Here is a 72,089-nt window from a genome sequence, read left to right on the forward strand (position 1 = left end):
ATCAGAAGGATGTGAAGGCTTTGGGGATGATGCAGAAGACCTTCACCAGCATGGTGCCTAGACTGGAGTACATTAAATACAAGGAGAGGTTGGGCAAACTTGGATTATTTTCTCTGGCATGCTGAAGGTGGAGGTTGATAGGTTCTTGATTAGTCAGGGCATGAAAGGTTATGGGAAGGAGGCAGGAGATTGGGGTTGAGAGGGAACTGGATCAGCCATGATGAAATGGTGGAGCAGACTCGATGTCCGAATTCTACCTCTATGCCTTATGGTCTTTTTTTTTACTGTAATAAAGCATTTATCTGACCAAAATATCTCATGTATCTAAGGCTTGCAGGATTAACAAAATCAAAGCTGTCTGTGGAAACATTTATCAATATAGCCTATCACAATCTGTGTCTAGTCTCTTACAATTACCAGTAATTCACTACTTTAGAGTTACCTCCTAGGGTCACTCTGATTAGGTTAGAGATCTACTGTATTTGAAGTGTGCTGAAGGGGAAGACTTGATCTTGTTGTAAAATGCATATAATAAGCCATATGATATCCCTGAATAGTTAATTATGCTGTTGGCTGGATTAATATTAAAGTCAAAAATGTACTTTTCAAAATAATGAGAAAAAGATGAAAATGCAAAATTTGTCTTCATAATTATAAGTCAATCCTAGATGCTATTTTTAAAATCTGTTGAGTTTTCTATTTAACTTGTGTGATTTATGTGCCTCTTCCCTTAAATACTTCTAAAAATAAGACTGAGTCATGTTTTAAGATTAAAATTCTTTAAAGAGAGAGCTATGTGCTTACATTTGTGATCCAAATGCTCCAACAACATTTTAAAAATTACATTTTTTGTTGGGATGTGTTGGGAAGACAGCGGCTATACTTTATTAGGAGTTTGAAGAGATTTGGCATGTCAACAAATACACTCATAAACTTCTATAGTTGTACCGTGGAGAGCATTCTGACAGGCTGCATCACTGTCTGGTATGGAGGGGCTACTGCACAGACCGAAAGAAGCTGCAGAACGTTGTAAATCTAGTCAGCTGCATCTTGTGTACTAGTCTACAAAGTACCCAGGACATCTTTTGGGAGTGGTGTCTCAGAAAGGCAGCGTCCATTATTAAGGACCTCCAGCACCCAGGACATGCCCTTTTCTCACTGTTACCATCAAGTAGGAGGTGCAGAAGCCTGAAGGCACACACTCAGCGATTCAGGAGCAACTTCTTCCCCTCTGCCATCCGGTTCCTAAATGGACATTGAATCTTTGGACACTACATCACTTTTTTTTTAATATGCAGTATTTCTGTTTTTGCACTTAAAAAAAATCTATGCAATATACGTATTTGACTTACTTGTTTATTTATTGTTCTTAGTTTTTTTTTCTGCTAGATTATGTATTGCATTGAACTGCTGCTACTAAGTTAACAATTTTTGCGACACATGCCGATGATAATAAACCTGATTCTGAATGCTTTCTTACTTGACAGAACTTCAGAAATTCTTCATTGCATGTAAAATGCTTTGGAATGCTCTGAGTTTCTGAAGAAGACTTTGCAAAAATGAAAGAATCCTTGATTCTTCCTTGGATGGTAAAATCCACCCGCCTGAGTATAATTCAATAAAGCCTTTTATAGTCCTGCTTGTTTCATTCCCTAATCTTATGTTACCAGCATTGAAAACATGTCCCTCTCTGTCTACACCCAAATTTAAATCATCAAAAACAAATGCTGAAACTACTTCAGATTCTGAAATGCCTTTCTCTTATGTGAGTATTACATATTTACTCTACATATTGGCAGTCTAGCCATGAAGTAATTCATTTAAAATTACCATTTTTAAACCTGAGGCAAGGGAACATCGGGGTTAATTTTGTTCAGATGGATGGAATGAGAAACGTGAGTATTTCAAGTGAAAACCTGTGTATCTATAGCCTGACAAGATTAGTAAGTGAACATGGCATGGACAAACAGAATGATATCTACCAGTATAACATAACATTGTGAGCCAAAAGAAACCCAAAATAAGATTCCGATGTTAGTCTCTTTAAGAGTTCCCTTTAAACTAAATAAACTGCAATTGCAATTCTACTTAAAAAGTGCACAGACCTGTTTTAAAATTGTTATGATTTGAACAACTTTCAAAGTACTGTATTTGTCAATGTGGAGTGGAGAGCGAGTTTGTAAATTTGGCGGGAGTAAAGAATGTTGAAAATGGCAAGGGTGGACCACCGTGAGAGGGGTGTGGGACAAGTGGCAGAGAAGGAGTGCCAGGAGCGCAGGTGGGGGGGGGTGGGGTGGGGTGGTGCGGATGCAGACACACCCAGACCTGAGTCACCAGGCAAGCTCATTTGATTCCAAATAATTGGTTTATTGATCAGTACAGACTGTCTCTCTGATGCTTCCTGCTCTCTCCTATCTCCCTTCCCCATGAATTCTCTCTTAATGCCCCTTTCCTACTCTCAATCCACAATCGAGATGCATATCAGAATCAGATTTATCATTGTTCACTTACGTCATGAAATGTGTTTTATTTTGTGCCAGCAGTACATTGCAATACATAAAATTGCTACAGTATTGTGCAAAAGTCTTCGGCACCCCACCTATATATACGTGCCTTAAACTTTTGCATAGTGCTGTATGTTTCGCTTAGAATTAGAGCACAGAATAAATTAGTCAGTGCAGCTGCTCCACACCAGCCTCCTCCCACCTTACTTCATCTTCTTTGATGCACTTTTTCCATTCTTTTCTACATTTCCTCTATCCCTTCAGCAGTAGATCTGTAATTTAATTAAACGGGTTTAAGTGACATCTGAAACCACATAAACAAAATTTCAAAAAGGATTTTTGTATATTATGTAAACTCCAAAATCAAATTATTTTCTCTTCCTCACTCTCTAATGTAAGTAGAATTTTATTATATGCTAAAATACTCAATAAAACAAAATTACTACTGAATAACAGTAAAAGGTTGAGCAGCAGCCTCATCCAATGAATAGTGTAGAAGAACAGTTCAGTTCACAGTGCAATATTATGGGATGAACATATTGATGAACAAAATACTGGTCCAATATAATGATATTGTTAGTACATTCAAAGAGATACTGCTAAAGGAAATTCTCCATCACTTTGCAGAGTGATCAGAGTAAATCTTCAATTGCCTTGACAGGATGAACTTAGAATAACAGTCATACGTAATTGATTCTAGAAAAGAATTTATGGAAAGAAAGCCCAATCAGTCTTTTATAAATAATATTATAATTGTTGTTTTTTTCAGAATATCAATTGATATAGACCTAGTACACACTTAGAACATGGCATCACATACTACTTCAATTTAATTAATTAGTTAACTAATTTATTTATTTATTGACAAACAGCGTGGAATAGGCCCTCCAGCCCTTCGAGCTGCGCTGTCCACCAATCCCCCAATTTAATCCTAGCCTAATCATGGGACAACTTATGATGATCAATTAACCTACCAACCGGTACGTCTTTGGACTGTGGGAGGAAACTGGGGCATCCAGAGGAAAACCCATGCGGCCATGAGGAGAACGTACAACTTAGAGGCAGAGGTGGAATTGAACCATGGTCGCCTGCACTATAAAGCGTTGTGCTAACCACTATGCTACCATGCTGCCCTAGTTTTCTTTGACAACCAAATAATTAGCTAAGAGTTGTATTTTAGATGTTCTTTTAATATGTAGCTTTTACTGCACTTATAGTGGTGTGACCTATTACCGATGTTTTCAATAATATTAGGACTTATTCTATACTAATTTTATTTGAACTAATAATTTACTCATTTACCAATCCAAACCTGAGAAAAACACACAGTTACATGATTACTATGTATGCATTGTATGACATAAAAAACAAATTTCACAACATATGCTGGTAACATTAAACCTGATTCTGATTACAATGTGTGTATGAGTAAGTCATGGAAACCATTTACCAAATTAATTATTTGCCGCAAGCACTTTGTTTGGTGACATGAAATAAGCATGGAATCATTGAATTGGTTGATTTTCAAATACTTTTCATCATAGATCAGTCAACAAAGCAGCAATCATCTTACATTGTGAAAAGCATTTTCACATCAAGAGTTAATCTTTTTGAGATAAGAATCTGGCACATTCAATTTCATGGGAAGGAAAGAAATCAAGGAAATACACATTCAAAATATAAAATAAAAAGGGTTCAGTACTGAAAATTATATGAGCTTCTCCTGATAGCTATACTGAAGTTAAATTGAAAGTGGTTTTAAATCTGCCAAAGCAATAGTGATTTAATTGTTGCCTGCTTAAAATTATTTAGGATGAAAATCTGATTTAAAATCATTAGAACTAATGTAGAATTGGATACTTTAAATTTAATTATTTGTCACATCAGCAACAATGCAAAGTAGGAATGAAATAAGAGTTGATTTAGTTACTTAGTAAAACTGGGGAAAAAAGGTTAATAACTACAAATAACTTCAATTTTGCTGACTTCTTGTGTAAGATGATTGATAATTATATTGCAAACAAACAGAAAATTATTCATTATGCAATTCGTTGGGTAATATATGATCATTTTTGATTTTTATCATTAATGAAACCACATGTCATACAGATACTACATCACAAAATAATAAAAAAACTATATGTCATGACCTATGGATTTAAATTGCTCCTATTTATTACTGGTAGCTTCTGTGTACACAACACATCCTTGTTTTACCACTTCTTGACACAGTAATTTGCATAATCAATGAACTTAAGGTAAATATAATTTTACCTAGAGCTATTTAACTGCAATGTGCCTGGGATTGGAAACAATTGCCCTCTCCATGATTACAACCCTCTCAAATTTTGTCATTTAGGAGTCCCCAACCCATGTAATCTGACATCCTCCATTCTCAATCAAACTGTGAGATAAAACACTCTCTTACAGGGATCCATTGTTAACTACTGTGTTATTAAGACAATGTGTGTTAAATAAATTTAACAACCACTTACAAAACTGACCTAGACCTTTAAAAAATTACTTTATTAAAAATATTGCATGAACAAGGGATATAAATCTGTTACTTTTTCCAGGTCAGCAAATGGAGTATTTACCAGACTTTTTTTTAATGTAAAAGTCTGCTATTTTTCCCATTATCTTTAAATGTTTTATGTGAAAACTAAAAAAAAAATTCTGTCATACAATTGAGTGCTATAGATTAGTTTATATAGTGGAGTTAGTATATATTTGTTGTCAGTATCTGTCAGCTTGTGAATTTCAACATAAAGTAAGAAAGGGAAGATGTCACAAAATACAAGATATAGACTCATTTAAGATGTAAATTTTACTCATGCTTTTCAAGATGTAAGTGATTCTTACAGAAAATAAATTTTAAAAATACATTGTCATTGTGGTGAAGAAAACACTGGCCTTAGCTCAGAAGAATCTAAACACTTTCCAATTGCCACATTACCAATGACACAATTTCAAATGTTTTGTGAAAGATAAATATTGCTTTTTTTCCCCCTCGATTTAAATAATGTTAACAAACACGATTACAGCAAATGTCTATTAAAAATGTGTTAGTCTTAGTTCCTTATATGCTCCCCTCTAGTTCCTCCAGATTCAGAACCCATGCTAGATAACTATGCTCCTCCAGTTCTGCAATTAGTAGATTTCTAATTTTAACCTCTGATGGCCAGGTCATCAGCTGCTCAAGGTTTGAAGTCATGATATTCCTCTCTAAATTTTTCCGCATTATAAATTACCTTCTGCATGTCTTCCATAAATCTCCTGCTGTTGCTTAGTAGCAGAAGTATGCACATTATTTTTTTTGCAGGTAGATCATTTGCAATTCAGCCAGACTGCAATGCTTACTTTCAGTCAGGTGGGCCAGACACCAAGCCAGACAACAAAAATGTGTAGGCCCAATTTCCAACACTTGGAAAAGAATCGGACTGCTGGAAGAGAGTGCTTTATCTCACAATTTGATTGAGAGTGGAGGATGTCAGATTACATGGGGTGGAGACTTCTGAATGGCAAAACTTGAGACGATTGTAATCCTGGGTTGAGTAGGAGCTCTAGGAAATCTGAGGACAGTTTTCCTTGCTTTTCCAAGTTGTTAGTAGCACCATAAAGTTTTCGTCCATTTTGAGAAAGCTGGCATTACAGGCCTTTGAGCTTCCTTATTTCTTAAGGTTTGGGAATCCTAGCAGACCGGATCAGAATTTGTAGGCTGGGTTAAATCAGAGGTCTCAAGTTGATAATACTGCAGTATTTGATTAAGTTATTTGCCTTTGGGACCAGGTTGACTTTTTACCCTTTTCTCAGCTCTTTTAAAGCTGCAGGTGGGAGTTTTGGAATTGATTTGAGGTTTTTAAATTTTCACATGTAATTTGGCCTTAGCCCACCATTTCTGGGTGATTCAGCCCCGTTTTTTTTTACAATAACATGGTTATTTTGGGCAATTAGTGTAATTTGGCCTTTTGAAAAACATTACAAGGCACAAATCAGCTTTATTCAGAGATACTGAGGGAAAGTAATAATCTGAATCAAGAAAAATGAACGAAGTGTGTGTGAATGGATACCATACTGTGCAGTCTTATGATTCAACTAGAAAAGTGCAATGCCAGAAAAATCCATGACAGATCTTGGCCCAGTGTTCTAGTCGCTCTGTCATTTGTAAACCTCAGAAGGTTAAAAAAGATCAACAACGCTCTTGGCTGGACGATAGAGGAGAATAACTTCATGTCAGATCTCTCTCACCAGCCAACACTGCCTAATTTACTCCTAATTTAACTTCGTCAGATTGAAAGAAGAGGGAATAATCTAGGCTTTTAACTTGGTAGTTACCTTAAGCATGGTATTGATCATCAAGATATGAAGCCCCATCAAACCGTGGATGGTATTTCAGGCCAATTTGCTCAACGCTACTGACTGAATGGATTAATATCTAATAGGTGTATTGGCTTACAAGGTAGCCCACTGTAACTTCTGGCAGTGTTTTCCATTGGTCACATATTGGAAATTCTGCCTTTACCTCTGATTCACTGGAGGAGCCATTTTTGCTTCTCATAAACTCGGGCCGTGTCCTGAAAATGGATGGAACAAACCTTTCATGTCAATTTGGAATGGAAAACCAAGGAATTAGTCCAAATCAAACAAGCCTGAGGCAAGAGAAAATGGTTAAGTCAAGGACAAGCTGGAAAGAATAGGAACAAGATCAGAGAAGTGGTCAATAGACTGGTCACAGAGCTGTGCACATATATTTGTAGGATCTTGAAAGTCTGATGCACAATATTAGCCAAAGGGCAAGCAGTACATTTATATACTGTATATCTCTCTATGCAATTTATCAGTGAAATTAACTATTCATAATAAACAAGATAAGGCCTAAATTAAAGTATTTGTATGACCATTGATTATTTCTAAATGCATTTCCATTGCTATCTTGTTTTAGTTATCATATTCCTAATTTTGCACATTATATTGTGTAGAAAAAAATAGTAACAAATCAATTACAAAAACTGCATCAGAAATGAACACTCCCTGGATAAACTATTTGTTAAAGTCCAATTGGAAAAAATCCCTCTTAACAAAAAAACTTACCTTAAGTTAATTGAGAAACTATTTAGGTACATTTTCAAAGCTAATTAGTGATACATATGATACTAAACCCCCAGCTCCTAGAATCTCCTGCTGCTTTACTAGAGGCAGTGATCCAGCAATGAGATTAGTGCCCAGTGTATGACTAAGCTATAGACAACTAGAATGTGAAATGAAATGCCTATCAAGCCCAACCGGAAACACGTGGCTAACATGCTGCATTTGGCAAATTAAAAATGATTGCATGTTCATAATCTGATATTATGTGGAGTTTTAGAGTTAGTTTGAGTATATATGCAAACATATGGAGCTGTTTTATAACATGTTTGCAACAGTGGATCCAGAGCAAGCATACTTTAAACCGTGGCCCTTGATAAAAGTTAGTGCCTTCAGCTGGTTTATGACTTTTGAAAGGGCTCGCCATTAATTCTCAACTCAATATTACTTATTTATTTCAAAGCAGCTTTGAAAATTCTAAATAAATACTTTTGGCTTGGTTCAAGAAAAAAAAAACAAAGTGTATTAATCCCATATTATTTTGCTTTAATGCTAAAAAAACTTTCATCACCACAGCCAAGTTATTTTTAAACTGAACTGGAATTACTCCAGCACTCCCCTTACATTCACACTGGATTAATTATGTAAAGAATACTTGAATGTACATCATTTGGGTTATAACCTTTAAAAACAACATGCTGTTGAAATTCACATTTGGCAGCCATTGCTCCATTTCTCTTGGATTTATGACACCACACCCAAAGTGCAATAAATCCTCTAATAGCCCCTTGGTTTGCAGTTCTACTTTTCAACATTGTGTCTATTTTGTTCTCAGGGGTATATTGTACTGAAGCTCTGTACAAAAGGAGACCAGATGTTATTTGTATCTGGATGGGGCTTAGAGTACAGCATCTGGTGGTTATAAATGTTTATACTGATCGGATATTGTGCAATATTGAGGAGGATTGAGACATCGAGGTGAATGCTGAAGGCGAGTGAGAGTTCAGCGCCGATTGCCTTCCTTTTGATCGCTGCCGGAGAAGGAACCTGTGAGCGGCCTATCGCTGTGTGGCTCGCTGGGTCAGGTGGGTAGGCCTCTCTCCTGCTCTTTTGATGAATATCAGTGATATCGTAGGATGGTGTCGTGAATCTGCATTTACGGATTGGACTAAGGACCATGGATTTTTTCTGACATGGTTTTTATATTCTGTTTTTTTTAATCACCTGTTGCTTTTCTGTTTTGTTGTACAAGGGGAGGGTGTTTGGGGGTTGATGTTCTGTTGTAATCTCTTAGTTTTTTGTGCAGGGGATGAGCTGTTTTTTTGGGGGGTCGATGTTACTATTGTGTTTTGAGCGGGGGAGGGATGCTGTTCTTTTTGTGAGGGCGAGGGGGTGGGTTTGGTGTTTCTCTCTGAATGACTTTCGTGTTCTTTCCTTGTTTCATGGCTATCTGGAGAAGATAAATTTCAGAGTTGTATATGGATTCATGCTTTGATAATAAATGAACCTTTGAACCTTTTAATACCTGCAGCTCAGACATCATCAGTTCTGAACAATGTTAGTGCATCGTCTTGATATTTACTGGTATTTACCTGTGCACACTGGTTTCACTTCATGCCAATAAAAAAAATGATATGAACGCCACATTTAGAGGCTGATCTGACACCTGAAGTCTGATGCAGTAATTGTGCAGTTGCACAGTCTGTCTCCAAATGAACTATTTTCCATCAGATGCTCTGGCGTTTTTTCTCACATCTCAAAGATATACAGTTTAATAGGTTAAGTGGCCACTGGAAATTGTAATAGGATTATTTATTTATTGAGGATTAGATGGGAATTGGATTACAATTAGTTAGTTACTGTCTGTTATGGTGCTGGTGTTTAGGGCAGCAATGAAGGTCCTCCATCTCTGTCTGTCCTTGGCCATCTTCTCTGTTGTGCCCCAAGTGTGCCTCAAGGTCCTCATTTCTGCCTCTATGGTATGGTGCCAAGTTGTCTTTGGTCTCCTATGTTTCCTCCACCCTTTGGAGGTCCAATAAAGTGCTGGCCTGATGTTGGAGTTGGCCCCTCTTCTCATATGTGCCCAATCCATCTCCAACATTTCCTTATGATGATTGTGGCCATGTCCTCACGTTGACACTGAAGGAGTAGGGTGTGGTTGGAGATCTTTATGGGTTAGAAAATATGCAGGATCTTCTGGAGGCTCGTGATGTGGGTTGATAGCAGCTTGGCAGGCCTGTTCTCTGACATGTGCCAGCATTCTGACCTGTACAAGAGTGTGGACAGAACACAGTTTATTGCAGATTTAATGGGCCATATTCCATGCTGTATAATTCTTGACTCTATAAATATGGATGGATTCTGACTGGAAGCCAATGTTCTCACTCTATGTGAATGCAGCCTGAAATAGGAAGCCATTATAGATTTGAAAGGGGTATGGTTTCAAGCCAATACTTGCTGTGGAGTCACTTACATGTCTATATGTACACATGAAAGAGCTATAAAATTCCCCATACTATCAGGTTATCCACGCATTCAGTCTTGCTTAGTCAACATGTGCATACTGATCACTTGAATCCAGACTAGTTTGTCAGCATTTCCCTCCTCATTCTTGTTGTTTATCACTTAGCCATTAAACTGGACACCAATCAGATGGGTTGAATGTGACCTCATGTGCAGCAGCAGGAGAAATGATGATATGAAACTTAGAAACTCAAATATTACAAATGAATTGATTCAAATTCAAGTAACCCATGTGCAATTTGATTTTCAAGTTCATTATATACCATACATTAAGCAGCTACCATCAGGACTTCTGGACAAACTTTAATAAGATAATTTGAACTGGCTTTTTATGGTTGTAATTCTGTGAGGGGTTATTCAAAATCAGAGTCTTATAAAGATCAATTTTAGAATTGCTGATCTTCACAAATTTTATAACTTTAATAATTTTAAACAATGTACATATTCCCTTGTAATGATGATTTCCAGTGGCATTAGTGATAAACTCATCTGTACACACAAGGTAAGTGGACTATATTGTAAACAAAAAGATGTTCAATATTGGCAGGTATGCAGTACCAATATTTTCTTGGGGATGCAGGCTCTATGTAGAAAGTGTTCAGGCTTCTAAATAAGAAAGTGATTCTTGCCTGGAATTCACAAAATATGACCACTCAAAGAACTGTTGCAAGGGTTGAGAAGGTATTAAGTGTGTTGTTAGAATACTGAGACAAATTGCAGTCTATCACATACATGTTGTAAAAAATGTGCTAATATCAATTTAAAACGTTTAAAAAAGTATGCCAGCTTAACTAACACACACAGATGTTGTGGGACTCAGCAGGCCAGGCAGCATCTATGGAAAAAGGTAATCTTTCAATGTTTCGGGGAGGGGAGGAAAAAGTACAAGGCTGTAGGTGATAGGTGAAACCGGGAAGGTGGAGGAGTGAAGTAAAGAGCTGAGAAGTTGATTGCTGAAGCAAATAAAGAGCTAAAGGAGAGGGAATCTGATAGGAGAAGATAGAAGACCATGGAAGAAAGGGAAAGGGGAGGAGAACCAGAGGGAAGTGATGGGCAGGTAAGGAGAATAAGGTGAGAGAAGGAAACAGGAATAGGGAATAGTAAAGTTAAAGTTAAAGTCTGTCCTGAGTCTTATAGGCTCATCAGGCTGGTGCTTACTCTGGTTTCCGTGGCGTGAAGCAACTGTGACTCCATCCCCCCCCCCCCCCCGATAGGATGCTAGTCTATCGCGAGGTTAACCCCCAGCATTTTGCCGGTACCCATTTTCAGCTGGGTGGACTGGAGCAGTGTGTGATTAAGTGCCTTGCTCAAGGACACAACATTCCACCTCGGCTGGGGCTCCAACTCACAACCTTCAGATCTCTTGTCCAACGCCTTAACCACTTGGCCACGCATCACAAAATGGTAAAAGGGAGGGGTCAATTACAGGAAGTTTGAGAAATCAATGTTCATGACATCAGGTTGGAGGCTACCCAGACAGAATATAAGGTGTTGCTCCTTCAACCTGAGCGTGGCCTCATTTATCTAAGTACTCTAAATTGGGAACAAGAGAGTAATTGACCAAGATGAACAGCATTCCTTGTGAAAACAGACTTGTAGGCACTATAGGATACTAAGCTTATATAAAAGGTTTCTGAAGTGAATATGATACATTTTCCAGTTTGTATCTCTGGAGTCAACTGGTACTTTAATTCTTGTACAACATGTCAGAAATCACAATGTAATGTCATACACTAGTTTGTTAGTAAACAGCAACTCAAGATCTCTTGTAAAGTTAATGTTTTGACAAGTAAAATGCAAGACTAAGATTATAAATTCACCTCTTTGAAGCTCTCTTGGCCCAAGTTCAATACCCCGGTGGGTTGGCTGCCTGGAAGCTCACCACTGCTTGTCACTCAGGATGCTGAGTTAGAAATGAAGTCACTCTCCAAATACTTCCTCAGGATGTGATGTGCATATGTTAAAAAGCAACCTGCTGACTTCTTGTAGGTGGCCTTGCCAGCTGCTAAGTAGACCAGATTAAATGCTCTTTCCCAAGCAAGTAAATGACCAAAAGATTGCTAATTACCAGATATTTCTGTACAGGGTATCTGAGAATACTTGATATTGATTGATCATCTTCTGTGTACAGTTAGGTGTTGTCATTTAATGAAACACAAACATGTTTGTACATATGCCTCAGTTCTTCATTGAGTTATGGAGTTACTCAGCACTGAAGTTGACCCTTCGGCCCAACTCATCTATGCCAGCCAAAGTGACTATCTGAACTGGTCCCAATTGCCTGTGTTTGGCCAATATCCCTTTAAAACCTTTCCTATGTGTGCATCAATCTAAATGTTTTTTAAACTCTATAATTGTACCTGCCCATACCACTTCCTTTGCACTTTGTTCCATGTATCCATCATCCTCTGTGTGAAAAACTTGCTTCTTGAGTCCACTTTAGGTTTTAGACGTCCTACTCTGGGAAAAGACTGTGACCTCTTACCTTATCTATACCTCTCATGATTTTGTATATCTTTACAGAGTCATCCCTCAACCTTCTTTTTTCCAGGGAAAACAGCCTCTGCTTTTCTGGTGATTCCTTACAGCCCAAGTCTTCCCATCCCAGCAACATCCTTGTGAACCAGTTCAGTACCATCTCTAACTTAATGACATCCTACCCATGGTAAGGTGATCAGAACTGCATACAATACTCCAGGTATAGTCTCATTAGCATCTTTTTCAACTGTAATGTGGTATCGCAACTCTTGTACTCATTGCTCGACTATGAAGCATGCTATATGCCTTCCACATAACCCTGTATAACTGTGTCACCATTTTCAGGAAACAAGCTACTTGTACTCCTAGGTTTGTGTGTTCAACAGGCCCAGAATGCTGAATGTTCATTTTTCTCCTGAGATGGCGCCTGACCTTCTGAGTTTCTCCAGCATTGTGTGTTGCTCAAAATTTCCAGCATCTGCAGAATACCTTATGACTCCCAGGGCCCTACCACTCTCTGTGTACGTCCTTCCCTGGTTAAACTTCCAAAAAAGCATCACTTCACAGTTAAATTTCTACTTGCCATTTCTTTGCGTACTTTTGCAGTTAATATAGATCTTGTCATAAGTTTAGGTAAATTCCCAAACTGTCCTGTTCACTTTGCTACCAACATTAGTGTCACCTGCAGATTTACTAATCTTGCCAACGACATTCTCATATAAATTGATAATCTATATAATATATTTTGGAAGAGGCTTGAAAAAGCAATGAGTAGTAGATCCAATTCATTTCTAAAATTCCAAAGAGTAAGCACAGTGAAAGAAACAAAGTCAATAATTCAGGTCAAAGAGTTTCTATCAAACTGAGGAAAGGTCATTAACGGAAACATTCCCGCTGTTTGATTCTTTCCATGGTAGCTGCCTGATGTATTGAGTATTCATAGCGTTTGATGCTTTTTATTCAGCTTTCAAGCATTTGCAGGAATTTTGCTTCAGCATTTCTAGAAGAGTACATCTTCACCACAATAATGCTTTGCCACAAAGGAAAGCAATCAGAGACAAAGCTTCTGGACAGTTACCAAAAACCTATCACTTGCAATTCCAGCTGCAGTTTAATTGTTACCCACCACCTGCATAAGAATCCGTGCGAATAAGTTCTTAAATTAATGGAACATTTTCAATGTCACTTAAATTCTAGCATTGATTATGGAGTGCAGATTTTTTTTTCCTGGTGATTAGCAGATTAAAATTCAGCAAATGAAAAGCTCTGGGAAATTGAACTTGTGCCCATCTGTTTCTTCCATGTAAAATGAGTAAAATATTTCTGAACGTTATTTTTGTATCTGCCATGCCTGATCTGGACTGCAAGCGTGTTATTTTCCATGTTGAGTCCTGGTCCTCCAGGGAACCCAATTAAAGCAGGGGAGACTAATATACAGAAGAGCTGTACTGCACCTGGCAAAAGATATTTCCACGAAACGATCTTCAGGGGTACTGAAACCATTTCTAGAATAACACTGATGTATCTAACAGAAAATATGCATCATTGCATAAAATGACTGAACAGAAGGTATTGTTGATAAGGTTAGATGAATTGAGAGAGATAAAGGCTCACATGAAATATAAGCACTCAGAAGTTGGGATAAAATGACCTGTTTTTTTTTCTATAATCTATAGAGTCATAGAATAGGCCCCCTGACTTATCCAGTCTGTGCTGAACTATTATTCTGCCAAGTCCCATCGACCTGCTCCTGGATCAAAGCCTTCCATATACTTCCCATCCATGTACCTACCCAAATTTCTCATAATAGTTGATTTAAGAGAAATTCTATAATTCCATGACATTCAAAGTTCAAGGTAAAAGTTATTATCAAAGTATATATATATCACCATACACAACCCTGAGATTCATTTTCTTCCAAAAGTTATCCACAAATCCTTGACCTCATATACTATTAGAAAAAACATCAGTAGATAATATAACATTTCTATGTGACACTTTTATACCTGGTCTGGAACTTAAGCCTGCTACTAGGATTTTCAGGCAACTCCTTAGCTGCCCCTAATCAACATTATGACTGGAGAATGAGTAAGAAGCAGAGAAGTAGAAGCAGGATTTGGCCATCCATTCCTCCAGACAGCTTCATAGTTGACCTGGCCTAATTCATTTTCCTGTTCAATGCAAATCGACTGGAAAGCTAGGATACAACCATCTGCTGACCCCAGCTTAAGGGCAATTAACTTGAACTTGAGCACAAAAAACGTCCTGTGATGAATGAAAGTCTTCAGCAGACTGTCAGATCACACCAGTAGATCCCAACAGGGTCACTACTGGAGAGGTTAGTTTTACACTTTCTGACCTAGATTTTATCCATTTTGTAATTGGGACTTAAAAGATCAGGGATTTTTTTGTTGTAGGCGTCAATGAGTCCTGAGATCTCTTTACTGTTCATCCATCAAAAATTGGCTTATGTTTAAATTGGATCCACAGTATCAGTGCAAATCATTAGACAACATTTGTTATGTTATAATGCTGGATTCTATTTTAGAAGTGAATAGAAATGGCAGGAAGCTAAAAAGTTGCAGAGAGTACTGGACTCAGCCCAACACACCCTTCCTATCTTTAAAGGTTACTACCCCTCAACCATCAGGCTCTTGAGTAAAAGGGGAGAACTACACTCACCTGCTCTATCATTGAAGTTTTCCTACAACCAATGATCTCACTTTAAGGACTCTATATCTCATTATCTCATGTTATTTATTGCTATTTATTTATATTTGCATTTGCACAGTGTCTTGCCTTCTGCACTCTGGCTGATCTTTCATTGATCCTGTTATAGTCACTATTCTATAGATTTGCTGAGTATGCTCACAAGAAAATGAATTTCAGGGTTGTAGATGGTGATATATATACACACTTTGATAATAAAATTTACTTTGAATTTTGAAAGAATCTGCATGAGGCACTGCCTCAAAATGGCAACATTTATCATCGAAGATCCCCATCATCCAGACCATACCATCTTCTTACAACTACCATCAGGCAGTAAGTATAGAAGCCTGAATTCTCACATCACCAGATTCAAGAAAAACTTCCTTCAGCCATCTGATTCCTAAACCAACCTGCTCAATCCTAATCATGGCCTCATTATGATCATACTGCACTACAATAGAGAGAGTGCCAACTACAATAGTGTTGGCATGTGGCCAAGCGGTTAAGGTGTCAGTCTAGTGATCTGAAGATCGCTAGTTCGAGCCTCAGCTGAGGTAGCATGTTGTGTCCTTGAGCAAGGCACTTAACCACACATTGCTCTGCGATGGCACTGGTGCCAAGCTGTATTGTCCCTAGTGCCCTTCCCTTGGACAACATTGGTGGCGTGGAGAGGGGAGACTTGCAGCATGGGCAACTGCCAGTCTTCCATACAACCTTGCCTGGGCCTGTGCCCTGGAAACCTTCCAAGGGGCATGTCCATGGTCTCACAAGACTAACGGATGCCTATACAATAGAGAGAAAGTCTTCAGATGCTGGAAATCAAAGTAATACACACAAAATGACCCTTCATCAGGACTGCGAAAAAGAGGTGAGAAATCAGAGTAAGTATGTGGAGGGAGGGAGGGGAGGAAAAGTAAAAGGTAGTAGGTGATAGGTGCAATTGGGAGAGTGGGAGGAGTGAAGTAAAGAGTTTTGGAAGTCAATTGGTGAAAGAGATTAAGGGCTGGGAAGGGGGAATCTGATAGGAAAGGACAGAAGGCCATGAATGAAAGGGTAGGGGGAGTTTTGTGCCTGTGATTCTACTGCAAGTTTTTTATCACACCTGTGCTTACTTATACCTATTACCATAAATTCAACTTTGACTATGTTAGTAAGAATTGGCAGAGTCAACTTCTAATTCACAGTAAGCATTAAGCATTGAGTTTATTGTTAAATGAGAAGATCTGATTTCAGAATGATGCAAAAGAGTTTACCCCATTTGAGGCAGTGATGAGCTTAATTACATTCAGGACTCCAGATATCTCAGTAAATGGAGGAATCGTTTATCTATCACTTTTTTTGATCATCTCCTAAAAATATTTTCTTTGAAGGTCTCTTTGTTAGTATCGTGCAGCAGGAAAACTTTGGAGAGAAGTCTTCTCATTCCCTGATACTTTTGAGAAATAATTTTAAGGAACATATTGGATCACAGTGAACCAAAACCGTGAACTTTACTGTTGTTCTATAAAAATGATAGTCCAAACAGGAAGTTGAAAAGTCCAGCAGAACTCACATGTTTAAGGAGATGGAACAGATCCAGACTTTGTAGGAAATTAAACTTCACTAGCTGTGTGGTAATCGCAGAAAAAATAGCGAAGGCATTAATAGAGTAAATAAAATAATACAATATCAAATTTATTAGTAATGTTAATGAAATTGTAATTCTGGCCTGGATTTGGATATCTTGCCTGAAGTCAAGGAACCAGCTGGCACAGTTTCTCAGTTGCCTGAGAGAAGTTGAATCTTCCTGGACATTAGAAATTATTTGTTTTTTTTTAGGATTGATCTTGCATGGAGCTTCACTAAAATTTCAAGTTAATTTTCATATCTAATAACTGTGGAGATAAAATCATTGCCAATGTTGAAACACCCAGCTCAAATATCAGTTGGGACTCTTGTGCCTGTGATTGAATTGAAGTCTCTCTCATCAACAGAACATTAGTGAAGGCAAGTTTCCTCACTCTCCTTCAGCAATATGATTTTAAAGATAAATGCAAGATGTAGTTTAAGACTTGTTCAGAGCTATCATACAAAGGAAGCCTAATCTTTAAGATTCTAACACATAAAAATAATCCAAGTCCATAGACTTCTCACGAGTTTCCATGCAACTTGATATGTTGGTTAAGAAGGCATATGATGTGCTGGCTTTCATTAATCAGGGTATTCAGATCAAGAGGTAATGTTGCAGCTCTGTAAATTCTAGTTAAACCAAACTTAGGGTATTGTGTTCAGTTCTGGCCACTTCACTATAGGAAGGGTATGGAAGCTTTAGAGACAGTACGGAGGAGATTTACCAGAATGCTGTGTGGATTAGTGAACATGTTTTGTGAGGAATGGTTAAGAGAATTAAGGCTTTTCTCTTTGGAGCAACGGAAGATGAGAGGTGACTTAATAGAGATGTGTAAGATTATGAGAGGTGTAGATAAAATGAACACCCAGCACCTTTTTTTCCAGGATATTACTGGTCAATACCAAAGGACATACATCTATGCTGACTGGAGGAAAGTTTAGGGAGATGACAGAGGTAGTATTTTTTTACGCAAAGAGTGGTAGGTGCTTGGAATGTTCTGCCTGGTGTAGTAGGAGAGGTTGTTACAATATGGACTTTAAGATGCTCTTGGGCACATGATTATAAGAAAAATGGAAGGCTTTAGACTGTGTAGGAGGGCAGGGTTAGATTGGTCATAGAGGAGGTTTAGAAAGGTCAGCATAACAACATGTGGTGAAGAGGACTATTCTATACTGTTCTATTTCAGTATGAAGATGTTTAAATCAATATTGTGCTCATTTGCTAAAATGTAAGAGAATATGAATTAGTAGCTCTGAAGATGGGTCTCAGCCTGAAATATCAACTATTTATTCACTTCCATAGGTGCTGCCTGACCTGCTGAGTTCCTTCCGCATGTTGAGTGTGTTGCTTTGAACAAGTAGTAGTAGTAGTCCAGCTAGCCCTTCAAGCCTGCTCCACTGTTCATCAAGGTCGTGGCCATCTTCGACCTCAGCTCTGTTTTCCTTTGTTATCCCTCTATCTTTTTATTTCCTTAATATCCAGATATCTATTGAAATTTGGATTACTTCAAAGCTGAGCCTTCTGCAGTCGACTGGTATTGAAAGTATCAAACATTCACTACATCTCAGTTGTAAAATTTCTTCTCATTATTTTCCTAAATGTTCCACCCTATATTCTAAGAAATTATCCTTTGGTTTTAGACCCTTTGCCAGGTGAACCATTTTCTAGCCTCCTAACCCTGTAAGGAATGTGTAAGTCTCAATGAGATTGTCTTGTATTCATCTAGATTGGAGGGAATACAGACTCCCCAGGAGCACAAGAGAAGTTCACTAGAACTGCCAGTTCCGGTGAACCTTTCTTGCACTCCCACTATGACATGTAAATCCTGTGTGAGGTAATGAGAATAAAATTGTATGCTGTACAGTACTGTGTAAAAGTCTTAAGTATATATATACTGTATGTAGCTAAGGTGCCTAAGACTTTTACACAGTACGTTATTTTACGGTATTTATCAATGTAAAGTGGGGAGCATGTTTTTAAATCTTGCAAAAAATGTTGGAAGTGGTGGAGCACTGCAGAAAGGTTTTTTGTGGCATCAGTACAGTACAATACATAAAATTACTGTAGTACTGTGCAAAAGTCGTAGGCACACTATATATTATATATATGAGTAGAGAGCTGTACTGTATTTATCAACGTAGAGAAGGTAGTGTATTAGTAAATCTTGTGAAAGCAAAGAATATTGGGAATGGTGAGGATGGAGCACTGCAGGAGGGGTGTGAGACAGGTGGCAGAGCAAGAGTGCCGGGGCGGAAGGTGACGCAGGCACACCCAGCCCTGAGACACCAGGCAAGGTAACTTTATTCCAAACAATTGGTTTATTGATCAGTACAGAACGTCTCTCTTGTCCTTCTCTTCTCCCTTCCCCTTTTCCCAACCATGATTCCCCTCTCCCTGCCCCCTTCCCACTCTCTGTGCACAATAGAGACCCATATCAGAATCAGGTACTATTACTCATATATGTCATGAAATTTGTTTTTTTGTGTGCAGCAGCAATACAGTGCAATACATAAAATTAATACAGTACTGTGCAAAGGTCTGTCTCCTCACTTGTGTCTCATTTTGTATCCTCAGTACACACAGAAAAACAAAATTTAATCCCTTTCATCAAATTGTTTAGATGGGTTGTGAATAGCTGGAGGCCAAGCATTAATCCCCGCAGTACCATACTAATAATACTATGCCAACCCAAGAAAAATACATTTATCCCATTTTGCTTTTTGTCTATTACCTAGATCTCAACCCATGTCTAAACATTACTCCCTATTCCATATGTTCTAAATTCATTGGCCATTTTCCTTTGAGGAGACAGGGTCCTACCTTGTGACTGCCTGCTTCTTGATATCGAGTGCCAGCCTTTCCCGCAAAGAAGAAGGGACTGTACTCATTAGTGCTAACCTGATGAGGTATTTTCAGGGAGTGCTTGTTGTGGTGGCAAAGTGTTGCTGGTGTGTGAGAGATGACACATGTGTGAAAGGTAAGGGAAGTGATAATGAGGATAGAACAGGTGTCACAGATAATGCATAGCTTGGCAGAGAATAATGAGATTTATGAGTCAGGTGTCTTGCTTTAATAGTCATTAAGAGGTCATTGAATCAACCACATTGCATCCAGGTTCTTGGAATGATGCCGTTGGCTCTCACTATTCTGCCACTGTTGCTATAAAGCTGAGCAGAGGAGTGCTTTCTAAAGGGTAGAGAAATGAAGTTCTGCCTGTTGACCCCTTTCTTCAGTCCCTTCAGAGGAGCAATCAAGTATGAGTATTCCCCTTGCTGCCATTTCAAGCTTATCTCTTGGATCTTTTGATTGTCTTTAATTAATGCTAGCAATCTTTTCCTAACCACTGCCCGTCATCATTTATGGTAACATATTTCATCGTGAAAAATATGTTACCTTAAATGAAAATGGGAAGTGAAGAAATATGTTCTTCCTATAACATGAGAAAGTCTGTAGATGCTGGAAATCCAAAACAACTCATAAAAAATGCTGGTGGAAGAGAACAAACAGTTGATGTTTTGGACTGAGATGTTTCTTCAGGACCGGAAAGGAAGGGGGAAGATGCCAGAAAGTAAAGGGTTGGGGAGGGGAAGGAGGCTCACTAGAAGATGATAGGTGAAGCCAGGTTGGTGGGAAAGGTAAAGGGTTGGAGAGGAAGGAATCTGCTAGGAGAGGAGAGTGGACCATAGGAGAAAGGGAAGGAGGAGGGAGCCCAGGGAGAAGTGATAGGCAGCAGAGAAGAGGTAAGTAGCCAGAATGGGAAATAGAGGAAGAGGGAGAGGAAGGGATTTTTTTTACCAGGAGGATGAAAAGACATATTGTGTCTGCATTGTCCCCAAGCCAAAATTAATAGATCCAACAAAATTATTCTGTCTGTTATTTTAAATATAAATAAATTCAGACCCCATAAAAAACCTGAACATGAAAATCCAAGGTCTCAACAGTAACTCGCATTAATATGCTACCATAAAGCAATAAAATGCTCCAGAATGCTTAATTGATACACATTCAAACAAAAAAAAATGAAATGTAGGTCAAACAGGGAGACATAAGGACATATAGTGTGACCAAATGGCAAAGAGAGGATCTTATAAGTGGAGAGCAAAAACAGAGGAGAAGGGCTTCAGGAAAGAGCTCGGAACTGTAAGCAGCTTCATCATTGAGTTCCGCACTGGTGGACCAGTTACAAACTGGAACAAATACTGGAACTATCGCTTCTCAGCCTTTTGGCTAAGATCAACTGGGTAAATACTGGAACAGATAGTTGCAGAATCACAAAGGCTGCAAAGGAAGGGTAGGCCAAAGTAAGATTTGAAAAAACTCACTGCTCTGGAAGCACTGATGAGGTCAGTGAGCAAGAGTGGAAGGAAGGGTGAATGGAATGTGAGATTTATTGGAATAAATGCTGCAGAAATTTGGAAAACCTTAGGTTTTTAGAAGATCATTGGACAACCAGGAGAGGGTGAGATAGTCAAATCTAAGGCTGTTGAAGCATAAATTAGAAACTTATGCATTCAAGGTCTGGAAGAATTGAAAGTGAACAACATTTTAGAGTCAGAGGTAGGTGCTCTTATTAATGAGGAGACACAAGAGACTGTAGATACTGGAACCACAAACAATGTGCAGGAGGGTGGGTCCAGCAGCATCCCATGGAGTGGGGGGGGGGGGGAGGAGTTGCTGGCGTTTCAGGTTGAAGTCCTGCTTCTTACTAGTGAATTAGTCTGAAGCTCATTCTGGGATTAAACTCAACACCAAGACTGCAAGCAATCATACTCAAATTCAGATATAAGAGACCATAAGGGCATAAAACGTTGGAGGAGAATTAGGCCATCAAGAAAAGATAAAGGGGCCCATGAAGACCCCATTTTAAGAGAGAGAGAGGGAGAGCCATGTCAACTAAATTTGTCTTGAACTTAATTTGCAAAGAAATGTGAAAAATTGCTTGTCTCTGAAGTGAGTGAGGAGTTCTGCATTACTTTGGACATCACTGTTGTGTTTTATTCCCCAGATAACTCCCCCACCCCCAGCTGTAGCTGACTAGCTCCAGCCCAGCAGCGTAAGTGGTGGCTTAGACACTGCACAGGCCTGCAAATCTTCTCTTGGCACCGAGTCATGAATTATAACCAGCATCCAACCAACCAACAGTAGTTTGCAGAGCCCGGAAGAGCTATAGGATCCTGAACTGCAGAAAACAGCTGCCATGGGGTTTAAGCAGCTAAAGAATGCAGCATTAATTGGTGTTAATGGGACTCTAAAGTCTAGGAACCATCAGCAGCCCATAAACACTGATTTGACCAGGTGAAAATCAGTCCCACAGCCTGTGATACTGAGTCAACCAGCAATATCATAAAAATTTAACCAAATGCTTAAACATAAAATTTAGCTTCATTTTTGTTACTTTAAATTTAATTTTAATCTTAAAATGACTATATATAGATGTAAAATAAAACAGTTCACCTCTGTCCATTGTGATGGCTGATTCTCTTCTTTCTGTTTTCCTTCTGTTTTCCCAGACGCATTATGGGGGTTGACTCTCTGCAGAGCCCTTCTCACATCTGCTGCTGTTGCAGACAGTTCCTACTCACCTCGGAGGGGGTTAGCTTTCGTGGCTGACATTGCCTCGAAGTGTATGTAGAAGTTGTTTAGAGCATCAGAGCAGTAGTTGTCGCTGGTATAGTCGGTGCTGTTTTTTCCTTGCATCATCAGTAATGCCCTTGGTGCCCAGCCACACATGCTGGGGATCGTTAGCGGACAGGTTTTCCTGAATTTTTTTGTGTCGAGGGGGTCTTTTCCCTCTTTATGCCTAAGATGAGGTTTATCCTTGCTGCTCCAAGAGCTGTTCTGTCTCCAGCCTTGAAGGCAGTGTCCCAGGCTTTAGTAGGGACAGCATCTCTGTGTTCAGCCAGGGCTTCTGGTTGGCCATGAGATGGCTGTTCCTGTGGTACCAACGTCATCTACAGACGTAGCTGGTGAAGTTCCTCCCCATGCTTTGTTTGGCACATCGGGTGGTAACCTTGCCATTTCCTCAGCATTTGTCTGTTTTACATGGCCGAGTTGCTAGCTCAATGCACAACCCAGCATGAATGGAAACAAAGAGCCGGGACCTCTTGTTCCGAAATCTGGGTGCGGATACCACTACACCACTGGCACAGACAAGTAGCCAGTGACAGGTGAGTCATATTCCACGAGGTCTGTGTCTTCTCTGTTTGTGGCAGCCTCCTTGAACATCTGCCAGTTGGTCCATTCAAAGCAGTCCTGAAGCATAAAGATTACCTCATTAGATTCCACCTAGGTCAACCACGACTATTCTTCCTGGCTCCACAGCAAATTTCCAAAATAATAATAAAAACAACATGCACACTCATCACAGACCGACCTCCAGGGTATCTTTGTGCTGTGATTGGGTTCAATTAGTATTCCAGAAGGTCAATATCACCTGGACAAAACCTCCTCCTCTGTTGACTTACCAGTGACCACCTTACTTATTCTTTTTGCTAAAGACAAAATGTGGAGTATGTACCATCTGCAAAATGCACCTGATTAACTCCGCTAAACACCTTCCAAACTTGTGATTTCTACAATTCAAATAGACAAGGACACTGAGCCCATGAGTACATCACCACTTGAAACTTCTGTTCCACGTCATCACATTCACCTGCAAATATGCCCACTAATCTGCTGCTCGTTACATTGCTGGTATTTAGGGCAGTACTGAAGGTCTTCCATCTCTGGCGGTGTTTAGGGCTTCTTTCATCATGTCAGTACATTCCTCTCGGCTTTCACTACCGTCAGCCATACAAGTCCCGGGTGGAGACTCAGGATACTGTTGCACACAGATAGAAAGATTCTTCATTGCTGTTTCTGTAACAGTTTTGTCTGACTAGTCAGGGTTATTAATCCTGAGCTGAACCCCAAACCTGGAGGACCATGGATCACTCTTAGTCTGGCCTCGAACCTTTGACCGATTGGCATGGCTGACTCTACTAAGAAACCAAAGCATAAAGCACTGACACCAGCCAACATAGCTCTCCAGACCATTGAGGCCTGCAAGCCTCCAAACACTATAGCAAGGTCGTGGTCCTCTCGGAAGTGGAAATATATAGTTGGCCACAAAACAACAAATTTCATGACATAGTTCAGTGATAATAAAGCTAAATCTGATAAATCAGATACATTGCATCTGATACACAACATTCACAAGAAAAAAATAATTATACATAAATCATGATTCTTTATTGCTGGACTTTAATCTTTGAACTCCCTACCCAACAGCATTGTGGGAATGTCAACACGGGAGTGTAGTGATTCAAGACAGCAGCTCATCACCACTTTATCAATGGTAGTTAGGTATAAGCGATAAATGCTAGCCTTCCCAACAAAACATGCATCCCAAAAACTGAATAAATAAATCAAAACTTTCTTGAGGCAGCAAGGGCATTTCAGCACAATTGGTTGTCAAGTACACTGACAAATAGTCCAAATCAATTTTGAGTTGGACAGTTCTCAAGTATCCAGTTACTGGATCTCATTGAACAACTTCATGGTTGCCAACAGGTGAAATGAATCTAATTTATACTCAGATCTAATGTCCGTTCCAAGACAATCTTGTACTTCTCTGACTTCCTTGCCCTTCAGACCTAGCTTTGAGAACTAAAATAACTACAAAAGCTGCTTTACTTTTGCTTTTTAACTTCTGGGTCAGTAAATATTTAAATTGTCATTTCATGGTTTTTTTCCCCATTCTTACATCCAACTTTACATATAAACTGATGCTAAAAAATATTAGATGAAATATGGTTCATGAATCTACAGTGAGTTGTGGACTCAGCCCAGCACATTATGGAAATGAGGCTCCCCTCCGCTGGCTCTCTTTAAGTTTCTCATTGCCTCTGTAAAGCAGCCAGCATAACCAAAGACCCCCATCCCCGCCAGATGTTCTCTCTTCTTCCCTCTCACGGCAGACTGAAAATACAAATTCATTAACGCACCTACTGTCAGGCTCAAGGCCAGATTCAACCCTGTTATTGTAAGACTATTGAATGCCTTCCTAGTATAAGGCACCCTTGACCTCATTATGATCTTGCTCCTTATTGTCTTCTTGTACTGCAGTTTCTCTGTAGTTGTATTCTGCATTCTGTTGTTTACCTTGTACTGCCTCGAATCACTGTGTAATACCTTGATCTGTGAGAACAATATATAAGGCATGCTTTACACTATACCTTGGCCTTTGTTACAATACTAAGCCAATACCAATTCCATTTCCAATTCTAAGCAGACACCATGAGTGGCAACTCCAGGTCAAAGGTAATATAAATAAATGGTTACTTTGCTTAAATTTATCATTGGTGTGGGTTATCTATTTCAGGTTATGTATAACTATTTATGAACTTTGCCACGTAACATTATTTTTGCTGTGATACAGCACAGGATAGGCCCTTCCAGCTCCTCGAATAATGTCACACAGCAATCCCCCAATTTAATCCCAGCCTAATCACAGGACAATTTACAATGACCAATTAACTGACCAACCAGTACATCTTTGGATTGTAGGAGAAAACCTGAGCACCCAATGGAAACCCAGACAGTTGCAGGGAGAACATACAAACTCCTTACAGACAGCGGCGAAAATGAACCTGTAAATCATTGTGCTGACCATTATGTTACCTTGCCTCCTATGTCATAAATTATTTAATCAAATGATAATTTTCCAAAAATGCAGAAAGGTAAAAATTATGATTTTACCAAATTTTTAAAAAGTATGACCTTTTCCATATTTTTATGGATGTGTGACTAATTTCTGAAGGAGAAATAGAAATATTTTTGAAACTTCCAGACCTGCAATTATGCAAACACTCATTAAGACTTTATTTCATTAAAAAAAATCACCACCTCAGTTCTGTAAACTTTACTAGAAGACTTACTTGATATCCAATGATATACTAAAGTCTAGTATATCATACTGGGATCTACAGACCCCTTGCTTAATATTGTTGGTCCATGTTATAATGAAGGTTCGAGACCAGGAATGTACAAACTATACCAAGTTCGCAACAGAGGTAGCTCCACCAGCCTCTTTCACAAACATCCCATGTCCGAACTATGCCACCATCAGAATTATAGTCCATTAGTTAATAAATGTGTGAAAATAATTTCTGCAATGCAAAGTATTTCAAGTATATCTATGTGAATGAAGGAGTTTTTTCTGTTCTCAACATAACACAAAGTATCAAAAGAAACCATTAGAACCTTTCAAAGCTTAGGATCTCTCGAAATAGTTGACAATCAGGTTGTGGTTTACTTTGAATGTTAACCATGGTTGTGATGTAGGAAACTCAGAATTCAATTTATACACAGCAAGCTCCAGCAAGCCACTGTATGGTAAGGACCGTAAACACGAGAAAGTCTGCAGAGGCTGGAAATCCAAAGCAACAGACAGAAAATGCTGGAGGAGCTCAGCAGGTCAGGCTGCGCCTATGGAAATGAAGCACAAATATCAGAAAATCTACAGATACTGGAAATCCAAAGCAACAAAACAAAATGCTGTAGGAACTCATTGGCTAGGCATCATCTATGAGAATGAAAAAAACAGTTGTGTTTCAGGCCGAGGCCCTTTTTCAGGACTGATATAAGGACCATATAATTTCATGGGTTTGCTAGCTAAGTGTAACAGCATTTCCTATTTTGTAGATAAGTTAATAATACCTTTTGATAAAAGTTCGTAAAACTGTCAAGTAAAATTCCTTTTCCTTCTTTCAGGTACTGCCCAAGTTTTACAGTCACCTCAGAGAGCCATTTAAAAAAAAATATATCACATCAGATGTTGGAGCTACTGACGGTTCAATGCAAATTTAATGCTGCACATAAAAGTCAGCTTGAATTTTTGCACTCACAACTCTAAAATAGGGTTTAGACTCACAACTTCTGATACTGGAACAAAAGCACCAGTAACTGAGTCACATCTTGTCACTATTATTCCTTGGATAGCACTAATGTAATAATATTTCTATTATAATTTGATTGGGACATCATCTTATTGTCATATCGTAAAATGTCTTCATTGTTAGTATTACAATTTTCAATGGCAATATTGTTGAGGAAAGGGAACAAAAATATATCAGAAGAGAAAACGTGAATTCATTTTACATTATGAAGATAAACCTCTGAGACATCCTAATTACTTCCAAGGTGAAGCTCAATGAATTTTTTCAGCATCAAAGCTGGAATTGCAATTATGTAAAACCATGAAGAGCATAAAATGTATATCTCTTGCACCAATTGCATTTCCTGAAAACAATCTAGACAATAAAGATCCAACAGAGTCACTTACTGTTCAGATGAAGGAGAAAAAAAGACAGCCTTTTTATATTAGCCTTCCAAATTTAAATCAATTATTAGTGACTTGTTCCTGTTCTCTAGAGTATATTAATTTGAAATGATACTCGAAAATATCCAATGGAAATTGGTGGACGTATTGCATTGTTTACAGACTCCGTAGTATTAGCTAACAAAATGCAAGCAAAGTTGAGGACCATTCACCTCCTTGGTACCGTAGTGAATGAATACTAGGGATTTGGGTTCAATTCCTGCTGCTGTCTGTAAAGAGTTTGTATGTTCTCCCCGTGACCACATGGGCTTCCTCCCACAATCCAAAGACCTACCGGGGTATGGGAGTCAATTCTAAATTGTTCCATGATTCGACTAGGGTTAAATTGGGAGGTTGCGCAGCAGCTTTAAAGGCCAGAATGATCTATTCTGCGCTATATCTCAGTCAACTTAGGTTTTAGTCTGGTACAGGCCACCTTCAGGTTAAGAATGCCTGACCCATGAACAGATATTTATTACATCATTCTCACAATCCTGATGGAGAAGTTATCCTGGGCCTCTGTACCTCCCTCTGCAATTGGAAGCATGACTTCCTAATCGGAAGACCACAATCTGCGCGGATTGTTGACAATATCTCCTCCTCACTGACGATTAACACTAGCGCACCTCAGGGGTGTGTGCTTAGCCCACTGCTCTACTCTCTATATACACATGACTGTGTGGCTAGGCGTAGCTCAAATACCATGCGTAAATTTGCTGGTGATACAACCATTGTTGGTAGAATCTCAGATGGAGATGAGAGGGCATACTGTAGCAGGGTATACCAGCTAGCTGAGTGGTGTCACAGCAACAGATTTGCACTCAACATCAGTAAGATGAAATATCTGATTGTTAACTTCAGGAAGGGTAAGACGAAGGAACACATACCAGGAGGGATCAGAAGTGGAGAGAGTGAGCAGTTGCAAGTTCCTGGGTGTCAAAGTTTCTGAGGATCTAACCTGGTCCCAACATATCAATGCAGCTATAAAGGAGGCAAGACAGCTACTATACTTCATTAGCAGTTTGAAGAGATTTGGCATGTCAACAAATACACTCAAAAACTTCTACAGATGTACCGTGGAGAGCATTCTGACAGGCTGCATCACTGTCTGGTAAGGGGGTGGGGGCTACTGCACAGGGTGAAAGAAGCTGCAAAGGGTTGTAAATTTATACAGCCCCATCTTGTTACTAGCCTACAAAGTACCCATAGCATCTTAAGGAGCAGAGTCTCAAAAAGGCAGTGTCCATTTTTAAGGACTTCCAGCACCTAGGACATGCCCTTTTCTCACTGTTACCATCAGGTGGGAGGTACAGAAGCCTGAAAACACACACTCAGTGATTCAAGAACAGCTTCTTCCCCTCTGCCATCTAATTCATAAATGGACATTGAACCCATGAACACTACCTGACTTTTAAAATATATATTATTTCTGTTCTTTTACACGATTTTAATCTATTTAATATACATACTGTAATTGATTTATTTTTTTCATTTATTACGATGATTTGTTTCCTCTTCTTCTATATTATGTATTGCATTGGACTGCCGCTGCTAAGTTAACAAATTTCATGGCACAATCGGTGATAATAAACCAGATTCTGAAAAGTGCAACATTCTGATTTGATGGAGACAGACGTGACAGCACGGAGGAACATCTGGAGAAATTTCTGAAATGCCGGTTCGCTGCCGCTGCTACTGTGCGATCAAGAATCTCCGGAGGGGAGGCCCCAAAGTCCCCGGCTTTGCCTGCTGCTGGCGACTGAGGCTGAGGTCGAAGCATTCGGATAGAGTTGCTGCTCGGTACTCGGTGTCAGAGGGCTGATCAGAGCTCGAAGTTTTCGGACGACTCAGAGTCGGACTGTGGTCGGGCATGGCAAGGAGAGTTTTCTTCCGTTACCCGTCTGCATGAGATGTAGGACTTTCGAGAGACTTTGAACTTTTTTACTGTGCCATGGCCTGTTCTTCATCAAGTTGTGGTATTGTTGCACTGTTAACATATGTGTAACTATATGTTATAATTATGTGGTTTTTGTTAGTTTTTCAGTCTTGGTCCGTCCTGTGTTTCTGTGATATCACACCGGAGGAATATTGTATCATTTCTTAATGCATGCATTACTAAATGACAATAAAAGAGGACTGCGTGTCCTCATAATCTAATCTAATCTGATCTAATCTACTATGAATGACAGAACTAGTTTTGTTCCTCATTCTACTTTTAATAATCATTCTTTCTCATCAGTCTAATGTGCTTTTGATGCCTTTCATTAAATTGTGGAGCAGCAATTCCTATATTGAGCAACCTTTCAACCTATGGACAACTTATGGACAAAATTGACTCATGAATGCCTGTAAAATGGAACCTGTTTGCTACCCAGAAATGGATCTTGGGTAGTCTTTGAATTGTCTTTGAATAGTTGCAGCTGGATCTAAGTGCCTTATGACGGATGGAAAACAATATCCACCTTTATTCCCTAACAAATAACGTCTGCACTTAGAATGATTGTCTGTGTTGCAATCTATACACATAAAGCAATCTGTAAAAATTTTACACCATATGTGAAAAAAACAGCCTTTTGCATGGTATGCAAAAGGGTTGCTATGATCTTTTTTTCTTGGGAGATGGTCAAAGGATTGTTTTTATTTTCAAAGCGTTAGTCCATGTTTCATATGATTAGCTAATATGTCTCCTTTAGTTTATTTTCAAGTTAGATCTTTGGCATTTAAGATATTCAAAACATTACAGGCCTATATAATTGGACATAAACGTGGCTGGGCTCAGTAAATTAAAGAGAAGAAAAAGTATGGAGAGCTTAGTAGGAAGACATTTTCTATCAATGCAAGACTGAACTTGTGAGTAGGCTTACAATGTCCATATACTTATTAAAAGTATTCCATAACAGATGCTACTAAGTTAGCCGGTGGAAGCATGACAATTCTGTAATATAATTGCTGTCATGACACAGAATATATTTTGCTGTCAGTGAGGCTAATGGCACTCTTCTTTATTTTCAAAGGTTTGAAGAGACAGATTTAAACTGAAATATCTACAGAAGACCCTCCCAAGTCCAGGACATCTTTTTAACAATGAGTCAGGCAGCTTGCCTCACTTCAAAGGAAATTTATTATCAAAGTATGTATATATCACCATATACTAGCCTGAGATTCATTTTTTTGCAGGCATTCTTGCACCAACCTTGATAGCTGGGCTCTGCAGAGAGTGGTATGAATAGCCCAGCACATCTGCAGATGTGAACTTCCCTCCATTGAGGACACTTACAGCGGTAGGTGTGGAAAGAAGGCCTGGAGATCACTGGGGACACCAGTCACCCCAACCAGAAACTGCTTCAGCTACTTCTCTCTGGCAAACGGTATCGCAGCATTAAAGCCAGGACCAACAGGCTGTGGGACAGTTTTTTTTTCTACAAGCCATTAGACTTTTAAATTCACATATCTGTACATTGCAATGGGGTCATAATGCAAAGATTTTTACTCCCTCACATTGTGGGATGGATGTAAGATTTAAATAAATTCTAAATACTAAATTTCACGGTAGAACAAAGAAATACAAGAAAATCAGTGAAAAACTACACGAGGACTGACAAGCAAACAATTTTTAAAAGAAGACAACTATGTAAATACAACAATAAATAAGTAAATAAATAAATAATACTAAGAATATGATTTGTAGAGTTCTTGAAAACTAGTCCATTGGCGTGGAATCAGTTCAGTGATGAGGTGAGTGAAGTTATCCATACTGGTTCAGGAGCCTGGTGGCTGAAAGGGAGTAACTGTTCTTGAACCTGGTGGTATGGGACCTAAGGCTCCTGTATCTCCTTCGTGATAGCTGCAGCAAGAGGGCATGGCCTGGACTGAGGGGTCCTCGATGATGAATTCTGCTTTTTTTGTGACAGCACTCTTTTTGGATGTGCTCGGTAGAGGGGAAGGCTATTCTTGCGATAAAAGGTGTGAAGCTGGTGCACTAATTTCAAGGGTAAGAAATAAACATTCCACACATTCAATAACTACGGTATTTACAAGTACCTTTTTTTTAGTAAAGTGTCTAAAATTTGGTATCATCAATCAATTTTTATTCCACTTATAGTCTCTTATTCATTCATAAGTTAATTGTCTTGTGTAATTATATATGTTTATTTATTTATTTAGAGATACAACGTGAAACAGGCCCTCCCTGGCTCAATGAACCGCACTGCCCAGCAACCCACCGAATTAAACCTAGCCTAATCAGAGGACAGTTAACAATGACCATTTAACCTACTAACCAGTAAGTCTTTTGACTGTAGAAGGAAACCACAGCATCTGGAAGAAATTCACTCACTTATGGGAAGGACATACAAACATCTTTCAGAGGACGCCGGAAATGAACCCCTCAGCTGTAAGAGTGTTGGGCTTAATACTATGCTACCGTGGTGCCCTTTATATTTTTGACACTTATCTTATGCCAATTTTTTTGCCAAACTTTATCTTAAACTGTTTTGATATAGAATTCTACCCTTTGTAATTTGTAGAAACAAAATCCTAAATAAAAAAAATTGAAAATTCTCTGAATCTCAAGCAGCATCTACGAAGGTATATTATATTGCTTTCATGCTTGGTATGCTTTTAGTGCAAATGCCCAAAAATTGGGAGCATAGTGGACTGCTAGGAAGGTTATCAAAGTTTGCAGCGGGATCAGGACCAGATGGAAAAATATGCTGGGAAAAAGGCAGTTGGAATTAATGCAGACAAGTATGCAATAGGACAAACTAGGGTAGTACTTACATAGTGAACAATAGGACACTGAGAAATGTGGTAGAATAAAGGGATCTTGGAATACAGATCCATAATTCTTTGAAAGTGGTGTGAAGAGAGCTTTTGGCACATTGTTCTTCATAAATCACAAAGTATTGAGTACAGAGGTTGGGATGTTATGCTAAAATTGTATATGACATTGGTGATGTCAAATTTGGAGTATTGTTGCAATTCTGGTCTCCTACCTACAGGAAAGATATCAATAAATTTGAAACAGTACAGATAAAATTTACAAAGATGTTGCCAGGAGTTGAGGACTGGAGTTATAGGGAAAGCTTGAATAGATCAGGACTTTATTCTCTGGAGCATAGGAGAATGAGAAGTCAAGATTGTTTAATGTCATTTTCTGTACACAAGTGTAAGAAGAATGAAATAATGTTACTCCAGATCCAATACAACAGAACAAATAATAATAACAAAAATACACAATAAATATAAATATGTAAGATCGCTTATACGTGTAGGTTGATAGTATGTCCATAAAGCGACGCTAGTCTGTACATAAGGTGACTTACAGGAGATAATAAAGTAGTGGTGGAATTAGTGGGTGGAGGTGTTAATCAGCCTTACTGCTTGGGGAAAGTAACTGTTTTTGAATCTCATGGTACTGGGCATGGATGATGCATAGCCTCCTTCCTGATGGGAATGGGACAAACAATCCATGAGCAGGGTGTGGTATGAGATCCTTTATGAAGTTACTGGACCTTTTTCAGCATCTTTCTCTTAGTATGAAAGTATACAGAATTATGAGTAAATACAATCAGGCTTTTTTCCACAGAGGTTAAATAAGACTAGAACTAGAGGTCATACAGTATATTAAGAGTGAAAGATGAAATATTTAGTGGCATCCTGAGGGGGAGCTTCTTCACTCAGAGGGTAGTTCGAGTGTGGAACGAGCTTTCAAAGGAGTGGTGAATGCGGGTTTATTTCAACATTTAAAAGAATTTTGAGTGGGAGAGGTATAAAGGTCTATGATCCAGGTGTGGAACATTGCAAATAGGCAAGATAACAGTTTGGAATGGACTAGATTTGCCGAAGGGCCTACTTGTGCGCTCTATGACTCTGCCTCTGAATAAATTCCATCTCGTAATTATTTGTTTTTGCCTAATCAGGTTCTAGGCTGTAGGGCTTTTTAGTCTTGATGTAATTCAGGAATGTCATGCACTGTCAACTGTGACTTTTTCTTCCATCAGTTTTCCCACCACTGCAAGTTGTTTAAGCTTCTCTTTCCTCAGTACATTTCCCAGAAATTCCAGTTGCCATCCCCTGATATTGGCTCTCTTCTTATTTTGGCTTCCTCGTTTGTTACTGTGACCTTCCATGATATTTTCATCATTCTTCTTAAAAAGCACATTTCTGCAGCTTTGAGTCTTCCCTCATTTTCCTCTGATATTGTCCTAAATTCACTTCCATATGTTAGTGTGGATCACTTCTGAAGTACCTGTGAAATGACTTTCTCTTACAAATCAAGTAGATTACAGACACAGATTTTGAACAAAAGAAACTGGAGGAACTCAACATGCAAGCAGTATCTACAAGGGGAAATGGGCAGTCAAAGTTTGGGTGTCTCTATCTTCCTCTGAACTGCTTGATATCAGGATTAATGAACAGCCCGTTATTCTTCGAAGACCTGTCTAAATAATGTCATAATGGAGTTGGTTCTATCATCATCATTGTTATGTACTATGTTGCATGACATAAGTGATCATAGTCTTCCATCTATCTTTAAGAGTTCTAATAAGCACTTCAAAACTTCTGCCTGTCTAACCCTTGATGAACTCATGAATGTCATGTGCTGTCAATCGTGACTTTTTCTTCCACCAGTTTTTCCTTTTGCTGCAAGAAGTTCGAACTTCTTTTTCCTTTGTAAATGCCCCAGTTCCATTGGTTCCAGTGGTTCTAAATTCATTTCCACTTCAGCACTTGATGATGGTTGGTTATCTGTCATATCCGATGGTGACAGTTAGATTTGTATGGTTCTGTTGTGTGTTCACAGGTGGCTGCTGAGTCCAAGTTATGAGCATCATAGATGTCCACAATAAGGACATGAAAACTCTGCTGGATCTGGAAGTGGAGACGCTTCTTTTGCCTTCCTTCTTGGTCGCGCAGCGGTTAGTAAGCACTTAAGTCTAGTCTCAATCCCTGGTTAGCTTTTTACATTGTTTTGCAGGTAAGCCTCTCATCCTTGTAGAGGTTTTTGAGTACTTCTCTAACTGACATAATTTGCTCTAATATTTTGTTGCGATCAATGTGTAACGTATGCTTCACTTGCTGATTCCAGCAAAATTTGTGTTAACCATCCTCTGAAACTGCTAGAGCTATCAGCACTCCTGGGCTGACTGCTCACTCTACTCTGGGCCTCCTGTACTCCCTATCTCATCTTGCATTCCCTCTTCCACCAAGGCCTCCAATGGAACATCTGAAAATGGCTGAGTCCACTTCCTCCTTTATTGTGTCATAAACAGAAATGCATCAATTTCAGAATTACTGCAACTGCAGTAAACTAATACCTTTCCAAATACTCACAATATTGTTTAAACAATGTTGCTGCCTGCTTTGTACCAAATACATTGTCATTTATTGTGATTGCAGTGCCTGTTTTGGAAAGCTATTCAGTTTAGTTCCATAATCTCCAATTTACACTTTGGTTTGACCTGTAAAGCAACCTCATGGTATTCTTGATTGGTTTGATTTAATATAAGGCTCTCTGTTGCTCAGGCTCAACCATGTCCTAGTGTCCAGATATTCATGTCAGGGCAGTACGATATGGAGAGCAAGCTGTTCTCCATGTAGCAAGCTCCCCCTCTCCATGCATCTGATGAACCCAAAGGAACGGCAGAGGCTGATACAGTTTAGTACCAGCAGCATCACAGGAGTTGTGAGTCAGCATTGAAACCAACGTAGGGTTACCTTAAGGAGTCTGGCTCCAGATTTTTCCCTCAGGGTTTACTCCCAAAGTCTTCCCCAGGAGCAGCTATTGCCTCAAGAGAGTAGAGGTTTGAGATCAGAGTTTTCCTTCTTCTAAGTGAGCTGCCAACCATAGCTGATGAGCCCCATCTGCCCAAAGTGACTAGTTTTAAGGCACCAGTAACTCACCTTTGCCTCTTTTCCTATCAGTAGAAACATTTCCGCTGGGCTTAGTAGCTAAGCCACACGTGAAGGGCAGAAACTGGATTTGGATGTCAGAGGCTATTTGGGAGCATTTAATAGGTGGGTAGTCGAAGCTAATCTCTATTAATTCCCGACCCCCCCCCCCGCCCAGCTATAACAACGTTAAGGAAGCAAAGGCTTTATTTTATATCCCCTACAAAAGCATTCAGAAATGTCAATGGTCCAACAATTGAATAGATACTATTGATATATATCCTCTAGTGAAGACTGCAGTGAGGAACAATTCCTTCCATAAAACGATTGTAAATTCTAGGAACTCTCTATCTCAGAGAACTGGGGAAGGCTGAGGGTTTAAAACATTAGTTATCCAAGTGATGGGTGATTCTGAATCAATGCACCAAAGACCGGATCCTTCACATATAAACCATAGCTATGCGACGAACTAAGGTGTAAATTTGTGACCTCGGTACAAATTATCACCTACAGAAAGTGAGAACCAAAGGGGACAAAAGACAGAAGAAGATCAGAAAATAAAGATTATTTTATTCCAACTCAAGGTATGGTCCAGAAATTATGTAAACTATATTTTTATTAACAGAGATTAAAGGTGTCAAGAAAATTTCCTATAACATATGTTCTATTAGCAATTATCTGCATACCCCTGATCTGGTGTCATTCACCTAGAATTAATCCTTGATTCATATCATAAAGAAATCATTTTTTCCTCTAAAATATATGTTAACTAAATGCATTGGGAGCAAAATCACTATTTTTTTCATATTTGAAAAACAAGTCATGTTTCAGTTTTTTTTACAGCCAGCTCTAAGAAATTTGATAATTTCTGCCTCATTTTAACCCCATTGCTAATATATAGCTGTCAACAGCTTCTCTTAAAGGAACAATATTAATCTTTCTGAATCTAATATGCAAAGGCATGAGCATTTGTTAGATGATGACTTCAAAATTCTCCCTGTTGTATCAACAAAGGAATATTGTCTTCTAAATAACAAAATGGTTTCTCTTTTGTATGAATCTATCAAGTTTAAGCTCCTTTAAGTCTGGTACAGGCCCATTTCCCCTGTGGCAGTTTAGAGTTGTATTGCAATATTACTGAATCATTACCCTTGCCATGCTTCAAATGAAGGGTATTATTCAGAGTACACAGACCTTACCTGAGTCAACAATATTCACGGCTCCAATATCATATATTCCACTCGTTGCTCTTGCAAATTAAACCACTTCACCCTTTCTCCCCAACAACCCCACCCACCCAGCATTTGCAAGGATTTAAATTAAGAATTACAACATGCTTACAGAGTTAAGCAGCTGGTACAATAATTTCAGTTGAATTTTTAATCAGGTGAATAAACCATTTACTGGAGATGTTTTTCAGTCCTTCTGGAACTCTAATACAATACGCAGAAAGTCAAATAGCAGTCAAAAGGTGAAACAGCTAGATATTAAGGCATAATCCATCATTGTAAGCACTAATTAGAATCAACCCCCCTCCTGTCATTTATTTCCAAACCAGGTTTAAAGGCTCAGTACATTCATTCAGCTGTTAGCTGACACGCTCCAGTGGACCTTTGTTGGATCCGCCTCATCTCCCTCTGGAGAAAATTTGTGCATGCATACTGTATGTGAACTTTAGATAAATAAATAAACAAGGGAACAGCTTCCAGATAATTGGAAGTGAGTGAAGGAGGGAGCAGAAAGCAAACAGGCTCTCAGAGGGGGGAAGCAAGGGAGGTTGACAGGTATGATTAAAATCCCAATGGTTTATGACAGGTACATCACTAACAGGGCATTCAGCTCATTTTAATGTTTGTTTTTTTTCAGTACATTCTAGAATAAAGATGTGTATTTTGCTTCAGGTGGTGCTGAGGAGATAGGGGAAGGAGTTCAGTGCTTAGAAGTTCCTTCTGGTTGGCTGAGCAGTAATTTAGTAACTACTTGCTGTCAGCATTAACATGTCAATTCATTTTAATAGTCTGAGCATGCAAGGCGTGTGAGTTTATGCTAAGATGTAAAACAGAGATTCTCCCAGGAGCTTCTAAGATCTAAGAGTTGTGCAATGGCCTGTTGTGGTCCAATAATATTTCAGTGGGTTCTACGCTCAAGGTGATGGAAGATTTTCTTAGGCAATTATCATAAAACATCACAAATTTAGACACACATTATTTTTGACATCAGACTATGCTGGAGATCACACAGCAATAATTATTCATGCAGCCAGACTGACTTTGATTGTAGCCAGTGTTGGAACAGAGGTTATTTACTTTCTTTCTGTCATTATATTAATCCATGGACATGTTCCAGCAGTGTTGTCTCTCATATCTGTTAGACAAGGAAAACAAAGTTAAAATGCCAAAAAAAATCAGTATTATATTCAGTAGGATATGCACTGCTGTGCAGTACATCATTGATCTATTTGTATAAATTACAAGTGGTAAAGCAGTGCGGTGGTTGTAGATGTGTGCAATTTACAATTTACGGGTAGAAAGTGAATACTGTCATACTACTTCAGTGAGCTGTTCTAAGAGGTGCCAATCTATTTATGTATCAATTAAAATAACGCGAAGAGGCATTTGATATATTAAACATACCTATTGGATAGTAAAAGGTAAAATTTACAGGCTCATGATGTGCTGAATGAAGAAAACTAATTTGTGTTTGAATCTTCTGAATCAGACTTAAATACTATATGATACTTGACAGCATATGGAAGATGTAACGTTAATGTGCAAGTGAAGATAAGTATATAACTGAGAAGATACTTAACTTGCAGCATTGAACACCTGAAGAAAAGTGCAAACTATTTGTTCACTCCGATTGCAGTCCAAGAATGAGAGCAGATCGTATTATGATTTCCAAAAAAAATCATGCACACATATTTATTCCTTATGGTAATAAATCTCTCTGCTTAATCTAAACATATTTTATACTACAATCCTTGGCACTTTGTAGAAAGAACTTCACTACAAAGACATTTTTGAAAAGTATGTACCACATGGAATTCATCTTTATAGAAAAGAACATAAAAGCACTTCACAGCTTTATACAAATAAAGCAATGATTGCACAGTAACTTACTGGGATTTATTTCCACCGGCAAATCATGCAATGCATTCCTTTAAATACTAGATGTTTAGAATTATTATCTGTTAATTTTAAAAAAGAAAACATATAAAAAACTGATATTATATCAGTGGAAGTGGACAGTGATGTGTATTGATAGTTTAGACTTACTGTAGCTGTCCTCTACATGAGAACATTGATTGATTGAAGTTCTGAGATTATGTTGTGGGTATTGAGTTAAGTGAATAGTTGATGTGTTCATTTGAAATTCTTTTATTAGTGCCAATAACCTATTAAAATAAAGTTTTTAAGTATCTTTATGAAAATAAAAAACAAAATAAACATATTCATCAACTAAGATTAAACTATTATAATCCTATCCATGCAGAATCAAATTTTGGTGAGTGATATTAGTGACAAAAAGCTAAGATTTTTGCCCTCAGATTCTACATCACCTTCAGCCCCAAGTATAACCCTTCATTTCCACTCTCAATTTGTCTGCTCATTCTAAATATTTTGTTTTTTGTCTCTTCATTAATGGGTGGGAAGGATGTTCAATGAGTTTATGTGACACTCATGTATAAATAAAGTGAATTATAAATTTTCTTAACACTCTGAAGAGCAGAGTTTGATACAGGATTGTCAAACTATGGAGAGTGAGGATATAAATGCAAGCTGGAGGAATTAGACACTATTTTATCTGTTACACTGTTGTGGTTCTATTACTGAAAGATCTTTGCCAACCTGTTACTGTGCATGGCAAAAGAAGTGTGTAAGTTTAAGTTTATATTAAATTTTCAATGAAGAGATACTTATAAAAGAAATCCTTGCCCATACACTCAATGGTGCTGTTTTTGATTTCTGAGAGGACAAAGTCAACAAAACTACATTCAGTATAAATATGTTCATGTTTAAAAAATAAGACAATTTGCACTGTGGAAAGTATTCTGATAAGGTAGCTTTCCTTATGTTATAAAATAGCCTTTCAACAAAGATACATGTCAAGACCACGATGAATGTGAATATCATTTAATGAAAATCATGTTTTGAAATTCTAAATGCTGGTTTTTCATTCCTGAGTCATTAGTGTTCCACCAGCTCCAACAGGTTTCCACTGCCAGTGATATCTTTCTCCCTCACTTCCCTAACATTCACCACCAGCTAATGACCTTAACAGCACTTCTAGTTAAGGCAGTGAATCACATACACCTCCTCCAATCTAGTCAACTGCACACTATTCTTGTAATGTGTCCTTGTCTACATTGCAAGCCTGAGCTAGATTAGGTGTCCATTTTACATAGCACTTGTACTCTGTCTGCGATGGAGGTTGAACTTTCACGACCTAGTATTGGAAGTAGTGATGCAAAGGTCTTGGTATATTCTGTCAATTTTAATTTCAGTTTCTTTCATTTTCCTCTCACTTACATTCTTCTTTTCCACCTGTAGAGTCTCCAAACAATGCCACAATTCTTTTGACAGCAAATAAACAATGGTGAGGGGCTGTAGTTGACAGAAATGTGAAGAAAATAAAAATTGATAAGAGAAAAGATTAGTGTAAAGAAAGCTGCTTAATAGTCATTAAGGACTCAATGCTCTAAGGGGCCTGTTTCCATCTGTATCTCTGTAACTCCACAAAAGGTTATCTCAATGAATGGCTGATAACTAGATTGACATTTGATATAGTTCAATGGTATAAATTACCCTACTTCAAACTCTTCAGAATGGTACAAATGCCAATGGATTGATCTGGAATTTTGCAGAGGTCCATGATGTACAATTCTTTATTCAGTATCTCTACCCTTTTACCATGAACATTTACTTTATCTTGTTAAGCTATTTTTCAAGTCACTTCCATCTCCAATGCCTTCAATACAAAGAAGCATCCATCATTAGGGACCTCCACCAATCAGGCATGCTCCCTTCTCGCTGCTGTCATCATGAAGAAGATAGAAGGAACCTCAGGGCTCACACCACCAGGTTCAGGAACAGTTATTACCCCTCAGCCTTTTGGCTCTTCAACCAAAGGGGATAACTTCACTCAACTTCTCTTGCCCCATCATAGAAATGTTCCTACAACTAATGGACTCACGTTCAAGGACTCTTCATCTTATGCTGTCAATATTTATTGCTTATTTATTTATTATTATTTCTTCTTTTTTTGTATTTGCACAGTTTGTTGTCTTCTGCACACCAGTTGAATGCCTTAGTTGGGTGGTCTTTCATTGATCCTGTTATGGTTATTATTCTATAGGTTTATTGAATATGCCCACAAGAAAATAAATTTCAGGATAGTATAAGGTAATATATATGTACTTTGATAATAAAAATAACTTTGAACTTTGAACAATGTATGTATGTGAAACCTTTTTTAAATTATCCAAATAATGTTTAACTTAGAAACAAGGAACCACAGACTAGGAGATATGCCTAAATACCAGAAATTCTTTCATACCTCAAGAACTCTGGATAACCTTACAAGGAAAAGTTGGATTGGAAGACCTGAATGAATACTGAAGGACAGAGTGACTAGGTTATTTTGGCATAAAGTATGTGAAAGAAAATCCAGAAGCCTTTGGACTACTAAAATGCATCAACCAGTGATCAATAAAATGTTTGATAGTTAGGCTTGTACAGCAGAGGAGTGCTGAGTTAAAGGATCAACCATGATCATATTCTACCATTCACTGCACATTTGGGACAATTTGCATGTAGCCAGCTAACCTACCGATCTGCATGCAGGGTGAATGTGCATCTCCACACAGAATGCACAGGAAATGCAGATAGAATCCAGGTTTCTGGATCTGCAATGCAACAGCTCTACTAACTATGTCGCCATTCTCGCCAGGTCATTTTTGAATTGACAGTCTATTACTGTGGAGTGCCACTGGGATCAATGTTGGGGCCTCAACTATTTGGAGTCAATCTTAAAGGGACCGAAAGAATAGTAGTCATATTTGTTGATGATATAAAAATAGGAAGGTTAGCAAGTTCTGAGGATAGAACAGATTGGATGAGTGAGTGAACTGGTGAAAAATTACATGGGAATGTGAGAGGTTAACTAGTCTGAAAGGAAGAATGAAACAGCATATCATTATTTAAATAGACTGTGATGCCACATGGATTGTTTTTGGTCCTAGTACAGAATTACACAAAGGCGTCTTTCAATGTGCGGAGTACAGAATCATAAAGTCTTCATGAATAGGGACCTTCAGCCCCTCTTGTTCATACTGATCATTCAATACACATGTAAACTAAACATGACAGCACAGGAGGGCTGCGGGACAGCACTGCAGTCATGCATTTAATATGTGACATTCTCCTCTGCTTAATGCTCTCATTTTTCCAAGCAGCCTCATATGCCACGGATACTGAAAGCATGGCAGGTCACCCCACTGTGAATTGTAGATGGTGAGGAATAAAAAGGCTGGGATCGTAGTCATTTGTAATTTGAATTGAATTGTAATTGAATTGAATATATTTCAGATGCCTCGGCTACATTTATCGATTATCCATTGCATCCGACAATGACAGTCGAAACCTGTGTGGCAGAGTTCTTGAAGCGGAAAAGCCTTTGCATGGGGGCAGTTCCACTCTCTCAACCTTGGAAGTCGGGTTCAGTGGTATGAGTAGTTGCCACAACTGGGGTCTTCCTCGGTTGCAGTGGATGACCATGACTTCTTCTATGCCTTGTCGTCATGACCTCTCTCCAGGAAACATTGCAGAACCACCCTCCTGGGTGTTGGATCTCACTGTAGATCACATCTGCCCAGTCTGCCGGGACTGTCTGCATATGCTAGTACTGGCATGACCCTATCTTACCAGGGTATGGGGCTGCCGGCTACCCTCAGCTTTTCAGCTCACACTTTGAAGCTGTGTTACCGGGGTGTGGCCACAGTCCCACACACACAGCCATGAAGAGCATTTCAATATGCAACAACTAAAGTTTCAAGAAGAGTGGTGTAGTAGTCTGCATATACCCTGCAATGTATACATTCTACTCATGTTAAATAATCACTGGCCTTTCAATAATTGTCATATTCCTAATGTCAAACAACATACAATCAATGGATAACAGTCTAACACAGTGGTTCCCAACCTTTTTTATGCCATGGACAAATGCCATTAAGCAAGGGTTCCATGGGCCCCTGATTTGCCATTAAGTTAATAGTTCAGTGAGTAATCCTGAGCTACACAAACTATTTAAAGCTCCTATATGAAATGATTTTGTCTGATATTAACTTAGATTTGCACAGTACAGAATTTGACTTAATACGCTATTAGCTGATGAGTGAAGGCTTGGTAAGGAATTAATTAAATGAATTTGTGTTTTAAAGGTGAGAAACTTTATGATTTGTATGATGATTGTGATAACTTTTTAATCACTGTTGACATCCAAAGGTCAAACACTGAAAATAGAGCAGTATAACAGAGGAATGGATCCTTTTGGCCCACAATGCCTGTTTCAAACACAATGCCGAATTAAACTAAATCACCTTGTCTGTAAATGATCCATATTCCTCAATTCTTTGCATATTTATGTGTCTCACAGTCTCTTAAGTTCCACTGTTGTATCTGCTTCCACCACTACACCTGGGAGCCGGTTTCTAGCACCTATCACTGAATGTAAATAAAACGCTTGGACTCTACATCTCATTTAAACTTTCCCCCTCTCACCTTAAGTGTATGTACCCTGATGTTTGACATTTCCAACCTGTGTAAACAATTCTGATTGTCTACCCTATCTATGCTTCTCATAATTTTATAAACCCATCAGGCCTTCCCTTCGCCTCTGATGCTCCAGAATAAACAATCCAAGTTTATCCAACTTCTCCTTATGGCTCGTTCCTTCAAATCCATACAGCCTCCTGGTAAAATGGATTATCTTCAGAATTCCCTCAAGAGCACATTTGATCTTCCTGATGACAGGCAGATCAGCTCCAATTTTTTGGCTCTCTTTGTTGTTTGAAGATCTCTTCAAGCGATGTCTGTTATATGCAGTAAATTCATTGTGCCGATTAGTCCATGTATTATCAAATATTCATAGATTCTGGTGCAGAGTGGTGGCCTATATAAAACTATAAAATTCACTTTGGCAGCTGAAAAGATCGAGCAAAATTTTGGATTTCAGATACAAGAATAATGTTTTTTTTTAAGCAACACGCACACAGAATGCTGGAGGAACTTAGCAAATCAGGCAGCATCAATAGAGAGGAATAAACTGTCTACTTTTTGCGCCAAGACCCTTTATCACAACTGGAAAGGAAGGGAGGAAGCCAGAACCACATTTATAATAATATATTATACGTCGATATGGCACCTATAGTTTTGCAGAACATTCCACAGAACATGCTTGGGAAATACATCCAAGCAAACAAGCAAATTAGGTGGGATATCCAAGAAAAAAGGTGGAATCAAAGGGATACAATTTATGGAGGGCTCTGAAGGTGGATATAGCAATGAGATGCGCAAAAGGATGAAGATGATCAACAGAAAGGTCATAGCTAATGTATGCATTTGGGTAATTACACTAATGGGCATTATTCATTAGCTTAATTGATGTAATTGGAGGAGAATATAGCCAATTCCTGTTGCTATGATAATGTAATTAGGTGTCTATTCATTTACTGAAAATAGGTGTGAAAAACACCTATATTGGGTGTGAAGATGCTGAGATGCATTTGCAACTGAGGCTAGTGCAGAAATTGAACTTGGGAAAGCGGTAATAAAGTATATGATAAAAAGGGTATATTGTTTGAAACATGAAGCTAATAGAGGCTTTAAAATTTCATGAAAATGACTACACTAAAATCATCTGCATTTTTAAAAAGCCTCTTTATCTTTTCATTCATTTGGTTATGATTTATATGTGTACCCTAGATTTGTCCATTTTTGAGATACTGTATGTAATATTATAGAACATGATTTGCTGTAACACCAAAGGAAACTATTCAGCCCATCATGATGACACACTGTAGTTCTGTGTTCAATTACATCCACTCGTTCTTTACAACCAACACACACAGAATGCTGGAGGAACTCAGCAGGCCGGGCAGCATCTATGGAGAAGAGTAAACAGAGGACATTTCAGCCCTTCATCAGGACTGGAGAAAAATGATGAGAAGGTTACCTGTATTCATACAAGTTATTTTTCCACATATACCTATCTAGTACTATTTTGAACGATCCAGCAGACGCTCACATGCTGTGGGTTCTATTATATATTATAAGCACAGCCTGTGCAAAAATATTTTCCTATTTTTTCTCTTCTTAACTCCATTTCTCTCAGGTTTCCTCCCACAGTCCAAAGACATACCTGTTGGTAGGTTAATTGGTTAATGTAAATTGTCCTGTGATTGGCCTAGGATTAAATCTGGAGATTGCTGGGTGGTGTGGCTCGAAGGGCCTTTTCCATGCTGTATCTCAATAAATAAATAAATAAATCACCTTTCCTAAGCTAAGCATCTCATTCCCAGTATTATCTTAACAATTCACTGTGGTAGCCTTGTCGATTTTGAACAATAGTGAGTTAAAGGTAAAATCAGCTCTCATAATAAACATGAGAAATTCTCTGAATGCTGGAAACCCAAAGCAACACACACAAGATGCTGGAGGAACTCAGCAGGTCAGGCAGCATTAATGCAAATGAATAAATGGTCAACGTTTTGTGATGAGAGTGAAGGAAGGTCTCAGCCCAAAATATCGACGGTTTATTTATTTGCATCGATGCTGCCTGACCTGCTGAGTCCCTCTGGTATTTTGTGTGAGCTGTTATGGTGTCTGTGATGATTCTTTTTCCAACATTTTATCTGGAAAGAGTCTTGAATGTTTGTATACATCTGTGAGATCCCATGTAAGATCTCTGAAACTTATTCTGCCATATGTCAAAATAATTTGGTATTATGTTACAGTAATGTTTGTCATGAACAGAATAATTTTATTGAAGTCTACATTTCCAAGCTATTCTACCATGGAGAACAATTTTCTCCACTGTGTAGGTCAATTCTCATGAAAGTTATTCAGTAAAGAAAATTAAGCATTTGCTAGGTGCAACATTTAACTGTCCTCAATTCACTAATGCACAGATAGTCCGGCGAAGTCAGTACCATTACAGCCCTTAGAGTCTGTCATTGTCAAGCTGCCCCTCAAATTGGTAACTTATTACTCCTGGCAGATCTCTCTCGTGCCTCAGCAGTATCCATGGTATTACAATGTACCTCCACACCCTGAACCTGATATTGACCTCCCAAATCTCTCCCTCTACAATCTGGACAACTACATCTCAGCAGCCAATCATAAAACCTGCTTCAGTGCTGCACAGCACCTATAAATGTCCATACACCATCCATCTGTTGGCTTTTCCTCCCTCCTCTTTGGACCTTTGAGGCTTCTCCATCACCACAACACCAACGTACAAATCCTTCTCATGATAATTCCAGGGACCTTGAATATTGAAGAATTTTGAAGAGTTTCATCATTATTATTATGTGCCATGTCGTAGGGAGGCATGGGCAATCAATGCCTTTGACCATTATTGCTCTTTGCATTTTTTCTACGGAAGTGGTTTGCCACTGCCTTCTTCTGGGCAGTGTCTTCACAAGGTGGGTGACCCCAGTCGTTATCAACACTCTTCAAAGATTTTCTGCCTGGCGTCAAAGGTCGCATAACCAGGACTTGCGATATGCACCAGTTGCTTATATGACCATCCAACATCTGCTCTCATGGCTTCATGTGCCCCTGATTGGGAGAATAAGTAGGAGCTGCAACTTGCCCTTGAGTGACCTGTTGGCTAGTGGAGGGAAGGAGTGCCTTTCACCTCCTTTTGTAGAGACATATCTTCACCATCCCGTCCCCACAACCCATATGTAGTATTTGCATTTAAAAAAATATACGTTCAATGTTATTTTCCAGGAAACAAACAAATTTGGGTTTCTCGTGCATCTTTCCTTACAGATTTGTTGATGGGATAAAATAATATGTCAACCAGAATTTCATTGGATAAGTTACAGTTGGACAAAGATGCAAAGGCATTAATACTACATGCAATGACTTGCGGTCATAAAAAAGACTTACAAGTCCTACAAATGCACCTTTAATTGGACCCCAAGTGGCTGCTGCATCTGAGTACACCACCATTGTACCGGATATCCCCCCAGACTCACATAAGCACTGGGATTTAATTACATTGTATGGCTGTGAAATATCACCCTATTTCTCTTGCACCGGAAGAAGCAATCGGGGGCCATATGTGCATCTTGGGAATGAGAACTGGATTGGTGGGCAGTCTACCCCTGAGAACCTGAATAATGATCGAAAATCAGGGAGCCTATTATTCTACTGAACTAAATCTGCTATGTGTTTTTTAACTAAGTCCCTAATATTCAGTTAGGGAATCAATTACAAGCCACTAAGTTAAATTAGTAACTTGGTTTATTATTGTCACATGCATCATCCAGACAGATCATTTTGCAGCATTGAAACAGCACAATAGGCAGGCTTTCAATAGGTACGTTTAATGTCAAAGAAATATATGCAATATATATCCTGAAATTCTTTTTCTTTGCAAACATCCACGAAAACAGAGGAGTGTCCCAAAGAATGAATGCAGTTAAAAGTTAGAACCCCAAAGCCCCCCCCCAGCTTCCCCCTCCCACGCACAAGCAGCAGCAAGGCAATGACCACACCCCACCCTCACCCCCACCCTCACCACCAAAAAGCGTCAGTTCCCTCCACAAGCATGCCACAAGCATCAATCAAGACACAGACTTACAGTACCCCAAAAACTATACATTCACCTGGTAACTTGACATACTATAGACTCTCTCTCTCCCTGATTCAGGAAAAACCGTTTCGCAGTGAGAGGGGAGACACAACAAAAAACTCGCTGATTTACAATGCTAAAAGTCTGTTACGTCGCTTCTTCCGAGCTCTGAATCCAGAGAGTCAGCACCAGAAAGGCGCAGCTCTGCGGGCACACAACCCCGCAGCTAACCCACTGCTCCCGATGTTCCATGTTTTCCTGCAACACTTCAGTCAGGGGCACCGGACTAGAGTCCGCACATCTCCAGAGCCACAAAAGCCCGGCACCCTGAAAGCATGCTAACCTTCCAGGCCACATCCTTGTGATATCAAAAAGCAGCCGGTCATGAGACCCTGACAGTGGGTCCCATTCCCACAAAGAACCAAAGTCAGAGTGTAACTCCAGGTCAGAGTCTTCAAAAGGACCTTGAAAAGGAAAAAAAAGAGAGACCAAATATAGAAATAGAGCTGTTTCCAAAGATGCAAGCAAAGGGTTACCGTTTAGTGCCATCATAACTTCACTCCACCCCTCTGAAACCTATTGAAACCTAACCATTTTATCAACCTGTGCAGCAACTTTGAGGGATCTATGGACATGGACTTCAATATTCCTCCACACTGCTAAGAATCCTGCCATTAACCTTGAACTCTGCACTTCACACATTTCTAGGTTGAACTTCATCTGCTATTTCTCAGCCCAGCTCTACATCCTACCTATGTCCCATTGTAACCTACAAAACCTTCTACACCAACGTTTCCCAACCTTTGTTATGTCATGAACCGATACCATTAAGCAAGGAGGCTATCGACCCCAGGCTGGGAACCTCTGTTCTACCCTGTCCACGACACCACCAAACTTCATATCATCTGCTACCTTACTAACCCATCCTTCCACTTCCTCAGCTAAGTCACTCATTAAAATCACAAAAAACAGATCCCTGCAAAACACCACTGGTCACTGTCCTCCACGTAGAATATATTCTACCTACTACCATCCACTGCCTTCTGTGGGCAAGACAATTCTGAATTCATGCTCCTTAGTTTCCCTGGATCTCAAGCCTCCTGACTTTCTGAAGGAGCTACCATGGGGAATCTTGTTGAATACCTTACTAAAAGCCATATAAATCATATCCACTGCTCTATCTTCATCAATTTATTTTAGCATTTTCTTGAAGAACTCAAAAAGGCTCATGAGGGACCACCAGCCCCTTGCAAAACCGTGCAGAATAACCCTACAGTTACAGAGCAAGTGCAGTGCAGGAGAAGGATTTTGAAAACAATACTACAATGGACTGATGAGTACCTTGCATTCTTCAAGCACCAATTTTTTTTTAAAATCAATGTGTTTTATTTATTTTCAAGTCCCAATTACACTCACTTTGCACCACAATTCAATACCAAACACAACATTTCAGCATACCACATATACAGTATGTGCTATGTGACTGGATTTCTGGGCCAATGAGTCCTAACAATTATTGAATACTGTGTTTATTCTTCAGAAAAACACTGTATTTTCAAGGTAATTCAATAGAATAAATGAAGAAATTCTTCCTTTCTTTGTGTTCAACCCCTACATTTAGTTATGTGCAATTTAGGAAACTTTTATCCACACACAGTGATTTTACATGTTCAGTCCTGTTTATTCAGAAAGCTTGTTCATATCACGCATGGCCCTAAGATGGCAGCTAAGGTACTGGCCAAAAGCTGTTGGTAATGGTTATCATGGCAACAGATTTCTTTGTTTGTACACATAACAACAGACTAGGTTTGCCACACAACCTACACATATCATGCTAGACTTCATTATCTTTCTTCAGTGGAATGCGCTGCAGAACATGGTTAAGTAGGAAAACAAAAGTTTAATAAAATACTGAAACTATGATAAATAAAATAATCTGCTGGCAATAAAATGGAGGTTAAATACAGCAATTCAACGTTTCGGGCTGAGACCCTTCGTCAGGACTAACGGAAAGAAGAGATAGTAAGAGATTTAAAAGTGGAAGGGGGAGGGGAGATCCAAAATGATAGGAGAAGACAGGAGGAGAGAGATAGTACGAAGAGCTGGACAGTTAATTGGCAAAAGGGATACGAGGCTGGAGAAGGGTGAGGATCATGGGACGGGAGGCCTAGGGAGAAAGAAAGGGTGAGGGGAGCGCCAGAGGAAGATGGAGAGCAGGCAAGGAGTTATTGTGAGAGGGACAGAGAGAGAAAAAAGAGAGAGAAAAAAAAGAAAAAAAAATAAACAAACAAACAAACAAACAAATAAATAAATAAATAAATAAGGGATGGGATAAGAATGGGAGGAAGGGCGTTAACGGAAGTCAGAGAAGTCAATATTCATGCCACCAGGTTGGAGTGTTAGTGAAGTCCATCCCTTATTTATTTATTTATTATTATTTATTATCAAGCTACACATCGAGGAAATGGAAGTCATCCAAAATATGAAGGATAGGTCTATATGGAAAACCACAGTCACCAAAATCCACATCAGATATGGTACCTAGACAGACAGATTTTTTTTTTGCTTTTTTTCTCTTTCTTTTTTCTCTCTCTGTCCCTCTCACAATAACTCCTTGCCTGCTCTCCATCTTCCTCTGGCGCTCCCCTCCCCCTTTCTTTCTCCCTCGGCCTCTCGTCCCATGATCCTCACCCTTCTCCAGCTCTGTATCCCTTTTGCCAATCAACTTTCCAGCTCTTAGTACCATCCCTCCCCCTCTTGTCTTCTCCTATCATTTCGGATCTCCCCTTCCCCATCCCACTTTCAAATCTCTTACTATCTCTTCTTTCAGTTAGTCCTGACAAAGGGTCTTGGCCTGAAACGTCGACTGTGCTTCTTCCTATGGATGCTGTTTGGCCTGCTGCGTTCCACCAGCATTTTGTGTGTGTTGCTTGAATTTCCAGCATCTGCAGATTTCCTCGTGTTTACAGCAATTCAAGGTCAAGTTTGAATACAACTGCATATTCTAGACTGTAAAGCAAGAAAGTTATTTTGTAAAAGGGAGCAACATACTCAAAATGCTGGAGAAATTCAGCAGACCAGGCAGCATCTATGGAAAAAAGTACAGTCGACGTTTCGGGCTGAGACCAATGCTTTTGGCCCAAAATGTCGCCTGTACTTTGTTCCATAGATACTGCCTGGCCTGCTGAGTTCCTCTAGCATTTTGTGTGTGTTGCTTGGATCTCCAGCATCTGTAGATTTACTCTTCTGCAAGTGGGAGTTTGGATTAATGGTATGGTTAAGAGTGAGAAGCCTTATGTTGAATCTCCTCTTATACATTACCCCTGTGCTGTAAATCATCATTGACAAGGAACTAACTAAAGGCTATCGACCTTGAACAATAAATGAGTAATTCTGCAGATGCTGGAAATCCAGAGCAACATGCACAAAATGCTGGAGGAGCTCAGCGCATCAACCCAGCATCTATGGAAATGAATGAACAGTCGACGTTTCAAGAGTTGAACAATAACTTTCACTTCACAATTACTGCTTCACCTAATTAGTCATTCAAGTATTTTGCATTTTCTTTTCAGATTCCTAGCATCTACCATCTATTATTTTGAATGAGAGCAACTAACTCTGAAAGGCAGAGATGAGAAAGTTAGGGCAAACAAAATCCCACACCTACATTTTGTTAATTTTCAAATTGGCACAAATCTGCTCCAACATATGCAATATGGGTCATACGCATGAAAGGAGGGGGCAAGATTTGATTGTTGTTCACATCTTCAAATGGTTCAATTTAATATCAGAGAATGCATACAGTATACAACCTGAAATTCTTATTCTTCACAGAAACATCCAGGAAACAAGCAACACCTGAGAATGACTGATAGTAAAATTAGAACCCCAAAGATGTTAGACTCTGGAAAAAAAACACATGGAAAATGGAAAAAATTCTGTCTTGTTGCTATGCAGAGATAAAACGCGTAGCCTTAAGGCAGGGACTTTGTCTCAGCCGATTTTATGATACTCATAAGATGGTTCAGTATCAGCGCTGTTATTTCTTAATTAGAGTTGTATACTCAAACCCCACACGTACAGCATGAGCTTATTATCTATAATAACACCTCTGCACAGCACAAGGGAAGCACTACCTTTATAGAGTTGTTGTCTTCCAGATGAGATGTTGAAAGATGATCTTCTCAAGTTGTTTTAAAGGTTCTACATTGTCCATGAAAAAGGCCATGTTTTCTTGATTTCCTAATGAACAATTATTCCTCAACCAACATCACAATTTAATGCTGCTTATAGCACTATGAATTCTGTAAATAAGAACATAAGATCATAAGCAATAGGTGCAGAATTAAGCAATTTAAACCATCAAGTCTGCTCCGCCATTTCATCATAGCTAATCCATTTTCCCTTTCAACCGTATGCTTCTCCCTTTTCTCTATGAACTTTTGCACTCCATCAAATCAAGAACCTATCGACCTCTGCCTTAAATATGCCCCATAACCTAGCCTCCACCACTACCTGTGGCAATGAATTCCACAGATTCACCACCCTCTGGCTAAAGAAATTTCTCCTCATCTCCATTTCAAATGGATGTCCTTCTATTCTGAGACTATGCCTCTTGGTCCTAGACTATTGGAAACAACCTCTCCACATCCACCCTATCTAGCTCTTTCAATAGACGATAGGCTTCAATGAGATCTCCCCTCATTCTTCTAAATTCTAGTGAATGCAGGCCTAGAGTCATCAAACATTTATACGATAATTCTTTAATTCCTAGCAACATTCTCATGAACTTCCCCAACATCAGCACATCCTTTCTTAGATAAGGGGCCCAAAACTGCTCACCATACTCAAAGTGAACTCTCATCAATAACTTATAAAACCTTAGCATTACACCCTACCTTTTAATTCTAATCTTCTCAAATTAAATGCTTACATTGCATTTGCCTTCCTCACCACTGACTCAACCTGCAATTTAACCTTTAGGGAGTCCTGCATGATGATTTCCAAGTTTCTGGTCAACGCAGCAGGCCAGGCAGCATCTCTAGGAAGAGGTACAGTCGATCTCCCAGTGGCCACACATTTTAATTCCACATGCCATTCCTATTCTGATATGTCTATCCACGGCCTCCTCTACTGTAAAGATGAAGCCACACTCAGGTTGGAGGAACAACACCTTATGTTCCGTCTGGGTAGCCTCCAACCTGATGGCATGAACATTGACTTCTCTAACTTTACCTAATGCCCCACCTCCTCCTCGTACCCCATTTGTTATTTATTTATATACACACATTCTTTCTCTCTCTCTCCTTTTTCTCCCTCTGTCCCTCTGACTACCCCTTGCCCTTTTCCTTCTCCCTGGGCCTCCTGTCCCATGATCCTCTCATATCCCTTTTGCCAATCACCTGTCCAGCTCTTGGCTCCATCCCTCCCCCTCCTGTCTTCTATCATTTTGGATCTCCCCCTCCCCTTCCCACTTTCAAATCTCTTACTAGCTCTTCCTTCAGTTAGTCCTGACGAAGGGTCTCGGCCCAAAACGTTGACTGTACCTCTTCCTAGAGATGCCGTCTGGCCTGCTGCATTCACCAGCAACTTTGATGTGTGTTGCTTGAATTTCCAGCATCTGCAGAATTCCTCGTGTTTGAGGATTTCCAAGTCCATTTGAACCTCTGATTTATGAATTGTCTTACTATTTAGAAAATAGTCTATGTCCTTGTTCCTTCTACCAAATTGTACAACCAGATATTTCACCACACTGTATTCTATCTGTCCATTCTCCTAACCTTGTTTAAGCCCTTCTGTGGCCTCCCTGATCCCTTAAAACTATTTACCTTTCCATTCTTCTTCATATCATCTGAAAACTTGTCCACAAAGCCATCAATTCCATCATCCAAATCATTGACATATAATGTAAATGAAGCAGTCCCAAAACTGACCCTGGCAGAACACCACTCGTCACAGGCAGCCAATCAGAAAAGGCTCCCTTTATTCCCACTTTTTGCCTCCTGCCAATCCTCTACCTATGCTAGTAACTTTGCTGTAATACCATGGGCTGTTAGCTTGTTAAGTCGTCTCATGAGTGGCACCTTGCCAAAGGCCTTTTTAAAATCCAAGTAAACAACTTCCACCAATTCTCGTTTGTATATCCATTTTGTTATTTTCTCAGAGAATTCTAACAGATTTGTCAGACAAAATTTTTCCTTAAGGAAACCATGTTGATCTATTTTATCATGTGCCTCCAGTCAGCTAAGACCTTATCCTTAACAATTGACTTCAACATCTACCCAAACACTGAGATCAGACTAATTGGTCCATAATCTCCTTTCCTTGTCCTTCCTCCTTTCTTGAATAGTGGAGTAACATTTGCAATTTTCCAGTCCTCCAAACCCATGCCAGAATCTAGTGATTCTTGAAAGATCATTACTAATGCCTACACACTTTTTACAGCTACCTGAAGCGTAGTCCGTCTGGTCCAGATGACTTATCCATCTTCAGACCTTTCAGCTTCCCAAACAAATTATCCCTAGTAATCACAATTGCACTCACTTCTGCCCCCGGCACTCTCAAACTTCCATCATACTGCTAGAGTCTTTCACAGTGAAGACTGATGCAAAATACGTATTCAGTTAGTCCTCCATTTTCTTGTTTTCCATTCCTATCTCCCCAGCATTATTTTCTAGTGGTCCAATATCTAATCTTGCCTCTCTTTTACTCTTTATATTGTATATCAGAAAACAAATTTTTGGTATCCTCTTTGATATTATTGTTTATCTTACCTTCATAATTCACCTTTTCCTTCCTTATGGCTTTTTAGTTGCCTTCTGTTGGTTCTTAAAGGTTTCCCAATTCTCTAACTTCCCATTAATTTTTGCTCTATTATATGCCCTCTCTTTTGGTTTTATGTTTTTTTACTTTGACTTCCCTTGTTAGCCACAGCTGCATCATTCTGCCTTTAGAATATCTGGTGTATCTATCTTGCGCCTTCGAATTTCTCCGAGAAACTCCAGCCTTTGCTGTTCTGCTGTCATCCCTAATAGTGTACTTTCCCAATTAACTTTGACCAGCTCCTTTCTCATGCCTGTATAATTCCCTTTACTCCGCTGTAATAATGAAGTTTATCATATTTTGATCATTGCCTCCTAAGAGCCCCTTTACCTTAAACTCACTAATCAAATCTGGTTCATTATACAACAAGTAATTCAGAATTGCCTTTCCCATAGTGGATCAATCACAAGCTGCTCCAAAAAGCCATTTTGTAGGCATTCTACAAATTCTCCAGCACCAATTTAATTTTCCCAATCCTCCTGCCTATTGAAATCCCCTATTGACTACTTCGAAGTGTATTTTTGATCTCTCATTGTAAATTGCAGCCCACATCTTGGCGGATGTTTTCAGGACTGCATATAGCTTCCATCAAGATCTTTCTACCATTGCAGTTTCTTAACTCTACCCACAAGGATTCTACATTTCCTGATCCTATGTCACCTCTTTCTAAGGACTTGATTTCATTTTTTACCAACAGAGCTTCCCCACCCCCTGTGCCTACCTGCCTGTCCTTTTGATACAACATGTATCCTTGGATGTGAAGCTTCCAACTATAATATTCTTTCAGTCGTGACTTAAGAGATGACCACATCGTCATATCTACCAATCTCTAACTGCACTATAAGATCTTCTATCTTATTGCATACATTGTGTACATTCAAACATAACACTTTCAGTCCTGTATTCATTATCTGCTTTGATTTTGTCCCCATGTTACACGGCAACTCATTTCACTGACTGCAGTTTAGCTCTATCATCTGCCTGTCCTTCCTGACAGTAGCACTGCACACTGCATCTAGTAGTATACCAACTGCCATACCCTCAGCCCTATCACTCTGGTTCTCATACCCCCGCCAAATTAGTAAAAACCCTCTCCAACAGCTCTAGCAAACCTTCCCATAAGGATCCTCTTTTGTACCGGTCATACCTTCCCCAGAAGAGATCCCAATGACTCAGTAATCTGAAGTCCCGTTCCAGCACCAGCCACGCATTCGTCTGTCAATTCATCCTATTCTTACCCTCACTGACACACGGCACAGGCAGCAATCCAGAGATTTCTACACAGGAGGTTCTGCTTTTCAGCTTTCTACCTAACTCCATAAATTCTCTCTTCAGGACCTCCTCCCTTTTCCTACATATGTCACTGGTGCTAATACGTACCAAGATTTCCAGCTCCTCACAGGCTCTCTTTAGAATGCCATGGGCCCTATCCGAAACATTTCTGACACTGGCACCCGGGATGCAACATACCATCTGGATGTCTCTTTCATGTCAACAGAATCTCATGTCTACTCTTCCAAATATGGAATCCCTTAACACCTCTGCAGTCCTCTTCTCCCTTCCCTTCTGAGCCACAGCACTGGACGCAAGAGCCAGAAACCCAGTCACTGCGGCACTCCCAACAGTATACAAAGCAGTATACTTATTATTGAAGGGAACAGCCACAGGGGTACTCTGCACTGGCTGTCCTCTTCCTTTCCCTCTTCTGACAGTCACCCGGTATATGCTTCCTGAAATTTAGAGTTGACTACCTCCCTGTAGGTCCTATCTATCACCTCCTCAGTTTCCTGTATGAGCCAAAAGTCATTGAGCTGCAGCTCCAGTTCCTTAACATGTTCTGTGAGGAGCTGCAGCTTGGTGCACCCAGTGCAGATGTGGTTATCCGTGAAGCTGGAGGCCTCCCTGAATTCCCACATCACACATAAAGAACATAACTCAGTCCCTGGAGTCATTCTTACTGCACTAACTATGCACTAACAGACAAAGAATGAAGAATGAAGATACTTATCAGAAACTTGCTTTGTTCAAGCCTGTTGAGCCAAAGTCTTCCATTCTAACACAGTTCCACTCCAACAATGGCCTCTCCACTTGTCCCTACCTTATTTTTATTTGCCCTTGCTAATGCATTGGGATTTGAATGGGCCACTGGAAATGAGCTATTGTATGCATCTACTTTATTGGTTTTTAAATCTTTAGGAAGATGTTGATATTATTACAATTGCTATGTCAATGCTACTTCTTTTCCGAGCAAGTTATCTCAGTGAATAATATTGATGCCTTTCTTAAGTATGTGTCATCTTCAACAAGTTGGTGGCTGTCTAAGAATTAAGAAAGTGGAAGAGTACTACTTCTGAAATTCTTCAGCATTTCTTCCAAATTATTCTTAGCAGTGAGTTGGGTAATTCTTCATAGCTAAGGTTCAGTCATTTCAATGAGGAAATCACATTCAAAAGATTTTTAGCATAAATTTCTGTAGATTCCATGCCAAAATTATAATATTCCATGTTAACATGTTAATATAAAATCTGAGGGTTGGCATACCTTATTGTTTGTGCCATAGAGATCATCTGCCAAGACTTAGCTCATTTAAGACCGGTGAAATTCAGCTGGTGTTGGGAAAGAAACAGTTAAAAGGAACAGGTTGTGTAAGGTTATCAAAGAAGCATTAATGATATGATGTATGCTGTTACAGATTTAAGCAGCAAGGTACTGCAGAATTTTTCACACAAGATGTCACAGCTTGTATGTGCTAAAATAACACACACCTTCAGCTTCATTACCACCGTGAGGAGATTACACCTACATTGGTGCTGCACCTCAGCCAATTTGCTACAACAAAAATTGAATTGAAAAATAAGAGTTTAATTTACCAAGCTGAGCTGCTGAGATCTACACAGAAAACACTCCCATAACGAATACAATTCTACCTGCATCAAACCTTTGGTATGGAACACAGGAAGATGAATATAGCAGTTGATGGCAAACGGTTGGAAGTGGAATAGCTTACAATAACTTGGTTATAAGAATTCCCAACGCAAGGCACTCAATTATCTCTATGTCCCATGAGATCTCTAGCCTTATGTATTTCATGGATATTTGCAGTACAATATTGAAATAAGTACTCAATGTAAATGTGTACCATCCAAATTCACATAACATCATGCTTCAAACCCGCAAAATAAAAATCCAAATAAGTCATTGGCTGTGCATTCTGTATGTGATCACATTATTTGCTCTTTAAAAGCATTTTATTGGTGCTTTAGGTCACTTTGAGATCATGAAAGGTGGCATCAAAATGTAATTTTGTTCCTTTAAGGTCATGCCAGTGCTAAAGTATCAATTGGAAGGAAGATAGTTAATAAATAACTTTAAATAGTGGTAGAATGAAGCATCAAAATTACTTTAACACTTATTACTATTGAAAGAATCTATTCAAGCATCATCCTTCACTTGACTGAAGGAAAGTATGATTGCAACCTCCCTCTGCCTCAATACACGCTTTGCTTTGGTGTGGTAGTGTGGCCATTATGCTAATTGCCAAGTATTCTGGAGTCGCTGATTGAAAGTATAAATAGTACAATGTAAACTCAAATCACATCATTATGATTTAACAATTTGAATTCCGTCTTCTTTTGTTTAAAAATCTGGTAATAATCAAAGTAAAAATTATCACGAGTAAAACTGATCATAAAATTCCAGTCAGCAAAATACGTTAATAAAGGAAATCCATCACCCTCGTCCATCTGGCTATTTGTGACTCCAATCCAGAATGACGTAATTTACTCTGAAACTGCCTTTCTATGTAAGCTAGCTGCCCACTTATGAGCAGCCAGTGAGGGGCAATAAATTGTCTGTGGATCAATGCTGTGTTTCTCTGAGTAACCCATTTCCAGGGTAGATCTTTCAAGGACAAACACTGCAAGGATCATCGGCAAAGATGGGATCTTTTAGAACAACTAAATTTTTCTTAAATAAATCCTTACTGGGTATCCTGCAACAATATATACTAAAGGAACTAAATGCCTGAGTGTAGTTAAAATGCTCCAAGAAGATTTAAGAAGCATCCTTAATCACTATGACAAAAAAACTAGAACCTTCCACATAATATTTGTGCAAACCCCTCGTGTGTTAGATTCCATATGAAATCACTCTGTAGTAGTTAATAAATAAGTAAGAGAGATCTGAAAACCATAAAGGTAATTTAAAGCTTTATGCTGTCGTCAGTCGCCTTACATCTAGTGGAGTACACTATCGTTCCAGCAACCAGCCACATACAGTTGAACAGAATTTTCAAATGGGAATTCAAGAACAGACAAGACCTCTAACAACTTAGCTAATCCTGCTCTCTTTAGTAAATAGAAAAGTAAGTAATTATGCTTATTTTTTAGATTCAGATCTTATAGAATTTACTGTCTTACAGCTCTGCTCTAGAGCATCGTCCATAAAATAATGACTATCTTAATAGAAAATACAAGTTAATTAAATTTCATGCATTTTGGATGTTTTCTGACCTTTCTTAAATTTCCATCTCAACTAAGCAGAAGGTCATGTCCAGATGATTTGCCCCAAAACATTCAGGTTTGCTGAACACAGTGCAGTTCATTCTTTTCTTGACAGGAAGGGTTTGGGCTTTGGGGATTTGGTCTTCGCAGGATGACATCTGGATAGCAACAAAATAATCTTTGAATTTCACCCAATAACTCCTGCAGCTCCATCTGTATCGAGGCCCAGTTCTAATCACAGTCCCCTCAAAACACCTTCAATGTAATATTTAGACTCCCTCTCAAATGTCACACCACCTGGGGTTTACATCTGTCAAACTGCAATGGGAGCTGGTTAGGACAGGCCCCAGCTTGCCAGTCAGAAGATACTGTCACTAAAAGTCAAGCATCTTAAGTTGCAAAAGTGACACAAGAAACAAGGTCAGAGAAGGTTGTGCGGCACAAGATCGGGGAATAATGGAAAATGCCAGGGAATAGCTTTTCTCTAAAATGCATTACAGGTTAAACACAAAGTGTTCCTTATCATTATTGCGGGTGTGTTCAACAATAGATGACAATATGTAACATCAGAGAATTGTATACAGTGCTGGAATTACCCAATATTAAATATATTCCAATGTATAAGTATTAGCAGAACCATGCAGGCTGTTGTTGGTTATGTTTTAAACAATGAACACTGGAATTTTTCTGGTTACATTTGCGACATCAATGAAGCATTAACAAACACAAGCAAATGACTTGAAAAGAAAGGGAAAATCAGCATGCAAATGATGAGCATTCAGTAAAACAAATCAGAATTAGCTCTGATACTTGGGCTGCTCTTTGTACTTCTATAGCATTGCTTTGAAAGATCAGTTCCAGATGATGGTTTCAACACTTTTTTTTAAAAGTCAGAAATCCATGGTCACCTTTAACTACTCATATTTGTTGTCAAAGCAATTTTATGCTGTTGGCTATTTTCCCCTCTTGAATAATTCACACGGAATAATAAAAACAACCTATTGAATAGATATTTGGTACATTAACTTTTATTCTCAACATCTTTAGTGAACCAAAAGGCCTTTTTCTTATAACAACAGAACACATAAATAAGATATAGCTGCAGTTCTAATAACTGGAGCATGCAATCAGTAGATTATACCATAATTAGATATGTAGAGCAAGGCTTTCACAAGATCATAGCCCATCCATTCAAAACAAAAATCAGAATTTAGTCACTGAACAATTAGGTTATTTAGAGAAATGCTAGGGAATTATACCCAATGCAGGGTACTGGAAACCTGGAACTGCCTTTGCCAAAAATATTTTTGAGGCAAAAATCAATTGAAAGTGAGATTGATTGATTTTTGATGTGTGGAGATGTGATAAGATGGTACAACCAATGTGGATAGAATGCAAGATGCAAATCAGCCTTCATCTGAGTATTTGAATATAGAAAAGAATTGAATAAAGTCGATAACTCTTGATCCTACTTTCCTATACTAAACACTGAAGCATTAATCTATCCACTGAACATATTCATCTCCCTTTCCTCTTTTTCTCATCTGACCTATTACCTGTTCTCACTTGCCTAATACTTCCTCCCAGGTCCCCTCCTCCACCCGCTTCTCCTATGGTCCACTCTCTTCTCCGAACAGGTTCCTTCTTCTCCAGCCCTTGACCTTTCCCACCCACCTGGCTTCACCTATCACCTTCCAGCTAGCTTCCTTGCCCTCCCCCCACCTTCTTATTCTGGCATTTTCCCCCTTCCTTTTCAGTCCTGAAGAAGGGTCTTGGCCCAAAATGTTGACTTGGATTTCCAGCATCTGCAGACATTCTCATGTTTATCTTTCAACTGCCATTTTATTTCCAGTTTTCTTCTGGCTATGGCTGGTTGTGGGTGACTGGAACTGCTGGGTAAGGGGTTAGATGTTGTAGGGAGATGACGTAGTCTATTTTGTCATGCTTTGAGTCTCAAAATTTATTAAACTTTAGAATTTACCTGAATATGTCAAACCTGACTCCTGTCTGAAAACTTCAGCAACGGCTTGATACCAAGCAAATAATTATGGAAAGCCATTCAGAATGTTGCCTGTGAATCAGAGGAATGGTCTACTTGAAATGAAAATGAGGAAGGAGAGGATTAGAAATGATCATTGCTGACTGGTAGGGAAGGGAGTAGATTGGTGGAAGTCTTGGGGCAAGAGCTGACCAAAAACAATTGGCAGAGTCTGGGAATATTCCCATTTCAACTAAGAGACAATTATATGAAAGCTTGTTTGTCAGTTTTCCTTCACCGCCTCTGAACACTCAATGTATGTCTGCAAGTGCTCAGATGTCAGGACTGGCCAGCAAGTTTTCTAAATGTAACAACAATAAGCTCAAAAAGTTCGAAGTTCGAAGTATATTTATTATCAAAGTATGTATACATTATGCAAACTTGAGATTTGTCTCCTTACAGGCAGCCACAAAACAAAGAAACTCAAAAGAACACATAAAGAAGAAGACTGACAAACACTCAATGTGTAGAGAGAAAAACAACAAATCATCTAAATAATAATCTTGTCACATCACTAAATACATGATTAGGCCACTCTTTTTCATAGAAAATAGGAAATGGAACATTGAAATTGTGCATGGGAAAGGTTAGGATCACAAAAAAAAATGAGTCCAAAGCTGCATTTTTCTGACCAATTTTGTTTTATTGTCATAAAAATGAAAATATTAAGATTTCACTGTGGAGAGCAAGGAGTATAGATCTGGGTGGTAACATCGATTTTTTTAAAAGTTTCTTTACGATGAAACTTTAAAAAAAAAATTTGCTTTTCTTTAACTCCACCACAGACAGCATAACGGAATTTTCTACAAGGATGAAAATGACTTCAGGTCTTTTCAGCATTAACTAAATATGAGTGTTGATGCAATAATTCTTCATAATTGTACAGTGAATTTACAATATATCTATATTCATATGAAGATCTTAAAAATCTGGATAAAGGATCCTCTCCTACTTTCTCTTGTTATTGTTTAAGCCCTATTTTCTGAAATTAGACTCTGCACTACTTTCACAATTAACTACTTTCTCTGAATCACTTGTTTAGTTTTAATAGTTCCTTACACATTAAATTCATACTGTCTAATTGTGATTTTTCATCTCTTAGACAAGCTAATCTTTTCAACTCACAGGAAAGATTTATTGAGAATGTTTCATGGGGAAGATTTCTTTCATGCTGTGGACTTTAAATAGTTGTGATGGTTTTTCTAAGGTCAAGTGTGCATTCAGACAGCACACTGTAATCCATCAGAATGTCTTTTCTTAAGGTTAGAATAGCATTCATGTTTGGCACTGTTAATCGGGATGAGAAACATCATCTAAATGGTAGGTACACATACTGTTTCACTTAGAAGACGAGTCAGCTAAATTTATTTCAACTGAGGGACAAATTAGTGTGTTTAATTCTGTGACACTATGGAGTTCTTAGCATGTAAACATTATGAGAGATTCAATGAACTCTCCTTGGAAAACTAATTGTGTATTTGGGCAGGCAATTTTGTGTGACAAGTGCATGAGGAGTTAATGAAAGATCTTTGATCTGAAACATTATTTCTCTTTTTTTGCTTCACACTTGCTGAATAGTCTGTTGAACATTTCAAGTTTTTTTTGTACTTCTTACATGAAATGAGAAACTAGGATGACAGATTCTGGATGATGGTTCTATATAAATACACAATCCCAGATCCAGAAGCAAACTTCTGATAATTTTTAGATGTAGTAATGAGTGATTAACTGTTGACAAATCTCCAAAAATTTGAACTTTTTGGTGATCAGAAACATCAACTGTAAAGTAAATAGACAACAAAATCATTCTGTTCGCGACACAATATATTGATTTATTTATTGAGATACAGCATGGAATAGGCCTTTCTGGCCTTTCGAGCAGCACCGCCCAGCAATCCCTCCATTTAATCCTGACCTCATCAATGGATAATTTACAATGACCAATTAACCATTGGCATGGCCAAGTGGTTAAGATGTTCGTCTAGTGATTTAAAGGTCACTAGTTCGAGCCTTGGCTGAGACAGCGTGTGTGTCCTTGAGCAAGGCACTTAACCACACATTGCTCTGCGACGACACCGGTGCCAAGCTGTATGGGTCCTAATGCCCTTCCCTTGGACAATATCGGTGGCGTGGAGAGGGGAGACTTGCAGCATGGGCAACTGCTGGTCTTCCATACAACCTTGCCCAGGCCTGCGCCCTGGAAACCTTCCAAGGTGCAAATCCATGGTCTCATGAGACTAACGGATGCCTAAAAAAAACTAACTTACCAAATGATAGTTCTTTGGACAGTGGGTGGAAACCAATGCAGTCACAGGGAGAACATAAAAACTCCTTACAGACAGTAGCAGGAATCGAAACCAGGTCACCTGTACTGTGCTAACAACTATGCTACTGTGCCAAATGGTATCTGAGCCAAACAATATTATCTCACCATCTTCCTCTTAACTAGAGAGAACGAATTTTAATACTGTAACTCAAATTTATCTCTCATAATATTGCCTGTTTGGCATGTGTCATATGCTAGATTACGCATTTTTCCTAATGGTTTTTAAGGGTTTTCTGACTATGAGTTCATTGGCTGGAATATATTTAAGAAGCCTGCAGCTAAAAAAGAGAGCAGAGTGTCATTCCTTCATCATCGGCATGATATTTTGAAGGTACAAACTGAGATCTTCAATTTAATGAGAATAACATCACATCAGATTACAAAGCTATGAGATGGAATCGGGTGGAAAAATACATGGCACCATTTCCAATAATTCTTATATTTGCATTGTTGATTGCCAACTATTTAAATATTAGCTGAACATTATGGTTATGAATCTGTTGCACTCCTGATATGAATTAACATTATAAATGCCAACATAATCCACTCAGCACTACAGAATGTGCCCACCTGCCAGACACCTGTTCTCACTGTTTCAATACTCTTTGATTACAGCAAATGCTGGGTCTCTTCTGAAGTAATGAGCAATTTTTAAATTTTGCATGATTAGAAACAGATGCTGACAAAGCCTAGCTTTGCAGTTGTATGCATGAACAATTGCTGATATGTTTATGATTAGAAATTACAAGAAGTCAAATCAGTGTTAATGCTATAAAGTAAACACTATTTTTTAAACAAAGAATCTGATTCAGCATCTTCTGTGGCAGTTAGCAAAAAAAAACGTTAAAGGACAGTGAAATATCAGCTCTTACCAAATGTCAGATCCCTAAGCAAGTCTGGCATCAACCAAACTCCAGTGCTTTTTCTTTGACCAAACACACCTCATTACCAATAAAAGCATGATTCAGAATAGTAGTGAAGATTGCAATTTGATCATTAGAATGGTTTCAAAGTAATTTATATACCAGAAATGATCAGAGCACTGTTGAAGTACACCAAACCATGAGAAATTATGACAGCTTCAAAGACAATGGAGGCTAAATTTGTCAGCCACTAAAAATGTAATAAATCCAAAGTTGTTAATTGAATGTGGGAGATCACAACCATATTCATTCACCCAATGGTAATATTGATTATCTGGAAATATCAGTGAGGATGAAGTAGCTAATAGCAATCGAAATTAGCCAGAATTGCTTTAAAGCTGGCATGTACCTCTTTGGGTGGTGGGATGGAGGTACATCTCTACCAAAGGAGGCGTCAGGTGCTCCTTCCCTCTGCTAGCCTGCAGGTCACCCTTAGGCAACGTGCAGCACCTGCTTATCACCTCCTTCCCCCCCCCACCCGATCAGTGTTATCTGAAGCCAAGTGAGCAGGTGATGGATGGTTATATGAGCAGCTGGTGCATATCACAAGTCCTGGGTATGCGATCACTGAAATCTCTAAAGAATATTGATAATGGGTGGGTCACCCATTTTGTAAAGACACTGTCCAAAAGAAGGCAATGGCAAAACACATCTGTAGAGAAAGCTTGCCAAGAACAGTCATGGTCAGTGAAAGAACATGATTGCCCAGGCCCCAGGTTAAACGACATGGCACACAACAATGATGATGTACCTCTTAATGGAGAGATAACTGATGGAAAGAGTAAATGTAGGCTTATGTAGAATCGAGCGTATGAACTACAGTAGAAGGCAGATGTGACAGGACATCAATATTTTTGGGTGTTGCTCTGGAAGTTAGTGGAAGGATTTCCATACAACAAATGGTGATGCAAGTGTTCTGCAGATGTTGAGGATAGTTTGTGCATTCAAATTTCTGCAGATGATTTGGATTGGGAATTACAGACAAAGCCTGGTGGCTGTATCCAATGAAACAACTGAAACCCAGCATTCATTGAGAATGATGTGGTAAACCATATATATGTGTTGTAACTGGGTTAACTGTCTGGACACGCCCCTCTGCTGGCTGCCCCTGTGGCTTCTCCCACAGAGTCCTGTATAAAGGTGTTTCGCCTTGCCCCTCTTCCTCAGTCCGGGGGCAGACACTCACCGTGGAGGTGATATTGTACAGCGAATAAAAGCCTTTCAGTATTTTATCAAACCTCAGTCTTCTGGAGTTATTGAAGGTGCTTCAAATGAACACATAGAATTTTGGCAGCTTGGGACAGCCTTGTCTTCATGTCTGTATTTTACAAAATGGAAGGAAATCTGGGTCCCTTTGCACATTTGTGATAATGATGCAGTGTTTGATGGCAAATAATTGCAGCTCCATTGTTATGCACATTTCATCCCATCTCTGGCCAATAAATGGCAGCTCAGCCACTGAAAGCAAAATGTTATATATCGGAAATTACCATGAACAGGAAATGTTGGATATTCTCCGGAGATCAGCCTGACTTACTGAGCACTTCCACCATTTCAGGAAAAAAAACCCTTTTTAATGCATCCATTCTCACAAACTCACCCTTTCATGGAAAATCTCAATCTTCCTTTAACTTGCTCAATTGTATTCAACCACACTTAGTCACAAGTTTTGTCACATTTTTCTCCCTTTCTCATTAACTTCACTCTAGTTGTTTTTCTGTTATAATGAATCTCATTGTCCAAGAATCTCCTTTTCTTATTCCACCTTCACGACTCCATCTCCACCTCCATCAGCATCATCCAATGATAATACTTCACCATAGCTGATGTCCAATCCTTGCTACATTCAGCCATGGTTTTCATTGCAAAAATGTCAAGAATGATTATAATGTTTGTGATCTTGTATTGGAAATACTATGAGCATCCAGCTATTGTAACTTGTTTCCATGATACCTACAATTTTTAATCATGTCATTATATTTATTTTTAATATCTACTACAACAGTTATCGTAAGTCAGTATCAAATAAGTACATTTATATCTCATTAATGATAACAGTGCTGCTGAAATTGGCAAAGACTGAATATGGATAATGGGAAAGAAACCATCAGATAAGAACAGAACCAAGGTATATGTTGGGGTTAGGAACCAGCACAGAACTGAAGTGCATTCTAGGGTCAGAAAAATAATGTAAGGATTCTGGCCTTGCCTATTCTAAATGATCAGTTAGGAGAAGTTGCAGGTAATATCTTTTAAAATAAATGGAAAAATACAGCAAATCATTTGAATTTCTAAATATGTATCTTGGTAAAACTTTGCCTATTGCTGTTGCCTCCAGCAGATATAACTACATCTGAAGTTATAATGAAAAAACTTGAAAATTTACATGTCACATTGACAAGCGTTGATCTGTTCACTGTCTTGTCTTTTGGTACCGTCAGTCATGGTTTAACTTCAATCCAATCATTTAGGTTCTGACTGAATATTTTTCTTCAGTATAGAATAACTATCAACATCTGCATATAGTTTACTGAGCTTCCTAGTGAGCAAGGTACGTATTCTGAGTTTGTGTGTGTTTTTTTAAAACACAGCACGCTTCAGTCATTTTCTGTGAATTAAAGAAGGGAAGAGTGTCCTTTGAAGACTGGTGATTCCTGTGATTTTTTTTTTGCAGAAACTCTTTGAAACAAGCTAGTGACTGAATTCTCAAAGCTTCATTTTGAGAAAATGATACATTTAAAATGTTAGCAACTGCTCCTTTTCGAAGATGAACTGCTCAGTTTTACCTCACAGACAGTTCGGTTGCACCTGTGAATAACATCACCTGTTTTCTTTTTTTTTGACAAAAAGGAAAACACAAAATGTTTGTCAAGAATTGATTTCTTGTTCTCAGCAGAAGCAATTCTAGTTTGTTTTTTCAAGTGATATAAACCTAGCTAGAAGATAAATTTGAATTATTTAGTTTATCCCAGTTGGCACTTATGTAAATCACTGTGAGCCACTCTACTTATTTTGAATTGAAAGTCAGAAGAATTTTCTCATTTGAGAAGGTCCATCATTTGTTTCGGTTTGTGTTAAAACTGCACTCTGCATGCTGCACAATGTATTAATCCCATTGATTTATGCTTTAAAAGATGGAAGTTAGGATCCTCAAGGCAGCATCCAGTTGCCAATGGGGGTAGGATGTTTGATATGGTCTATGAAAGTCAGAGCAGTGAATTTAAAAGTTCTAAGTATATTTATTATCAAAATATGGATGCATTATACAACCTTGGGATTTGCCTCCTAACAGGCAGCCACAAAACAAGGAAACCTGAAAGAACGCATTAAAAAGAGGAAGACTGTCAAACTCCCAACGTTGTTGTTCCTTTTCACACCTTGTGGCACATTGCGTGGAACTTTTGCCTTTTCCATACCATTTGACTTTTTTTTTAAACAGGGCCAAGTTGGTAGCTCAACACCCAACTCAGCACGGATGGAAAGTATACAAGGAGATGGCTCGAATCGAACTTGGGATCATTCACCTCGAAGTCCAGAGCTGATGCTGGTACATCACTGGCCGGCAAAAACACCCAATGTACAGAGAAAAAAAATCACGCAAGTAATAAGCGCAAGCAAGTAATGTTCTGAACTGAAGTCCACCCACTGACCCTTAGTACTGCACAAAGTGCATCAGTGAGCTGAAATGACCTGTCCGTCATCTTGGGCCCTGACACTCTGACCTTTTCAATCCGGCCCAGCACCTAAATCATTGTCCAAACATCCGGTTCAGTTGCTTTTGCATGCTCTGGAGCTTGTACCCCACTGTCTCGATTTGGTCCGTATCCGAGATCTTTCCAACTCGGCCCAGTGCTTAAATCGATTGAACTTTAGGTCTCCCTCGCTCCTGGTGATGTTGCGTTCCCTTGTCTCAGTTTTGCTGCATCAAATTTCCTCCAATTCCAAAGGGAAGTTACAAACTATTACTTGCGATGATTGCTTACTAGAAAAAGAATGATGCAAAATATTTAGTAGTCTTCTTTGTTTCATTGGCCACCAGCCAGAAGTCACTGAGATTCAACCGGTGTTTTATGGCCAAAACGATGTTTAAAAATCTTTGGAGTGGAGAGTTATTAAAATAAAACAACTTACTATTAGCTTGAGAGGTGACAAGAGTGTTTTGCTTGGTGTTCTCTTTTTGCTTTACCTATTACACTTGTTAGTTTGCACCTCACTTAAATAAAGGCACAGGCACAATAAACAGTTTACATCCCCAGCTCTTTATGTCCCCAGAATTAAACTCACAAGAAGATTCCCCTTGCATTCATAGACACTTTCCAGCTTTTCTAAACTCGAAGAAATGGCTGTTCTCCGATGCAAGAAATGACCTGAGCTTTCCCCAGAAACTGATATTTTCCCAAAGTTCTTCGATTCCACAGATTGTAACATTCCTCCCATATACTTCTTGGCGATCCTAGATCCTGGTGCCTTCCCATTTGCTTCATCTTCTAAAGTTCAATATTCAAAGTAAATTTTATAATCACCATATGTCACCATATACAACCTAGAGATTCATTTTCTTGAGGGCAATCTCAACAAATCTATAGAATAATAACTATAACAGACTCAGTGAAACTGTGCAAATGCAAAAAGAAGGAACAATAACAATAAAAAATAAGCAATAAATATCAAGAACATAAGATGAAGAGTCCATTGGTTGTGAGAACTTTTCAGTGATCGGGTAAGTGAAGTGAAGTGAAATTATACTCTTTGGTTCAAGAACCTGATGGTTGAGGGGTAGTAACTGTTCCTGAACTTGGTGGTGTGAGTCCTGAGGCTCTTGTACCTTCTTCCTTATTGTAGCAACAAGAATAGAGCATGGTGGTGGGATTCCCAGATGATTGATGCAGTTTTCCTGTGACAGCATTTCATGTAGATGGGCTCAAAGCTTTACCTGTGATCAACGACATCTTGTAGGATTTTCCATTCAAGGGCATTGCTGTTTCCATACCAGGCTGTGATGCAACCAGTCAATATACTCTCTACCACACATTTATAGAAGTTTGTCAAAGTTTTAGATATCATGCCGATTCACCACAAACTCCTAAGGAAGTTAAAGTGCTGCCATGCTTTCTATGTGCTTCTGAATTTCAGTTTCCTTTCTAATTTCCCAAGCCGTGCAATCTATCTCAAAATGATGCCAAATCAAGATCTCATGATCCTTTCCCAGTCATTCTAAATCCTCAGGCTAACCCTAAAACAGATGAATTAAAATCCCTGATAACAAGGCACATTTCCTCATTCTCCTGAAACAAAGCCATTAGTTTTTTCCTTGTTTTCATAAAAATGGCAATGAATAATAAAATGTACAGGTTGAAATTTCTTTTTTTTAAATCTATTTTATCTAATTACTGAATGTTATCACATTTTTTTGCTGCAAGGTAATTTTGGTACTTCTCTTTGATTTGCTTTACTTTATCCCTAATAAGCTCTGGTTAATGTTCCAGAAGCAGTCTCTCTCCTTTGATTTTTTTTGTGCTTATGTAACTATAAAACTGTTCCAGGTGGAGAAATTAAACAAATTATCTTAGATGTAATATTCTGTCTCAATTAAATAAAAAAAGTATTTAATAGCTGAGCATTTTGGTTAATATCCCTCACCTGGAACCTATTTATTGCGATACAAGTGGAATAATCAAGGGGAAATTCTTCACCTGCAACATTAAGTGGTCCCTGGAACCAATGAATCACAGGAAAGGAATGTGCCAAATTATCTCATAGGCTGAAAATGAAAATGAAAATAGCTTGAAAGATGTACTTAAATCAAATATCCAGATTTGATCTGTATGATTTTTCTCAACGTTCAATGTATTTGTTATAACAAAAATGCTGTATAATCTTTCATAGTTGATAGTCTGATGCTAGAGTTTGAGTTCTGCTCTCCAACATCACTGCAATAATTTAAGGTTAGCACATTGATGTTTGAGTAGTGGGGTGGAGAATATGTCTCTACAAAGGAGGTGTAAGGGACTCCTTCCCTCCGTGAGCCTACAGGTCACCCTTGGGCAAGATGTAGCATCTTCTTACAACCCCTCTCTGATTACGGTTACATGAAGCCATGCGAGCAGGTGGTGAATGATTGTATGAGCAGCTGGTGCATATCATAAGTTCTGGTTATGTGACTACTGACGCTAGGCAGACAATTTCTGAAGAGTATTGATAATGTCTGGGGTCACCCGTCTTGTAAAGACACCGCCCAGAAGAAGCCAATGGCAAACCACTTCTGCAGATAAATTTGCCAGGAACAATGATGGTCATGGAGACCACAATCGCTTATGTCATATGATGTGGCACGTAATGATGATGACGAAACTAATGTTGAAGGCATCATCTTAAAGGTGAACTGCTAAAAGCAATGTTACAATTCTGTTTTCTTAGTGGCCTAGGAGAGATGTCAAGTATTCTCTCATCCGGCTTCACCTGTCTCCTGCCAACTTGTAAACCTTCCCCTTCCAGCATCTTTTTATTCTGTTTTAGTCCCCCACCCTTTCCAGTCCTATTAAAAGTCTCGGTCTGAAACAGTGATCATTTATTCCCCTCTGTAGATGCTGCCTGACCTGCTGAGTTCCTTCAGTCTGTTGCTCTGGACTTCCAGTATCTGCAGAATCACTTGTGTTTAAGTATTCTGTTGTACCAATATTGAACAGAGAGCTGCCAACTCTCCTTGTATCTCCAATTACCACAAATGAAAACAAATTAACCATTTTTTTTACCTCATTGTTGTTTACTGGGATTCTTGTGTGACAGATCATAAACATGAGAAATCCTACTGATGCTGGAAATCCAAAGCAACGCACACAAAATGCTGGAGCAACGCAACAAGTCAGCGGCAACCATGGAACTGAACAAGCAGTTGATGTTTCAGGCCATGATCCTTCTTGAGGACTGAAAAGGAAGAGGGAAAATGCAAGAATAAAAAGGTGTGGGGGCAGGGAAAGGCGGATATCTAGAAGGTGATAGATGAAGCCAGGTGGCTAGGAAAGGTAAAGGGCTAGAGAGAAAGGAATCTGATTGAAGAGAAGAGTTGATCATAGGAGAAAGGGATAAAGGATGGGCACCAGGGAGTGATAGGCAGGAAAGAAGAGGCAAGAGGCTAGTAGAAGAAGATAGGAGGGGAAGAGATTTTTTTAATCAGAAAAAGGAATTGATATTCATGCCATCAGGTTGGAAGCTACCCAGACAGAACATAATGTGTTGCTCCTCCACCATGAAGATGGCCTCATCGTGGCCACCAAACATATCTTTACACGTCCCCCCCTTCCACTATCCGCAGGGATCACTCCATCTGTGAATCCCTTGTCCATTCATCCCAATTGGCACTCATCCTTGTGTGGCCAAAGTGCTACACGCCCATCCATCTCCTCCCTCACCTCCATTCAGGGCCCAAACAGTCCTTCTAAGTGAGACAACACTTCACCTGCAAATCTGCTGGTGTCATCTATTATGTCCAGTGCTCCCGATGCAGCCTCCTCTATGTAGGTGAGACCCATCGCAAATTGGGGAAGTGCTTTATTGAGCACCTCTGCTCCATCTGCCAAAAGCGGAACTTCTCAGTGGTTAAACATTTTATTTTTGATTCCCATTCCCATTCTGAAATGTCGGTCCATGGGCTCCTCTTGTGCCACAATGAGGATTTTTGACATTTGAATTTCTCTCTCCATTTCTTCCATGAGCCAAATAATTGAAACTAAAATAATTTTAACTGAATCTTGAATCTTAAAATCAAACATTCAGACTATGTGGAGTTGTGAAACTCATTAACCAGAAAGCAATAAATGGAAAAGCAAATGTTTCTTCAATCATGACCCTTGGCTCAATGTGGCAAGTTGAATTTTCCACAGCACAAAAATAGTCCATTTGGAATATTTGGCATAGACTTTAGTTTGTAAGCGTAGAATTAATATACACAAACATTTTACATTGCAATTGACTTCCCTTTCAAACAAAAGCGCACTTTGAAATATAGTCCACAGCTGACTGCAATCCTCCTAATAACAAGCAACATAAAACAAGTGATACAGTCAATGAGATGAAGAAGCCTTGGACTTCTATTCAAAACAAAATACAACTCCACATAATTTATTTAAAGCTGCAATATTTTCTAAACCAGGGGAGATGGTGAAGAGAGGTGATAACTAATAGCTTTTGAAACTATATGAAGGCATTTTTGAAAAGGTAAGTAAGGAGTCTCCACTAAAACATTTACCACTGTTTGTGTTTGTAACCAAACCTGACAGCAGCTGTAATATTTCATCTAAATATTTCTAAATGGATAAAATCTGATGAAATGTTAGATTGTACTACAAATCAACTGTTGAACTCAGAAGTTCGAGCTCTGGAATGGGGCCACTCTATGGTTTAAAGTCATTACTATGTTCTACAAGATATATATTCATTTTTAAAAAGTATCTTA

The 72,089-nt window shown here is 38.9% G+C and overlaps 1 long non-coding RNA gene across 1 annotated transcript; it reads left to right on the forward strand.

Moving 5' to 3' along the window:
• Positions 1–8,443: 8,443 nt before the first annotated feature.
• Positions 8,444–31,805, forward strand: LOC140197321 (uncharacterized). Its single transcript, XR_011885910.1, has 4 exons — positions 8,444–8,674; positions 12,664–12,810; positions 30,286–30,401; positions 31,436–31,805. It is a non-coding gene; the product is annotated as an uncharacterized lncRNA (long non-coding RNA).
• The last annotated feature ends 40,284 nt before the right edge of the window (positions 31,806–72,089 follow it).

The sequence above is a fragment of the Mobula birostris genome, chromosome 5 (genome assembly GCF_030028105.1).
Source record: "Mobula birostris isolate sMobBir1 chromosome 5, sMobBir1.hap1, whole genome shotgun sequence".
Lineage (NCBI taxonomy): Eukaryota > Metazoa > Chordata > Chondrichthyes > Myliobatiformes > Myliobatidae > Mobula > Mobula birostris.